At 45.9% G+C, this 72,089-nt stretch overlaps 1 protein-coding gene and 1 long non-coding RNA gene across 2 annotated transcripts; both read right to left on the bottom strand.

Moving 5' to 3' along the window:
* Positions 1-743: 743 nt before the first annotated feature.
* ABHD17C (abhydrolase domain containing 17C, depalmitoylase) lies at positions 744-46,113 on the bottom strand. Its single transcript, XM_074354364.1, has 3 exons — positions 45,200-46,113; positions 5,917-6,096; positions 744-2,226 (listed from the first exon to the last, which is right to left on the bottom strand). The coding sequence occupies exons 1-3, from the start codon at positions 45,781-45,783 to the stop codon at positions 2,007-2,009; spliced, it is 984 nt and encodes a 327-aa protein (XP_074210465.1). The 5' UTR covers positions 45,784-46,113; the 3' UTR covers positions 744-2,006.
* A 3,889-nt stretch (positions 46,114-50,002) lies between these two features.
* Positions 50,003-55,757, bottom strand: LOC141575299 (uncharacterized). The gene is made up of 3 exons (XR_012502826.1): positions 55,228-55,757; positions 54,537-54,662; positions 50,003-50,132 (listed from the first exon to the last, which is right to left on the bottom strand). It is a non-coding gene; the product is annotated as an uncharacterized LOC141575299 (long non-coding RNA).
* Positions 55,758-72,089: the final 16,332 nt, after the last annotated feature.

Here is a 72,089-nt window from a genome sequence, read left to right on the forward strand (position 1 = left end):
GGGGAAGAGGGGAGATGCAAGCAGCAAATAGGATCAGAAATCAGGTCTTTGGAAACCGAGGTTAGCTGCTCTCTAGCCCCAAAGGCAGGCTGCTGGTTGTGCTTCTTTCCCTCCTAGGTCTCCTGGGAACAGTATCACCTGTGGCGCTTCGCTGATGACCCCTTCAGGTGAGTCGTGCCCACCCTTCCAAGGCCCCCCATTGTAGGCACTGACCAAAGACCAGGAAGTAGCCTGCAACATGCTGGAACACACATTCCTGGGAGCACAGCCCCGTGTCCCCTCGCCTCCCCTCCACCACTGTCCCTCTCACTGCGAGCTCAGAAGGGCTGTGCTGAGAGCTGAAGACAAGCATCCCTCGGGGGCTCTTTTTCTGGTCAGTGGTTAAAGGGCTGGGAGTACTCTGTGGAACACATCTGGCTCTTGTTTTCCAAAGAAACAGGCCTGCTCTCCCTCCTAGCCAGGTCACAGTGAGATGGCCTTCATCACTCTTGCTTCACAGCCAGAATCCATTGCGTTTTCTATTTGAATTCCATCTGTACTTTTATGGCTATAGGCTTTATATCTTGGCGCCTCCAAAAGTAAGCTCTGGTCTCTCACAGAACAGAAAACGTGCACCTTGAGAAAGGCAGTGACGTTTGTAAGCCCCAGGGGTTTCTTCTTGAATCTAGACAAAGTATTTTCCTCTTGTTCACCGATCTCTTGGATGGAGAGAGGTGAGGGGAAAAACTGCACGAGCCCACACGTTCTGATCCATGCATCCTTTATTCCGTGGCCAACCACTGTGCTGCATCCAAGCAACAGAACACAAACTGGCAATCAACCGCAACCCAGCTGTACAACAATCTGAGGCTGACAGTACATTTAAGGCTTTTAAATTTGGGGGGGAAAAAAACTTAAAAAAGAAAATAAAACCAAAGAACCCCCAAACCCAAACCCCCAACCAATACAAGCAGTGTAGCAAGTTGAAGCATCTTACATTTCCGCTGCTTATTCGGCGCAACTCCAGTGTCAAAACCCAAAGAATTCCTCAACTAAAAGATTAGTTTCGTGAAATTTTAATTACATAAGTTCTTCAAAGCATAAACTTGTAATTTTCTTTTGTCTTGGAAATGTTATAAAATTTTTTAATAGCAAAACATAGGAATAAAAACAGATTAACAAAATGTATTCAATCATTTACAATACAAACAAGGAAATCTGCAGTTTGTTGGAGCCTGACAAAAGAAAACTGCCCATTAAGAATCTATGCACAATGTAATTGCAAATATGTACAGTACTTTAAAAAAGCCTACAAGGAGGACTTTACAGAAGGAAAGTCGGCTAGGCTCTTTGTTAGACCAACCAGACAATCAAAATATTAAAACTCTGTGGGGACTGGTAATAAATTTACACTTAAAAAAAACCCCAGTTTCCTTTTGTTTAAGAATATTCCAGTTATATTTATATGGTTCCAGTTGATGAAGCTATTCATGATAGTTCCAGTAAACTACCCTTTAACTGATTTGTTTGGGGGAAAGACCAGCAAAAAAAATTAACAAAGATTAACAAAGGAATTTTCATCACAATTGTTTTCCAGTTACACTATCACAGCTTCACAAATGGATTGAACTCACAAATCCAGTGGCTGAAAGAGAGCTGCAGGTCAAATACTGAGAACACTGGTGGAGAGAGGGTGGAGTCCTGCATACATGAATCCTAAGTGATGGGCAAGGTAGACAGATATGAGCATCCTTTATAGAGCACAAGGAAACGGTCCCCCCGCTCAGCTCTCATTCCCATTCTGCAAGGCCATGAAGCTGGGAATCAGACTGTTCAGTTTAACATGATGTGTGAGTTAGCAGAACCTCTAGGTATGAAAGACTGAGAATTCCTCAGCTCTTTGATTAGGACGCCCTGAAAGCTGAGCACTTCCTCGTGGTTATCACGCCATGACCGCTATCCAGTTAAAGCATGTGCAAAACAGAGGACTCCTGTGTTCACGGTAATGAGGTAAAATCAAGTGGTCTTCAGGAGTTGGGAAGTTCGTGAGATATGAACTGCTTTAGTCTTTCTAGGTATTGTGCGTAAAGCTCTATGTCGTTATGCCCGGCCCCCTCGACCCAGAGGGGCTCCACGGCCCGCGGACAGCGCTCGTACATCGCCAGGCCGTGGGAGAAATCGATGACCTCGTCCTCCGTCCCGTGGATGACCAGCACGGGAGAGGTGACTTTAGAGATCTTGTCGATGCTGCAAGAGAGAGAAGGGGAGGGGGAGAAAAAGGACTCGTTTAGTCATGCTCACAGACAGCAGACATCCCACTTAATGGAACGGAATTGGCATCCACAGGCGAGGAAGGTAGCACTCTGGAGGGTTTCCCGTCTCATTTTTCTAGTAATTCTTTTTTTTTTTTTTTTTTTAAATAGGCTTTTCAGGGGGAGGGTATATAGCTCAAGTTGCAGGGTGCATGCTTAGGAGGTCCTGGGTTCAGTTCCCAGTACCTCCTCCAAGAATAAATAAATAAACCTAATTACCTCCCCCACCAAAAAATAATAGTGATAATAATAATATTAAGCTTTTCATTTTGTAATCATTGTGGGTTTACAGGAAAGTTGCAAAGATAATACTGAGCCCCTATCCGGCCCTAAGCCATTTCCCATAAGGAAACATCACCACTGTACCTTTGTCAAAACCAAGAAACCAACTTTGGTACGTTACTAAACTCCAGACTTTATTTGGATTTCATGAGTTTTTCCACTGATGTCCTTTTTCTGTTCCAAAATCCAATTGAGACTACCACACTGCATCTAGCCACTGTGTTTTTGTTAAGTATTTTATTAAAAACAGAACCTCTAAACGTCATCAGACTAGCAATCCAGTAACTAACAGTTCTGATATATCCATATTTTTGAGACAGGATTTTTAAAAAAATAAACAAGCTCGAGCTTAACATATCTGGATAAAGGTCTCTTTGGAGAGCTGAGCGCCTAATCCATGGCTGCTCGAGTTTTCAGAGCTCTTACTGCGAGAGCTATTTTCAGAACCAATTAACAAGATCCTCACAAGCCTCATTTCATAAAAAACGAATACTTCATTTTTAATAAAAACTGTACTATTTAGCTTGAAAACTTCATGTAATGCCTAGGTTTGATTCTGAATGATTTTTTTGACTGTTTACAAAAATCAAATCTACCCTCAACGGATGAGTATTTGAGAATCTTCACAAGAACGTGCTGCAGGCTGTAAAAGCATTTCCCACGGAGGAATCCACGAGACTGCAGGCCTTACTGGGCTGGGTGTGCAGACGACCTCTCTGATGGAGGCAGCTGTCATTTCACCTACGTACACATCGGGAGAGGTGAACCTCTGCCCAGTCTGTCCTCCTGCCAGAGTCCCCCTAACAGGTGACTTCTCTTTCTGTATTGTAACTTCTAGCCAAAATTGCAAACAGATGTGAACTGGTACTCCCCTTAGAGACTGCTTTGTTAGAAGTAATAGCTAACATTTATTCAACACTGACCAGGGCCAGGTGCTTCGTACTTGATGTACAAGACCTCACGTAACCTTCCACGGGACACGACGAAAGGGGCATAGACCACCTCTGTTAAACCAAGGAGGAAACTGAAGCTAGGGGGATTATTAAAGAACAGGCATGAGGGTGTGGAGATAGTACAGAGCTCTGTACTATCGTATGGTATGTCTGTCGTATGGCCTTATTCACAACTCACGAGGTTGCCAACCACCTCAAGACGTTCAGGAAGACTGCAAAATCTCATCAGCGTGTAACTCGCCAAGATGCGGGCCACTGTGGCAGAAGTCAATTCTGCAGATTAGGAATCTTGCTTAGACACCTATCTTCTTCCTATATTTAATTTTTAAAGCGACTTCTTCTTCTAAGAATGTGAGAATCCAATTATATTCAATTAAAAAGATATTTACTGACAGCTCCACGCTGCACAGTTTGGGAGAATCTCTGCAGCCTGCAGGGTGTGCCTGAGGTTAAATGCCGCCATCTGATTCTAAATGTAAAGGCAGTAAAAGAAAAATAAACCACCAATCAAATGGTGAGCAGGATTCATTTATTTATTTATTTTTCTAACATTAAAAAGGAAACGTGAAAGTACCTTCCTTTAAAGAGAAGGACACAGAGACAATTCAGCACTTGGTTAGCGATGGACACCGTAAGAACACATTTTCCAAATTCAGTTAATCATGAAAGGCAATGGTTTGAAATCTATCATATTCAGACTTTATGGTATCGAATAGGAGGAACGGCCTTTTCTGGCTGTCTCCACTCACCAACCTTTAGTAACCAAACTGCTTGACTGTCTAAGCCTCAGTTTCCCAATCTGTAAAATGAGCCTTGTGAGATAAGAAAGGTGAAGTGTTTAGCCCATGACTGGCAGATCAGATAAGACCCAGGAAAGACTAGTTGCTGGTTTCCTATTAATTAATACGCTGTAATTAGCTGCCGTGATTGTATTTTAAGGTATGCTAATTTAAGGGTCAGGGGAAAAACCTATTCATTTTGTTGCCAGGGTAACTCCCAGCATAGCTTCCCACAAACATGTTAAATATCTCCCTTTCAACAAACTGGCCTCTCATTACCCATTGAGCACAAATAAGGCCACATTTGAGACACACACGAGCCCTGCTTAGCATTCTCAGCCGGCCTGCTGGAAACCTGCAGCTCACTCAGCTTTCCCGTGAAGCTGAATTTCACTGAATCCCGGTACAAACTGCGCAGCAGGGAGGTTCACCCGAGGTGTTAAGAGGTTTCTTCTTGTGAAACGGGACAGTCTGCGCCACAGGTGTTTATATAAGCAAATGCTGTTCCTCCCCGCCCCCGGCAACAACAGAATGACAGCAATTAATGAGCCAATCAAAATGCTACGATTGTACATACTTCTGCTGAGACTTTTTCTACAAGACAGCAGCGTGAGTCCTGCTGTAAGAATCTGGGACTGCTTTAGCAGTGTACCGAGGGCAAAGCTTAGGGGGGCAGATAGCTTTTATTAAATACTTTCCTCAGCTTAGATGTAAAAAAACAAGCAGAAGTTTTCCAAGGGAGGTTTTCAAGAAGGCAGCGTGCTTGCTGCTGCTGTGTTTGTAAGGCAGCTGCCCATGTTTCTTCCTGGTACCGGGGAGCTAGGAAATAGCAGGGCCCGGCTGGCAGGCGAGAGGCCGGGCCAGGGGCGCTCGTGTGCACACCCCAGCGGGGGGAGGCGCAGGCCCTCTGCAGCGGGGGCACATGGGGGCCGGCAGGAGGAATGAGGGGAGGCAGGGGGCTGGGACTGCAGGGGAGGGGAGGGGAGTCGGGGGGAGGGGGCGGACCGTCCATTCACACTGTCCCTGTAGCCCGTTACCAGCCTGAGAGGAGCTCAAGTCACCTTTTCTCTTTGACTGGAAAAGTAAGAGAAATTTCAAAATTGGGGATATTGGAGGTTTTTGTTTTGTTCTGTTTTGTTGTTTCTTTGGTTTTTTTTGAGTGTCTAGACCACTGCTAATTGCCTCATCACAGATTTCACATTTAGCTCTTGGGTTTGTTTTTGGTTTTTTGGGGGAGGGTAATTAGGTCTATTTATTTATTTATTTTTAGTGGAGGTACTGAGGACTGAACCCAGGACCTCATGCCTGCTAGGCCTGCACTCTACCACTGAGCTACACCCTGCCCCCTGCATTTAGCTCTCGTGATTCAACAATGCACGTGCATCTGATTGAATGAACAAACACCCAACCAGAAGTTAGTTCCTTTAGGGCATGTGGTACTTTTATTTTTATCCTGCACAACCAGCTCCACGTCCCCTGAGCAGCCCAACACAGGGGCTGACGTACAGATACATCCAAGAAAGATTTATTAGCGGCCCACAATGAACGGTGGCATCAGATCTGAACGTAGGCACTGGACGCCTTAGCCCTTGTTGTACACGTTTAGCTTACCTGGGAAAAGCATCAAAGCAGTACGTTTTCCTGGTATCCGGAAAAGCCACGCGCAACCCAGACATGAGAGGCGAATGGAGAATCACGGCTGCACACTCGTACCTGGAGGCCAAGTCTACCGTGGGCACGGTCCCGATGCTCTGCCCGTACAGGATGATGTTCTCCGGACTTACGCCGTACCTGGAGGAACCAGAGGGGGCATGCCATTAGCTGACATGTGGGAGAAACAGAGACACAAGCACCATGATATCAGAAACTCAGAAAACTCCCACGTCTACCAGCTTAAAAAATCACATCCTCTAATGTGTATACTTTAGCTTAAAATGGATGAGAACTTCACAAGAATGTCAGGGGCCCATCTCAGCACTAAGTGACTGAGATTCTGTCTTCCACTACTGCTGCAAAATTAATGATCATGACTTCTTTTTTCTGGAAATTAACTGTATAACTGCATTGTAAATTTCATTTCACTGTTTACGGAGTCATCCCATTTCCTATTCTTCCCTCTTTAGAGTTCTTTGATAATCCTAAATGTATTTCTGAAATAAAAACAAAAACACCTTTGCCAAATTATAATATTAAGAGCACTTCAAGTGAGGCTTTAATAAAATATGAAAGATATTAACATTTATCATCAGAAAAAGGTACTGGGAACCAATGAATTTAAAGGCAAATATATTTCCTGTAGCCTCTCTTTGGGGCTTAACCCTTCTGATCTTTCAATCCATGGATGGTCTCCCACTCCACTGTCTTCCAACGTTTAACTGGTAAACAGCCCCGTGAATCACAGATTTCATTTCCTGGCCTCCCTGGCAGCCTGGTGTGTGCAGAGAACTAAGCTTCGGGTGATGGGATGTGAGCAGAAGTGACACATACAGACTGAAGGTCATAACTGTAAACAGATGCCTGGGCCCCCCCCAATTCCTGTTGGGGGTTAGAAGACACCACGGGGAGCTACCCTGGCCCACTCAGAAGAACGCGGCACCCCAGGTATGGTGGTGGAACAAAACAGAAGGACTCCAGGAAAATGGCTACTTTACTCATTAACCTACAGTGGATACCCAGAATATATAAAGAGTGCCCAGAAATAAAAAAGAAAAAGACAAAAGAAACAGACATATTATAGGGAAGAGAACACGAATGCCTAATAAACACATAACAAGATGTGATGCCCAACCCCGTCGGTAGATGAACCTGCAAACTGAAACCACGAGTTACTATTTTATACCTAAGGGGCAAAACCCCAAAAGCCGGACACCGTCAAGGGACAGCAAGGACATGGACAAGCGGAACTCTGTAACATTGCTGTGGGAGTATAAGTGGTACGAGTGCCTGGGAAGATAATCTGATATTATCCGGCGAGGCTGGAGCCTGTGACTCAGCGATTCCACTGGTCAGTATAAATACCCGCTGTAGCTTGCAGGGCGATGGGCCATGCTTTCTGATGACAGCCTTCAGTGAAGAGGACTGTCAATCTGCAGCTGGGGCGGGTGGCGGGAGTTCAGTCTAGCCACCCCCCCAGGCTCCCTGAAACACCACAGGGAAATGAGGGCCCTTAGGAAGGAACTGAGGGACGGATGGCTGTGCCGTGAGGGGCAGACCGGAGCCGGACACGTGGGGTAAAAGGACTGTGTCTGAAAGCAGCGTCAGCCACACAGGGCTGGCGGGGGGCTGGGGGTGTCCAGGGAGCGGCTCGGGTCGGGGGCTGTGGGGCTGCGACAGAGCTGGGCAGGCCCGCAGGGAACACGTCTGGGGGGAGCTTGAAGGGGAAGGGAAGGAGGTAGAGTTCGTCCCAGAGGAGATGAGGGGCCGCTGGAGGCGCTCGGGACAAGGGGACAGGAGCAGGGCCAGGCAGGCTGGATGACAGAGCATGAAAAGGAAGCCGGGAGAGAGTTAAGGGACGATTAAGACCCCTACAGGGAGGAGGGAACAGAAGAGTGTAATATGTTGAAAACAAACACATCACCAAAAAAGAGAGACCCTCTCCTCCCCGGACACAGGGAAAGAAATCGCTGCTCAGAATGAGGATCCACCCTCTCTTTCTAAAGCGAGGTCTCGGTGTGGCCCCGGCCCCTGGAACCTGACTAACACAACCGTGCTCATGGAAGAGGCTCCCAGGATGCAGGTCTCATCTGGTGCTCTTGCCTGGGCTCCATTTCCACTGGAAGAACAGGTTATTAAAACATGGTTGGCAAAAGGGGGAGGGTATAGCTTAAGTGGTAGAACGCATGCCTAGCAGGCGCAAGGTCCTAGGTTCAATCCCCAGCACCTCCTCCAAATATAAATAAATAAACCTAATTACCTCCCCCTCACAAAACGAACAAACAAAAAACCATGGTCAGCAAAAAGGGCTTTGAGGAAGGTTTGAAGAAGGAACCGATGGCTGCAGCATCCTGTGTCCTACATCCCCAAGTCAGAGACCACGGGCAGTAAAACACAGGGCCCCTCAATGAGGATGAAACGATGAGAGATGTCAGAAAGGAGCCCTGTTCCAGTGCATCCACAGGCCATCGCCAGGGAGATGCTTTTTATGGAAGGAAGTTATCCCAGGAAACTCCCTCCGCTGCAACAGCCCCTGAGTCCCTTCTCTGATGGACAGGGAGGTGCATTTCAGCAGGATTTGTTACTGAGAGTTCAAAGTCCCTTGAAGGAGGAAGTATAAATAAGATCAGAGGTCGCCTCCTCCCTCCACAATTTTCATCAGAAGTAGTCACCCCCCCCAAAAAAAAGGGGGGAAAAAGAATAACTAAAAAAAATTTTTTTTAATAATAATAGAAAGGGAAAAAGGAAACCCAAAGGCAGTTATTGAAGGACAGAGGATTTAGAGGTGATTAACACTAAAAATCAAAAATAGAGTGAAAGACTTCCAGGTTGAACTAGCATCAGACTAGCCTCTACCTTCTTGGATCAAATCTGAAGAACGATGAGAATTATATAGGATAACTCGTCACAGTAACTCATGTTATCAACTTTTCAGTATCCTGACACTCTTCTGCACGACACTCCATGGACCTCAGGGGCTGCCCTGAACAAGTGGGGGAGAAACGGGCACAGACGCAAGGACAGAGGCGGGTGTGCGGTTACTGGCACAGGCAGCCTTTTCTCTTGCGTGTCCTGAATCTGTCCATCCGTCGAGATCAGGGTCTCCTTTTATTTATGTCATGGTGAAGCCTGAGCGTTTCACCAAAGGACTCTCAGCCTTTAGCTTTTCATTCACGGGCACCAGGACACATTACCAAGTCAACAGATTCCACCTCCGACACACAGACAGTCATAACCTTTATAACAAACACTTTTTCACTGAAAAACTTCAATATGTAAAACACTAGCCATAAGGGGAAAAACACGACAAATTGTGTCACATTAAAATAATGTACTTCTGGTCATCAGAAGATACCGTTATGAAAGGAAAAAGGCAAACCACCAGATGGGAAGGTATTTGCCGCGTGTGTAACCAGCAAAGGGCTCCCATCTAGAATACATAAGGAACACATCGGTGGGGATATGTGTAAAGAACAACTACACATCAGTGGGGGAAAAAATGACCAAATACAGGAAAACGGCATGTTACAAAACGGGAATTTCGTAAAAGAAGAAATCTAAATGGCAGGGAGAGAAGAAACGAAGGAGGGGAGGGAGGGCGGGCTGTGCAACGTCATGAGTAAAGGGAGAAACGCAAATTAAAACCACAGTGTGACACTAACGTACATTTACAAGTTGACGGTACCACGTGTTGACAAAGACACGAACCACAGGAACTTCCATTCACTGTGGACGGAGGTGTGAGCTGACGGCACTTTGGAAAAAGTAAGCGTGCAGGTGTATTAACACAGACCCAGTGACCCCGCAAGTCTACTCCCAGGTATACTCCCCACAGGGAAGCGCTTACTCACAACTGTCTGTGGGCAGCTGGAGACAAGCCTAATGTGCGCCACCGGCAGGGTGGGTAAATGAACGGTGGTGAAGTCAGGCCACGGAATGTCACACAACAAGGCTCACGCATCTTCAAGGCACAGTGTTAAACCGAAGGGGCAGATGCCACACAACACATGCTGTACGGTACCGTTCGCAAAAAACGTAAACACACCAAAATTAAACGTTATGGTTTAGGGATATTTAATTGAAAGAAAAGCAAGGCAGTGAAGCCCTAAGAACCAGGGTGGTGGTTAAGGACGGCGAAGGGGAAGGGTTATCGCTCGGAAGAAACATGTCTTTTTTTGCTGGGGAGGGGAGGGAGGTTACAGAACCCTGGTTATAGTCTCTGTCTTGTCTCTAATGAACCGTTCATTGCTTTTACTGTTCATTAAGCTGAACACTTACATTTTATGAACATCCCTAGGTGGCTATATTGTTATATTTTGTAAACAACAACAAAAAAAAAACCCCACATTTTTAAACAGCTCACACCAGATATTTCAGATACGGAGACAATGCTCCCCACCCTCAAACTGTTACAAGTCACGGTAGATTTTGTGCTAAATCAAAACCTCAGAAGGAAACACGAAGCTGTTAAAAATTATGTCTCATCAAGAGCTAATGTGGAGAAAACTCATGTTAAAACGTTCCACCAAAAGCAGCCTACAAAAAACAGGGTCACAATTATGTCCCTTAAAACAGAATCTATACGTGGAGAAGGAACTTGAAAGCAATACATTACGATGATGATGATGGTTACCTTCAGGTGGTGAGGAGACCGGGTAATGTCTCTTCTTTGAAATTTTCATTTCTCATTTCCTTTAATTACTAGGTAGTCATTTGTTAAAAGTAAATAAATAGAGGAAGCCGTCTTGCCGGACCTTCTGACGTGGGTCAGCCTGCACTCTGCTCACAGGGTCCCTGCTTTTCAAAGGGCTTTGAAAACTGTAAAGTGCCGGTGAAATGATTAGATTTGTTAGTGGTACGTGAAGGACTTTTTCACCGCCTTTCCCCATCTCTGTCACACAGTCTGACAACAAATGATCTAGGGAGGGAGGGATGGGGTGAGACGGCCAGTCCTTTGAAGGTATGGAAGATTTTCGGAGGAATGCTCCGAGGCCTCTCCCCCAACACCCCCGGTACAGATGAGGGCACTGCAGTGAGTCCTTTTCACTGTACCACTCGGGTGTTGCTTCTGATGGGAAAAAAAAAAAAAAAGGTCGATTGATGCCTTCAACACCAATGGTTCCAAAATGAGAAGTATCTGATATTCTGAGGAATTTTTTACGATGTAAATTTCCTTACTTAGAAATTTTCCATCCTTAGAAATTCCAGTGGGTTTGTGGATTCCTCAAACTAACTATTGTTTGATACTGGGTAAACGGTCGGACCAGATCCTAAAGTCCTTTTAGCTCTCCAATTAAAAGATAAAGGATAAAAAAGAGAGATGGTAAATGGAATCTGTTACTAAGTCTGTGTGAAATACAGGGCATTTGAAGATCATAGCTTTTTCCCAAAAGTGCAGGATTAAGTGAAAAGTATTTTTTCCAAAACATCAATAATCCCCAAGTCCAAAACCTTTAAAGTAAAACAGATGTGAAACCCTCCCAACCTGGAACAGGACGGCTTTGCAGCAGGCAGACACGACACAGGCGAAATGGAAAAAACACTTAGGCAGATTTTTTTTTTTTGTATTTTTACTTACAATTTTCTGTCTTCGGATGTCACAACAGCAGGACATTAAGTGATTTCCTCTAGCACGCACCACCTTTGTGGGCAGACACAGGGGCAGGCGGAAGGGCAGCTACAGCCTACAAGCGATGTTTTCCTCCAAGTGTCCAAACCCCAAGGCAGTCTTTTACAGGTAAACCTCCCCGTGGCTCAAGAATAAACACAGACAGTCAGCAGACACTTGGTGGGTGACTTCACGTCGGGAGACGGTGGGGCAGTTCCTCCAGTCGTACGCCTAACAGCTGTCCTTTCTCCGCCTGGGGCTCCCTGGCCCCCTGGTGTGTCTGGAAGAGGTGCTGGATGCCCGCCCTCCCGGGACTTTGTGAGTTTCATCCTCACCCACACGGCATTCCAGTCTGATTCTCAACGCCACACACACCTCCATGTCTCTGAATCTAAGAAAGGGCCTGTCCTCATCGGTGCTTCATGCGAGCCTCAGTAAGGGCTCAGCACCCATTTAGTCTTGGGACTCACATTTTTTTCTCTCTAAGGACCTGAAGATAGAGCTTAGGAGAAAAGACACTAACATGGTGACAACAGACAGTCCGGTGCTGCACATGGCAGGTCAGCAGGGGGAAGTCGGACCCAGGAAGGAAGTAATGAGGTCAGGACGGGCTACAGGTCCGTGGAGGTGGAGGAATGAAAGCTGGTGGACTGAGTATCAGGGGGTGAGCCTGGCAGCGGAATCAGGAAGCCTGTACCTGTCAGGCAGGTAGGACCAGAAAACAAAATAAACTAAAACAAACCTAGGCACAGACTGGGTGGCAGAGATTCAGAAGCCAAACAAGGGGCTGGTAGAGTCCAGGGAATCCACTAAGACTCTGCAGAACAGGGATGTGGTACCAGCAGATTTAAAAAGGAGGAAGAGAACGCCCATAAAGGAGAAGACTCGCATTAGAGACAAGCGCTCCAGCAGCAGGTCCCTGCAAACTCACAGAAATACTTGGATGGCGTAGAGTGAAGGGGGCAGAACTCAGGGCAGATTCTGATAAAAGTAACAGAAAACTCACAAGCAGTAAACCAAGGCCCACGAGATGAGCTATTTTATGGGACTCTGGAGTCAGGAGGAGAGAGAGCTCACAGGTAGGCGGTGAGCCTGGTGGTCAGGGAGGGCTTGGCTGCCTTTCAAGGGATGGAGTGAAGGATGAGATGCTTCTGCACCAGGGAGAGGTGCTCAGTAGACGTTTGCCGGGGACAAGCCTGTCATTCTTTAAACATGCTTCTCCTTCGGCTGGCCCAGAACCACCCTAGCCAGATTCTTCTTTCTCTTCTTCTGTTTCCTTTGCTCATGCCTCTTTCTTCTCCCACATTTTACTCTACCTGGGCATCCATCAAAGCTCGGTCCTCACCCTCTCCTGGAATCTCTTCTCTGCCTATTTATTCCCTTGTTGAACTCGGCCACTGCCAGAGCCCAGCACGCACCTGCCTCTCCTACAGTAAATGTGCAACAGACTCGTGTGAACTGGAGAAATGGGTGGCGAAGGTTTCTACAATGTGTCACTCCTGACATCTCATCTGTGCTCCAGCGCCCCGGCCCCTTCCTTTCTGTGGATATTTCTTTCTTCCTGAGCATCCCACCACTGCACACTCAACAACTCCCAAACTCCACTTTATGTTCTCTCTCTCCCCAGATCTGTTCATGTCTACCCATAACCAGACCCTCGACCTCACGGGCTCAACAGTTAGGACGAATTCCTCAGGCTTCTCTCCTTTGCCTCTCACGTACTCTTAGTCACCAAGTCCTGCCATTTCTCTCTTGGAGATGTTTTCCAGATGCTCGCTTTTCTCACACCACTCCCGTAGCTCTGTGGTTGCATCCTGTGGTCAATCGATCAGGATCTGTCAGTTCAGCACATGAATGAGCACAGTTTGCCCAATGATGACCATCCCCCAGGGTACCGAGGGTCCGTTACTCAAAGGTCTTTCTGGAATCCTTGTCACCGCTGCCTCTGTCCATGCCCACGGTGCTTACACGGCTCCAGTGGGTCCCTGACTGCTCAAACTCCCCACCTGCTCTGTCCTGTCCCTTTGGTTTCTGTGTACTGTTCTCTGGCTGGGGAGGGGGCAGGTATCTCAGTTCCTGACCCCTGAGCCGGTTTCTGTCCACTGCTGACTCTGACTCACGCTGACTGCGTGCACCTGCCAGCTTCATCCCAGCCCTTCCCTTCTTCCCAGGGCAGAATCTGCCAGTCTCCAGGCCCAATCAACCCCCACTTCTGACCTCCCTTCTCCCAGTTCGATCTGTATAAGCCGCCACACTCATGTCACCCCCCGCTCCCATCCGTCCTGTACCTTCCCATCGGATCGAGCTTCCAAAACACGTTTGTTATGTTACTTTGCTGATCAAACGCTTCAACAATCACTACCGCTCCTTGGGATAAAAGTCCATGTTCTCAGATTACCCTCCACAGCCCGGCCCCATCCTGCTCCTCCAGCCCTCTCTCTTCTCTCCGAGTGACCCCTCTGCTCCTGCTGTTAGACCCCTCACGGTCTCTTCAACAACCCCGGGCTGGACTGTCCTCGCGCCTCCCCACCACCTGCAAAGCCCCGGGGTCCGTCACACCCACCCCAGTCCTGCCTCTTTCACACTTTCCCCAACCACCCCGCTCTACGTGTGCTATTTTCTTTCCCGAGCCCTTCACTCGAGTACCCGGTCACTGCGAGGGTGTACACAGCTAACCACTGTGTAACACGTCCCACACTGCCAAGGAGAGCTTCAGCTCCTCAGAGTAGGTAGAACTATGAATCCTTTTGGGTCGTTAAGGATACCCACGCTCAGGGCTCAGTACACTGGAGGCATGTCTTACTTTGCATGGAAGGTGATTCTAACCAAAGGCTGTTTTTGAACCAAGTAAAACTAAATGTCATACATCGTTATCATCCTAATGGCTATTCAATCCACTCGACGTGTAGCGTCTTCTTGGGGATCTGGCTGGGGGCAGAAACAATCTCTTGTCTGCAAACTGACAGAAGTGAGTCAGCCCCTCAAGGATGACCACAGTACTCAGCAAGCATTCATGTTTCTAGGCATCACGTAAGATTCACTTAAAACACAGCACAAGGAATTGGAGTCTCCCAGTTTTCGCGAGGGGAAAGCTGTGACCCTGAATGACGACTCTCTGGAACAGGCAAAGCCACGTGTGTAGTAAGCCCCTTGGAAACCTGCCGCTTTTGCTCCCAGCCTCTCCAAGTGTCTATCATCTTGCCGACACAAGCGATGCGGAGCTCAGGGTGACCAGACACGTTTCGGTGTAGGTTCCCACTCAGCGTGGAGGCCACGTCCCAGGAGCTCCCGGCCGCCAAGGCCGCGGCAGCACAAGCAGGAGCCGAGGCAGGCAGAGCCCGGGGAGGTGCCGGCAGGCAGCGGCCCTCGGGAGTGCTCTCCACGGAGAAGGCGACACCTGTCTGCTTTCATTTGAATGTAAGGCTTGCTCTTCTGTCTGCAAACCAAGCTGAGCCGCCCAAAGACACCCTGCATCCTGTTTAAGTCACTGGGCCTTGACTTTGCCCCTGTCAAGAGTGTTTCCATTCATCTTCAGGCAAAGCACGCTTGGCACAGTTCCACCGACTTTGAAGTCAATATTTTGAATATTTCAGAGCTAGAACTCCTGGTGGAAATATCTTTATACATAGGACAAAGATAAATACACACGGTAACATGAATGTTAATTGAAGGATGAGGTCTGAGGATACTGAGAAACCCTAATACACGTTAGAACAAAGCCTCAGGGTAAGAGGACTGACTGTGTGGCGGAAGCAGGTGAATAAACAGATCAGCCTGGAATGCCCGCCTTCAGGCACAGAAATGGGAAATCAGCCTTTTACTTTCTGCAGCCAACACTTAAGAAATACGTTTTATATTTTAATTACGAGGAAGAGAAAAAAGCATCAATCCCCTGAAACACACGTATTTCTCCTTTTTTAAAGTACACCTTTGTAGGTTTAGACTTTTAAAAATGATATCCTGATTTCCACAATCAGATTCCTGCTGGGTGTTAATTCCAGCAGCAAAAGCACACAAAACACACTTTAAAGTGAGCATCTGCTGCATGAATGCTGAGAACATTTTAAAACGTAAAGGTTAGTGATGTCAGCTGTACATGTGTTTCTTTTCTTTCTGACCAAGGGAATTTGGTTAACAGGGACACTTATAAACAAGATAATGGTAACTCTGAAGGTTCCCCAAACCTGAGCATGGACAAGGTCTTCCCTCAACAGTGGTTATAAAATAAAGCACGCCAAATTCAGCATCACAAGTAGCCTCCTTCACCTGAAGCATCCGTGATGTAATGGAGATAAACTGAGTTCCTGGGTGATGAGTCTTTGGGGGAAATGAAGAAGGAAATGAGACTCAAACCAAAAAGTAACACTAAAGCCAAGCGTAAGTTTAGGCAAAACAAGTATTATGGTCAGTAAGTTCATCAAAGCACAGGGAAAGGGAATGATCAAAATGGGGACGGGGAGTCAGGAAGCGCAGAAGTAAAGCTTGAAGCCAGTCACGTGGGAGGGGAGACTGGAGAACACCTAGAGAAGGGAAGAGCTGAACGGGAGGGAGCACATCCCAGCCTGGCCTGGCTGGGGTGAGGGTTTTACCTTAGGAAGGGGGTGGGGGGGCACGCCTGCATCCAAAGGAGGTGGAGCCAACTATGGAAGCATCTGGGGAATGTGCCCCAGGTCCTAAGAGGATGGAGATGGTGAAAAGTTGTGCCACAGGAGGGAAGAGAATGGCTGGATGAGAGGCTTTTTGAGCAGCTTACATCAGGTATGTATGTAGCAAGGGGTGGTGGAGATGGGAGAGATTCAAGAATAATTCTCTAGATAAGGGCTGGAAAATCAGCACTAATTGAGAAGTCAGGAGGGAGAAGAGGGGCAGTGGGAATTTTGTTTTGTTGGAAAATACATTCAGTTTGGGAAGATACTGAATTTCGGATAACTGGAGCATGCTAGGAAGGCACGGACAGGTCAAACTCTCAGGGTTCACTATGAGCAAAATCTTCCCGAATTATTCTGGTGTCTATGGTAAACAGACGAGCCCCTAAGCGTTCCTCATCCTACCTCCTGCCAGGGTACAGAGGAAGGTGAAGGAGGCTGGAAGTATCTGTCCAGGCTGGGAGCTGCAGGAGCGACCAAACTGCCCAGTCCCGTGGGCGTGGACAGGTCAGGCAGCCCACAGCACAGAGCAAGGGCATCCCGGGAGAGCACCGCCGGGCTGCCTGGCGGCATGCCTGCCCAGGCGGCGCAGCCTTTCGCACACTCCTCCATGTCTTTCTTTCAACCCTATCAAGACACCATTGTCTAACATTCGTAAAGCAGCATCCACCCTCGTATATGGTGTTTCATTCTAACCTGGGTGTCTGAAATTTCCTTCCAAATGGTGGTGCAGGGAAGGACTTTTTCTATGTCAGGTCTAAACCCACCTTCAGAACAACATGAACAGGAACAGAACAGCCATAAAAAGGAATGGATAACGCCATTTGCAGCAACGTGGATGGACCTAGAGATTATCATACTAAGGGAAGTAAGTCAGACAGAGAAAAAGAAATACATTATGTAATATCACTTAAAGTGGAATCTAAAAAAAAAAAAACGACATAAATGAACTTATTTACAAAACAGAAATAGATATGCAGCCATAGAAAACAAACTTATGGCTACCAAAGGGGAAGGTGGGGTGGAGGGATAAATTAGGACTCTGGGATTAGTCGATGCAAACTACTCTATATAAATACACAACGAGGTCCTCCTGTACAGCGCAGGGAACTATACTCAGTAACTTGTGATAACCTGTAATTATAATACATGTAACTGAATCACTGTGCTGTACACCAGAAACTAATACAACACTGTAAATCAACTATAATTTTTTTTAAAAGTGATTCTTTATGACATTCAAGACTGTCCTCTACCCTACTCTCTGTGTCAAAGCAAAAAAAAAAAAAAAAAAAAAAGACTTGGCATGACTTAATTTCAGTTTTTTTAAAAACTACTTTTCAGAGGAAAAGCTACCGTCCTAAAGAACACATCAACTCTCTTTAGTTCTGTGGCAGTTAAAATAGAATAATTTGCTTGGAATTGTTTGAGTATAATTGTGCATGAAACTGTTCTAATGATAATTAGGACTCTTTGGGCATTCTCTAATTATCCAACATGTCGGAAAAGCCAGAAAATGCTGCCTTCCCCCTACAGCTGCATAAATACCTGTGAACCGGTTAGACTACCAGCTACCCTACAGGGTTTGAGAGGGTTCCGTGAGCTAACACAGGCAACTGACCAAAAAAGCCGTTTAATAAATGCCATTTCTGTCCACACCAAATACAGATAACAACAGACACTTGAGCAAAGTAAAGCCTTAAAGGACTTCCCTATTTCACACCCAAGAAACACAGCCAAAACGAGGGGGATAGATCTTGTGAAAGCTCTGTGATGGGGAAAAATGTTAAAAAATCTAATTTAATTATCCACTTGTGGCTCAAGGCTGAAAGCTATTTCTTAGAACTTGAAACGCAAGAATCAATTTCTAATGATTTTAGCTCACTGTAAAATGAGTCCTTACAACAGCTCACAAGACGCCCAAGACACTAGATAGTCCTCAGTGTGTCTACCCGCCTCACACTGACTCTAGATCCAGGAATTCGAGAAAATCCCCGTTCCTGCACTAACACTGCTGAGATGTCCACTAGGACATTCTGGCATGGTCACCTGCTGGGGACAGAGCATTTCTGACCTGCTGTATCTTTTCAGAGCATCTCTCATCTCCCCTTCCTGGAGCTGCAGCTGGGAACACGTGCCCAGGTCTGGACTCCCTCGGCCAGAGTGAGTGCTTCAGGGATAAGCAGAGTTGGAACCAAGACTGGTCAGTCAGTGTCCCTTCAGGGTGTCTGTGCCCTCTGCTGCTGAACCCGGGGGAGATCACCTTTGTCCTCACACAGAGCCTGCTCAAGAATTACTACAGAAGGGGAAGCAAAGCCGAGAGGGGGCTGAGCCCTGACGCCCCCGGTCCAGGCCGCGCACCTGGTCACGGGTCTCCCGGAGTTTTGAGCTGGGTGGAGCTTAGACTGCGCTCTCTTGAAGCTGGGCTAACATTAATCTTCTGTGAGTGACTCAGAATGTGGCCATGACAATGCGGAGGTCTGGGGGCAGGGATGGAAGGTGGAGATTTGCACAGTGGGTCGGAAGAAAGAGGAGGCTTTGAAATCAGTTCAAGGTCTGGACCCCAGCTCTGCCTTGCACAATGATCTGACCTCTCTGGCTGTTAAGGGGTGAGAGTCCTGCCTTGGGCCTGTAGTGACAATTAAATGAGGTAGTCAGTGAAACCCCGCGGACGCCCCTCCCTCTTCAAGGTGGCTTTCCTGTGTCCATATCCAGACGTGACACAAGGGGAGAGATCACGTGGCCCCTGGACACAAGATGACACCTAATCTGAAACCAGAACGCTGGCTGGCTCCGTCAGCTCGGGCTTGGCACTGCCCAACTCTTACTGTTTGCTCCCGCAAATGTCTTGTGTACACTTGAAATGGAAGTCTGCTAAGTAAACATCCTCCTTGGGCAGACCCAGTGAGTCCTTTGCCCCTCCTTGATGACATCTCCGGCTCCTCTCCCATTTAATCCCCTCTTTGTGCCAGTCTTGTGTTCCCTACTCTTTCTTCTGCTTCCAGAAACTTCCATTCTCCTTTTCATCCTTCTTAAAAGCATAAAAAGTTCACAGCATCAATTATGGAAATAACTCGAACCACAGGGCAGGTGGATGGAAAGGCCCTTGGAGATCATACAGGTGGGTCACTTTACAGATAAGGGAACTAAAGCTTTGAGAGAGGTTAAAACTCAAAATTGTAATGACCAAGACCGCTCTGCAGGATATCACCACTCCAGAAAATGGACTAACAGGGGGAGGAATTATGACTCCTATGAATTACAACCATGCCCGCGAAAGCATCGCGTAGCGGGGCTGGCGCAGCACAGCCTCAGAATCAGGCAGAACCGCCAGCACCGTGCCCTGCGTGCGAGCTGTCAGGTCTGTCAAGCGGGGCTCCTACCTATCAAAGCCCGTGTGTAGCCACCCAGTAATGTCAGTTCTCCCCGCCCCCCACCCCCACCTTAACTCAAAGGAAAAGGATTTGGAATTAGCCCAGAGCACCAACCTGAGCACTCCTAACATAAATGATGCTTTACAGGTGAGCGTTCTAATGGGTACAGAGCTTCCATTTGGCACAAGGAAAAGTTCTGGAGATGGGTGGTCGTGATGGGTGCACGACAGTGTGAACTGGACCCAGTGCCACAGAACTGCCCACGTAAAACGGGCTCAAATAATCAATGTTATGTTATGGATAGTCGGTCACAAGAAGAAGGGAAAAAAGTGAACAAGCCCCTTAAATCTGACTTGTACTAATTATTTCCTTATTAGAGGGTAGAAGGGAGAAATCCTAACTCTCCTGAATTCGAAATGAGATTTTACTACAAAAATAAATAGTAAATAAAGTTTGCTTTTTTTTTTAAATTGTAAACTCTCTAGCATCCAAAGGCATTAACATCTATCAGTAACATAAAGAAAAAAGATAATAAAGCTATGCACGTCACTAAGACTGTGCACCTTTACAGATCTGGTAGAACATGCTACTCATGATCCGTCTCCGAGGGGAGGCGGAAGCTTCTGGGGGGCTGAGTGGCGGTTCCGAAGCTGGGATCCGTGTGACAGGCCTATTTCACCGAAGCATCTGTTTGACCTCCCCGTCACAAAGACCTTGCTATCCTCTCCACCTTGCCTGGATTTTTTTTTTTTTTAAAGCAAAACAAATGAAAACCACCCCTTAGCACAGCCCAACCGGTCTGCCATCCTCTCTTCTGGACGTGAAAGGACTCCCTCAGGAGCATCACGGAAGGACACCAGGGCGGGAGGCGGCAGTGGAGACACCTTTCCTCTAGCAGCAACTTCCGTCTGAGTAGCACCGGAACAGAATTCCAATTTCTATATTTGAACACTCAAGGGCAGTTGTTAAAGGAGTCGGCTGCATTCTAAAATATCACACATGCCCCCTCCATCAGTCTGTCAAGGACAGAGGATTTGGGATTGTGTGCGCCAGGTCCAGCCTGGTGGCCTCCAAGCAGCAGACAGTGACCGTGTGACTCAGAGGTCTTATCCACGCCGAGTCTTCACTTCCCTTCTCAAGTCAGTCTGACAGACGGCCCTGCAGGAACGTCAACATTGTATTTTAATTAGAACACTACATAGTGTATAACCCTATCGAAGCAAACACCGCGTCCTTATTTATCGTACACAGGAAGCCTTTGTTTGGCCACCAAGAACACTGTGTACCATAACGTTAATAATTCAGAAACACCCAGCTAGCCACACCCCGTTCCACACACTTCACTGTAACCTGCTCTGATGTCTTTGGAGTCTAATGTAATAACCAGAGATGCAGAGGCCTGAGGAGCAGATCCAGTTTCTTTTTGCAGGACACACGAGCCGGCAGTAACACGTGCTCTCAAGCAAGAAATTCACAAGGTTTTCACCTCTCCAGTCCACACGGCAGTCCGTACTCTCGACCACTGTGTCTTGCATTCTTCCCCTGGGGGGTCATGGTTTCCTTTGGTGGAACAGAAAACACCGTGTCTCCTACTTTAGATCCTTTCAGAAATGCAGAGACTTCCTACAAGCTGCATGCCGATGGTGCTTCAAACAGGCACAGACGTGGACCCAGGTTTTGGTTCTGAAATGAAACTTTTGTCACTGCAAAAACTTCAGACTCGTATCAACAAGGTGCATTTATCACACACACTGAGGAGCCTGGTGGTGGTGATCTCCCTCCTCACCCATCCTACAGGAATTCAGGGAGGGCAGAGATGGCCAGGCCACCAGAAGTGGATCCCACGTGCTAGGTGGAGCAGGGGACTTTAGGACCCACCGGCAGACACTGGGATTAAGGTGCTGAAACAAAGGACGGGAGATGAAAGAAGAGTGGGGGGGGGGTTTCAGACACAGTTAGGGGCGCCCCTAACTCAGGCCACGCTCCTGGGAATCGCTGCTGGGGGCATCTTCCTTTCCTTTGTTCAGAGCACGAGAAATGTCTTCCTCTCCTCCGAGCGAGGCTGATCTGTAACCTCTGCACGTCTGCTTCAGGCTCTCACCTTGATTCTCTCTTGTCCCAGCTGTTATCGCCCCATCCTTCCAGCGGTCCCCTGCTCCACACTGGCTTCCCTGGCTGGGTTCTGTCCCCTTTCTAAGCCCAGTCTCTCTAAAATTCCACTCCAGATGCCAATGGGTACTTTAACATTATTAAACTTTCAAATCTCTTTCCTCAGGCCTGGAATGTTCCTACATTATTATTTCTAATACATCTGACTTCCTGTTGACAACTTACCATGGTTTGTGAGTTCCCATCAAGTCAAGGCACTTTGGGAAAGGAGAATTTTTGCTACAAAATCACGAAGTTAGTCAAAGATTTGTTTTTTCCACTCCAAACTTAAAAGAAATCAAAATGATATAAATCTATAAAATATTAAAAAGCTTTCAATACTGTAGCTCTGTTTGTAAGCATTTGTCTTGAAAAAGAAGCTTATTTTCACACTCTTTTACAATTTATCAGAATTCCCGAGGTTAAAAAAAAAATGAAACAGTAAAGCCAAAATGTTTATGAAAATATTAAGATTTTATTACCATTTCAAACTTGCTACTTCTTTGGCACAAAGCAAATTTATGGGCAAGGTTATACATCTTCATGAAATGAATATTTGAATTGTGTATTATATAAAAAATACTTTAGCTGAGGGGTTTCTTTTGCCCCACTGGTTACATATATGCATGCGGTCTGGGTTCTCTCTGTGGGGCCTCCGAGGAACCAGAGATAAAGAAAAATTACCAGGGGACCTCTCTGTACTTGAGGGGATGTGAGCTGAGGGCATAAGAACGAACAAGCAAGGCTGAGTTTTGTCCTTGTGGGGCTTACAGTCTAATAGTCGGATTATGTCGGCTCTCTTTACTCTACAGTAAGAAGGTCTGTTTTTAAAGATCTGAAGGCAGCAGACCCCGGCCTGATTCATTCCCCTCACTCGACAGATCAGAAATTCAAAGACAAATAAATCACCTCGGTGCACGTGTCCCCACATGTTCAATGCCTGCAGGCATTTTCACGGAGCATCAAGAGTCAGGATGTGTGATTTGTGGGCCCAGGGCCCTTGACCTCACTTTCCAAGGGGATTAGGCCCACATCGGCCTCCTCCAGCCACTTTCCCCCGCAGGCTCAGCCCTACCAGGTCACACATCACACACCACCAGGCCAGACCAGAGGTGTCCACTCCAGGTGAGGCTGACTTCTCACGTACTTGTGAACAACAGCCAGGAACCACTGGGGGCTGCCTCACAATGTCTGAGCTCCTGAATTGCAGGGGCTCAGTCCTGTTCATCACCAGAAGGTCCTCTGCACACAGGGGATGACCCAGGATGAACCGTGGCCAATGATGATGGAGATGATGATGAAGATGATCTCTACATATCTTACCTGTAATTCTAACAAGAACCTGCACGGTGCAGTTGAGGTGCAATGATCAGTTCCGTTCATCTACAGTTACTAGAGTTTGGTGAATTACCCAAGGCCGTGGAGCTAGTAGGTGATAGAGCCTGGCTCTGAAACCCACATAAGATGCCTGCCTCCAAAGCTAACCCCTGTGCTCTGAACCCCACAACAGCCCTAGAGAGGGGTGGCAGCAGCCACATGGTCCCTTGACGGCCAGATGGAGTCAGGAGTGCGGGCACCTATGAACCCACCCCTTCACCAATGGACTTAAGGATGCTACTCAGTCCTTCCCCTAACTCCACACTTATTATCTTTATGAAGCACCAAAACCTTACCAGGAAGCCCCAGAATTCATGGTGCAGCAGAAATCAGCATACATGTTGCCAGACCAGTCACTGGTTCCATGGGCCTCGGGAACACTCAGACCCCACTGCGCATAGACCTGGGAACTATATGCTTTGGACCACTGTTCCCACGTGTGTTCTTTCATTTCCTCCCTGCTTTCTCTCACCCGGTACTTTCCCAGTTATCTCAGGAAAGTTATCTCTATTTATGGGGACTGCCTCTATTCTAATTTTTAAAAGAATGCTATATTAGGGCGTTGATTGTTAAAGGATTGGGAGGGACTCAGAAGAATGTGGACTATTCAACTCTGGGACAGAGGTTAGCTAAGGCACAGAGGACAATTCTTTAACAAGGGTGCAATGAAGATGGGAGGTGTCACCTGCTGTTCACAACCAGGTAGTTTAAATTTCTCAACTCAAATTTCTCAAATAACCAAATACTATAAACACACCCTCCACTGGCCAACTGCTCAAATGGAAGCACCGAGTCACACTAAGCCACTGAGATCTCTCACCTCGAGGGAGAAGAAAAAATTAAATTTCAGGAGAAGACACCAAGACCAAGTCTCCTTAGGAGCTCATCACATGCACTAGAACATTTTCAAATGAGTCAATAATATTTTGACTTTGCACTCTACCTTGGACCACAAGATTTGAACCACAGAACCTCCGACAGAGCCTACTCAACTCCTAACACCAGGCCACTCTAGACGCACTGAAGGAACAGACAATCAGAGGAAAACCACATCACTAGACATATGGAAAAAACCTATAGATTCTGAAAAGGGACTGATCTGAGGGATCAAAGTAAATGAAAGCTATGACACAGCCTTGGACCACAATGCAAGTAACAGCAGAAACAGATGCAAATTAACCAAGAGAGAAGGGACAGTCCTTGAAGTTAATTCATTAAATCTACCTCTATGTAAGTATCTTTCTATACCACTCCTGAACCAAGGAGAAATGAAAACCACAATGATGGGCTAGGTAAAAAAATAATGACGAAATAACCAGGTATTGAAAGGCAAAAATAACAATAAAATCATCGTCACCCTCTTGACCATCAAGATAGCCAAGTCTGTAACGATGCTAAACTAACGTCTGGAATTCCGAGCTTAAAGACTTTGGAGATGTCCACACTTGCTAACAGCAGGGAGCAGGAATTCACAGCCTTTCCACGTCTGCAAGAGCCCATCACTCTCGGAGAATGTCTGACGAAGGAGACGCTGTAGATAACCTCTCTTCCAAGAGTCTGTTAATTCTTAGAAACTGCAGAGAAAATTTTCTGTATCTGTGCGTTAAATGTTCTGGGCAAGTTTTGGTTGGCTGGGTTTTGTTTCTTTTTGAGCCCCCTACTTGCCTAGAGCCTTATAACCTACAGTAGGCACCTGCACATCTCAGTGAAGCCCCCCCCAGGCTAACCGGTGCTGGTCAGGCTCGCCCTCTGCACCTCTGTGCCTCTTTCTTGCAGTTCTTTTTGACTGTTTGACTCTGGTTATTCTCCAAGAAACCAGAGTATGAGAACATAGTAACAGTGGTTACATAACTAAGCTAACAAGGAAATACTATTTGGTACAGGATTTAAAAGACCAATAATGGGACTTCTTACCAGAACTGGCGAAGTAAAGGCGTGTTTCTCTATTCTGCCCCCCTGAAGCCCACTCAAAACAAAAAGAAAAATATTTTAAATAATAACACGATGAAAAGAAAACACCCAAGAAAGCCTAGTATACGGGCATCATTGCCCCCAGAGCCCCACCAAGCTTGAGGACAGCACTCCAGGAGGCAGCGGGCAGCACACAGATCCCTGTGGAAGGGACTTTTAAATCTCACTCTGGCTCCGTTTCATGTTTCCAGCCATGCCTTTATTTCCCCCTTATTGTACCTTATCTCCCTTTACATCTTACAGAACATTCTAGACAAGGTATAAATCGAACAATCAATCAAAAGTCACTGTACCAGCAGGATACCCAATTTCCGTATTGATGACAGCGCGTCATCAGGAGGATGTATTTTCTGCTTAGGATGGAAAAGCACGTAAAACATTTAGAAACATTTCATCATACAATGTAAGTTTTAGTGCTGAAGACAACGCACACGAGGCCGCCCTGACGTTCTGTGGTCTAGAACCAGACTGTGGACTCCGTGTCCCCCCATCTCTGAGCAGTGCCCTGCACACACCAGATGCCTTCTGAGCGGGTGGAAGCCCTTAGAGTCCCAGATAACCCAAGAGGACAGGCCTCCCTGACGGGCCCACATCCGGTTTGCCTCACGTGGGGGCAAATACTATTAACTATTCAAAGTCAATGCAACTCCTTTTGCGGTGACTCCATGTACCTCGAGAAACCTTTACATCTGGCTTTCTCTGAATTTCACATACATGCAGACAATGTGTTATAAGAATGCAAATATCTGCTTTACCTAATAGTTCTCACTGACAATAAAGTGTCTCATGATAGTCACTGAGTGTGCCTTGGCCGAGTCTGATCAACTCTGGAACACCGGTAGGATGTACTTTTGGGGTCCCCAGTGTGATGTGACCCGTGGGAAATTCTCCCTGGACTACGCAGCTCAACAAGATCTAATGAGCAGAGGCCCTCACTACGCGATCTAGTCTGTTCCTACACTATTAGATGCCAAGTCAGACTGAAAGGGCTGTCAGCACTGACAGTGTTACAGGAGCATGTCAGCTGTGGGGAGGCTCGCCTGCAGCTGCCCCCGCCGCGCACAGGGCGAGTCTGGGGGTGCCATTTACGCGGGCTGCAAAGTGAGCGGGGTCCCCAGGGTGGTGAGACGGGCAAGCCCTGATCACTAACCCAGGTTAACAATGCTGGTAACTCAAAGGAAAAATACTGGTTTATGAAATTATAATTAAGAAGATTCTAGTTCAAAATGAGGACCCAAGCCCATACATTTGCTTCCCAACCAACCCAACCCTACTGAAAAAGAAGTATAAACGTTCAGAAAGAAAAAAGTCCCCAGTAGCAGAGACAATAGGAAGATGGGACTAAGTCAAGAGACAGAAGAGTTCAATACATTTCTAGAGATTGGAGGAGAATGGAGATGTGAGGTGGAGAGAGCGGCCCAGAATACACCCCAAGAGGTCTTCAGGGAAGGCAGAGGTCATCCGAATCTCAGGAAGGCCTCTGGCTCAAAATCCACATGCAACTAAAAATTGGTAAGTTAGAGAAAGTCTGATTAAGGAATTACACAATCTATTCCCCTCCCTAACACAGAGTTTAAAGGCCTCTGGGGTGAGCTAAGACTTCTAGTTGGTGTTCTGAAGTCAAGTCATCCTCATCCTGGCACTGGAGACCTCCTTCCATCCAAAACAAAGCCTGCCAGGTAGGTCACCAGCCCAGGCTGGCTTCCCTCTCAGGAGCAAGGCTGAGGGAGGAACAGATCTGCTTACACCATGGGGAGGAATCCCAACCTGATTACTCAATCCTTCTTCAGTATCAACAGATGACCAAAAATGATGATGATGACAGCCAACATTTACTGAGCATTTACTAAAACCCTGGTACAATTCTAAAAACTTTCCAGGTACTGACTTATTTAATCCTCAAAAGCCCTAGCAGGTTTCCTCTAACCACCATTATTATTATTAAAGTGTTTTATACCTAGCAAAAGGTAAAGCAAGGATTCAACTGCGTCTGAGCCAGAGACCAAGCTCTTAACCACTAAGCTACACTATCATACTACCAACATGTAAGGCAAGCTACTGGCACAAAACACCCAAATGTGTCCTCAGAGGAACAGACAAGTAAAGGACCAGTATTTAGGACTTAAAAAAAAAAAAAGAAGAAGAGGAAAAGGAAGAGGAAGAAAAATACTTAAAATAAAAGAAAAAAGGCTACTCACAAATCTGAGAAAATACAGCCATAAAACAAGAACAGGATGCTATGAAAAAGGGAAGTCAAAGAGGAAAAGTGAACCCAGAGATGAAAAATGATGGCTAAAATAGAAAATGTAACTCAGAGGCTAGAAAAATAAAGTTGAAGAGACCTCCCAGAACTTCAAACAAACTAGACAAAGAAATGGAGACCATGAGAGACAAAGGGGAAAATCCAAGTCTGGTGTAACAGAAGGCATGCTCAGAACTATGACAACAGAACCTAGACTCTACAGGAGTAAAGGCTGAGCTGACAGGAACTGAGAGCTGAGGGTGGAAGTAGGTGAACAGAGTTCAGATTCTGACTAAAGCAGATGGAGCCAGATGTAAAGTTTATTACTTAAAAATCATGAACACTGTCAAAGACCAAAAATAACCATCAAACACCAAACATATCAAATAAAAAAGTCATTGGGATTGGATAACTTAAAAAAACTCCATATTTCTTAGCAGAAAGTCAGTAAATACTGTCTAAAGTTGGGGGAGGGGGGTATAGCTCAGTAGTAGAGCACATGCTTAGCATGCATGAGGTCCTGGGTTCAATCCTAGCACTCCATTGATTGATGAATCTAATTACCTCCTGCCAAACTACACACACCTACACACACACACACACACACACACACACACACAAATACTGTCTAAAGTTGCTCCTGGGTGCTGGGGGTCAGGAAGAAGAGGGGTCATAACCACTTTCCACCATCATCTCTTCTGTTTATAACTGTGTGCGTATTATTTGAGTAAAAATGTTACAAATTGAGTAAAAATGTTACAATCTGTCATTAAATTGTTATTCACCCTTCACGTCATTCATTACTAAGTGTTCTTACCAGCAGGTTGGCATCGCTTGGTGCCTAGTGGTATATCCTACTGTATTTATTGTGGCATGTTCTCCATGAGTACCCCAATGGCATTTTCTTTTAAGAAATGAGGAGGGTGGTTCCTACCCTGTATCTTGCCAGCCATAACTGAGTGAGGAAATGAAATGCAGGCATCATTCAGACTAATTCTCAAAGTTACCCTACCCCCTCCTCTACCTCATTCTGTCCTTCACAAGCCAACGACAGCTCCAGCTGGAGCACAATGACGGCACTGTGTTGGAACGGTGCCTCGGTCCTCCAAGCCACCAGGTTCTAATCTGCAATCATTACATATAAGAATCTGATCTAAAAATCAAGACTGAATATTAACAAGGTCAGTGGCAAGGAGATACTGATACTGATACTGATGGGCCAAGCATGGGGCTTAAAATTACAAGGAGAATTTGACACAACATTGTAAAATGACTATAATTCAATAAAAAAATGTTTAAAAAAATTACAAGGAGAAATTTCATATAAATGTTTTTAAAATATTCAAAGGTGGTTTTTTTAAAAAAATTAAAGTCTAAACTAGAGACCTGATTTGGCAACAGTGCATGTGGGGTGGGAAAAACAAACAAACAAAAAAGACTTGACAGGAGGATCTTAAAATCCATCAAGAGATTGAAACAAGGCAAAAATTCTGATGGGGCTGTGAAGAATGTTTCTGAAGGCAGTGCTCAGTTCTAGCACAACCACACCCTCCTCGCCTTCCTGGCAGGCCACCCACGTGGGCTTCTGTGTCGCGTGACAATGATGCTACCAGCCGGTGGCTCCGTTAGGCCAGCAGTGGCCTTTCCCTGCGGTGTGTGTGACCCCATCTGAGTATTTTACTGTGACCACTGAGGGACTCTGGGCATCTTAAGCTCTTCAGGAAGCAAGACAAGGGGAGAAGGTGAGGCTTCCTACTCAGGTTCAACCCTAATTGCTCTGAAAAGGCTGCCAAATAAGGATCTTAAAACCTGTTTCTATGCATTTTGCTCATATTTTATCAAATAGATTGGCATTAGGGATCCACCAGATCACTTCAATTCTCACATCCATTACAAGGGTCATCTGACTGTATACCCTAAGGATTTACCTAGTAATAGAAGGGCTAACACCTTAAAATCCATTGATAAACACAGTGGACTTACAGAACACAGCCCAGTAAACCAGAGAAATGACTGTGCCCTTTAGTTTCTCTGGCTATAATTCAAGGGCACTAAACTTCAGTGGGGTGGTGGGAGAAGGGAAGGATTTAAGATGCTTTTCCTTATGAATGGTGTCTTACACCAGGGATCCATTCTGCCAAGAAACCTACAGACACTCCGGACATAACCTTTCTACTGCCAGAGCCCTCTCATTTTAGGGTTAAAGACACCCTCTCACTTTCAAGAATTGTAATGGACCTGCAGCCTGATAGGAACTCAGGAAACAGAGAGGTTTCCAGCACAGACGCATGTGCAGAGTCTGGTCTGGGATGAAGTCAGTAAATCCTTATTGAAAACTGCCAAGTACCAGGGTCTTGAGAAGCTGGTTATGATAAATACCCTACATCCTCAGAGAGTACATGACTTCAGGAAACCATCGGTGGTGATAGTGTGAGCTCCTGGAGGGAAAGAACTCCTTTCTTAAGTTATCCCTCAAAGCTGGGCCCAGAAGTGCCACATGGCTTTTTAAGTATTTTCACTTCCCATCTTAAAAAAAGGAACTTCTGCAATTCAGTAAGAAAAACCAGTCCAACATAAAATGCTCAGGAATAAAACACTGCTCCATTCTTTAAAATAGGTCAAATGGTTCCTTAAAACCAGTTTCAGGAATGAAAATAAACAGAAGAATGAGAAAGAAAACTGAATTGCACTTAAAAAAAAAAAAAAAGAGGTCAAATAGGGAGAGATTATGTTGCCGATCATTTGTACACAACTGCGTTATTTATAGACTGACAGAATCATTAGAAAGCTGGCTACTACGGGCAACAAATTAAAAGAGGCAGCCCTAGAAAAATGTTAAAGTCAGAAGAAATACACTGAAGCCTTGCACTTACGGCTTAGCAGCCACACGGGGTGATGTAAACCCTTTACTTCGACTCCCTTCTACTAGTGTGTCAAGTGGGGACCACAGTATCTGTCCTATCTTTCTCACAGAACTGCTCTCAGGAACCAAGGCAGTGTATGTGACAGTGCTCTGGAGATCACAGAATCCTTCAGAAAGTCAACGGGTTGCTATTTTTCAAATCTTTAAAGGCTATCTACTATAAACCTTTTCATTTCTTTCCCTCTTTCTTTTCAGCTTTTTAAAAATCCATTTTATCAAACTTACACAGAAGCACTTTACAGTTACTTATTCATTTTTCATAACAAACACTATTATATATACTACTGCAATTTCTCCACTGTACAAAAGAGGAAACTGAGGCACAGAGGAACCAGCGTGGGCAGGATTCAAACCCAGGCAGTCTGGCTGTGGCTGTACTGTCCTTGCTCTGCACCACGCAGCCCACTAAAGCTATCAAGGGTTCTGTTTACTAATGTTCGGCCGCCTTCTCATCAGAATCCACAAAACGAAAGGCAAAGCAGTGAGAACCATCCGACCCCAGTGCTGAAAGGAATGAGTGGACTTCTTGGTAGAAAAGAATCATTTCTATTCTTCCTTTCAATTGATTTTCAAAGATTCAGGAGGCATTTTTTGTCTTCAAAATACTGTTAGAAAAAAGTACAGAATTCCAGGGGGGAGGGAGGGAGTGTTCACCTCTCCAAGAGTACTCAAAGTCATCTTTCAAATGCAAACTGAAGGTTTTTTTTTTGGTGCTATAGAAGATCAGGTGACAACGGAAGAGTGTACCAAGCACCCGGCACAGTGCCTCACACATCAGGTGCTCAATTTGTTGAAAGACTGTGATTTCTAAAATTTTTAGTTTCTCATCATGTTCAGATCCTGTAATTCTGAGAAGAGAAATCCAAAACATATTGAATAACAGTATTCATCTAGAACACTGGTGTCTGAACCTTTCATCAGGAATCCTTCTTCACAAAAATGAGAGCATGTACTCCTGATCTGTGTGTAGATGTAGATTTATATATCTCAAAGTTTTAAAACACTATATAAAATCTTATGAACATTTAAAACAAAAACATACATTGAAAAATGATAAATAATGAGTAGAAACGTAAGTTCTGATATTTTCTTTCTGTATCACAATGTACAGTCTTGACTATCTTCCAAGATGCTCACCCTCTACCCACCCCATCACCTTGGGAAACTCCTAATATAGAGAATATAGTCTGATTTTTAGAACAGGAGCTCCAGAGTCAGGCTGCCTGGGTCCGAATCCTGGCTCACCTTTTAACCCTGTGTGACCCTGGGCAAGTCATTCATCTTTCCTGGTCCTCAGTTTTCAAATCTTTAAAATGGAGTTAGCAACAGTCCCCACCTCGTTGATATGTCGATGATTAAAATAATGTCATGTGTGAAATGTGCTTAGCACAAAGGAGACATTCAAGGAATGATGCTAAACCAGAACTGACATTGAATGCAAGCCCCCTTTTTGTAAGTGGAGAAAATGAGGCCCAAAGACAGTACCTCACGATCCAGGCCTAACAGCTGCTCATCTCAGTGGCTGACCTGAAGCCATGCCTCCTAGCCCCAGGCCAGTGTTCTGTCTACTATACTTCACTAATTCTAGATAAACGGGACACACCCCAGGGGTTCCCAACTTATCTACCTGTCTGTCTATCCTTACAACACAGACGTTGAAAACAAGGGCCAAGACTCCAGTGCCTTTCCTTTGATAACTATTTGGTATTAAATCTACTTGATATCTCCCTTAAATCTATTTTCACATCACAATCGCTACTCCAGTGATGTGACACTTCCCACAGCACACTGAGAGAAGCCTGTGTCTGCAGCCTGCTCATCGCCATGCCTGAGTGCTGATACAGAGCAAGGAGATATTTCTGGGAAAGTAGACAGCTAAGATTTGTGCATTTCAATGATGCAAATTTTGCCTTTTTTTTTTTTAAAAGACCTATACAAAAGTAATAATAAAAGAGTGGGGATGGGGCGTGGGTTGAAGTACAGATGCTACAAGAATGGCAGAATGTTGATAAGTGTTGAAGGTGGGTGATAAGGACATGGGGTTTGTTTTAATATTTTACTTGCCTTGCATAAAATAAAGGTTTTTAAAAAATAAATAAGTTGGGGGGAGGGTATAGCTCAAGTGGTAGAGTGCATGCTTAGCACGCATGAGGTCCTGGGTTCAATCCCCAGAACCTCCTCCAAACAGAAATAAATAAACCCAAGTACCTCCCCCTCATAAAAAATAAACAAACAACATGGCAAGGGGAAAAAAAACACAGCTGGTGTAGAGGTCTCAAGGACCTGAGGAAATGAAGGCAACAGACAGGCAAAGGCAGTCAGTGGCATTCAGATATATATTTTTTCCAATTCTGCATTCTAATTGTCAACTGACACAAAATATACTCATATTCCTCAGTAATAAGCACCACAACCACCTTTCTCAAGCCTTCCAGAAACATCAGAATGAGACGGCTGTCAGTACACGTATGGAGGACTGCAGGCTTTCCGCTGACAGTAGACGGACTTGCACCCACTCTTGCCCCATAAACGACGAGAAAGACAAACGTTCCCCCACCTCCTCCAAGTACTCCTGTCACCCTTCCTGGAAGGGCCCCACAGGCAGGTGTCTCTGAAGAAAGCAGCTTTGTCTTGCAGAAGGCAGGCCAGGCATTTGGAGGACTGGCTGCTGGGCTGCAAGGGAGAGGGGGGCGCTCTCAGTCCCTTAGGACCTTACTCAGCTCTCAGGACCTTACTGCCTCTCTCCCCTGGGCTGGGGTTCCACATTTACACCCAACCCAGGAGGAAGCCAGGGCGGCCACAGATACCTGGGGCTCAACCAAAGGAGAGTAAGACCCTGGAATCTCGAACCTGAAAAGAAAGAGCCCTCAGTACAAAGGGGACTCTCCCCATTCCTTTGGCTGACACTCAAGGGCCTTCTGTACAATACAAGGGGGACTGTACTGGCGGTCTGAGTGAGTCCAGGAAGAGCCAGAAGCTGGCCTGTCCTCAAGGAGATGACACTCTTGCAGAGGAGTCAGACAGCCAGAGCAAACCACAAACCAGGTGATGAGAGCTGGAACAGAGCTCTGTGAGCAGAGGAAGGGACAGCCGCCTCGTTGGCAAAGCTCTTGGGGGAATCGGGGGAGGATGCTGAGCAGCCTCTGCTGGCTGGAGAAGGGCATTCAGGTAAAGACACAGAAAAGCCAAGGCACTTTTTTTTCTTTCATAAGCATACCTACAGGGAGCAGTCTTTCATTCCAAGTAGTACTTTCCAGAAAAGTGCCACTGATTGGAAGAGACAACTCCTGAGAGATTCAGATTCCAATTGTCTGGGGGGGTTAATTAATTAACTGTGCAGCCCTTTAGTAAATGTGAAGGTGGGAGGATAACTTGAAAGTAACAGAAGAGTGGATTTTAGAAGATACAGATGCCTACAAAAGTCCCCAAGAAACTCTTGTCCCATTTTCAGTTCAGAGAGAAAATATATGGAAACAGACAGGCAGGAGGGGGTAGGCAAATTAAAACGAATCTTCACCACACTTAATCCTGGGAAAGTAACCGTGGTGCTCTCACTTCTTACACGTCAAGAAACGCTGGTCCATACTGAGTCAGTATCAGGGTTTTCGGATGACGGTCAAGCAGACGCCGAGAAGCAGGCTGAGGACGGGCCCCCGGGAGGCGGCGGCACGCAGGTTGGGGGGGGCTGCTGCGGTGTCACGTGCTGCCACCACCCCCCCCCCCCCCGGGTGCCTCGGAAGGGATCACAGGCAAGATCGAGGGTCACTCTCCCGGGGCAGAAAGTGAGCAAAGAGCCACAACTCCGCAAGCAGAACACACGCAACCTGACACCAGGGTGCTCTCTCCCAGGGAGACCCGTCATTCACCGGAACGCTGGATCCTCCCGTACGGGGTTCGTTCCCGGGCCTGGTGAATTGGATGAACGGACTCAAGAGGCTGTTACCCGGTGATGCTGGCAAGGGTGCGGGCAGGGGCAGGGCTACGCCAGGTAAAATGCCAGTTCTCCCGAGTTTGTTTTTTGTTTAATTGCTTTCCTTCTTTGACGGGACAATTCCCAGGTCTCACTGCTGAACTCCAGACTCACACCCTACTGCCGACTCCACATCCCCACTTGGAAGTCTGGTGGGCATCTCAAACTCACCAAATCCAGAGCTAGACTCCTGGTCTACCCCCTCCCCCAGTCGGAGCCACTTACAGCCCCCTCCCCCACTATCTTAATTGCAACTCTAGGTTTCCTGTTACCCAAGTAGAATCAGCCTGGACTGTCCCCGTCCCCACTGGGTACTGTTTGTTGCTTCTACCTTTACAAACAACATCTGTATCTGAGCGCTTCTCACCACCTCTGCTGCCACCACCACAGTGGTGCGAGCCACTATCATCTCATACCTAAAATAGTGCAGGCGAATCCTAACTGGTCTCTCTCCTTCTTCCCCTGGCACACCAGCCCCTCCAACTTATCATTAACACACAGCCAGAGGGATCCTTTAGAAGCCTAAATCAAATCATGTCATTTCTCTACCCAAAGTTTTCCAAAGGCTCCCCCCGTTTCATGCTGTAAAAGCTGAAGTCCTTGCAATGGTCTACAGGGCCCTAAATGAACTCCCCATCCCACCCCCCCCACCCCATTGCCCCCAGTCCTCCTCTCCCACTATCCTGCCCCTCCTTTGCATATGATAGGCCCTGCTGCAGCCACTTCTGTGTCCTTAATGTTCCACGAATCCACCAAGCATACTCCACCCGCCTTTGTCCCCACCCTTCTGCACACAGCCGCCGAGCGAACCCCTCATGCTTTGGGCCAGTTGTCTTTCTCTGGATAGAGCACGTTGTAATCACCTTTTTAAAATTGCAATCCAGATGTCCTCTCTCCAGTACTCCCACTGCCTTACCCTGTTCTGTGTTTTTCTCTTTTTCTATAACATGTATCATATTCTAACCAATTATCACTTACATAATTGTTAGAAACACACTGTTTTTTCATTGGTATTTGCATACTTGTGAATGGAAGCTTCACAAGAGCAGGGATTTTGCTTGCTCGTTCTGTTCTGCAAGAATGCCGGGCCCACAGCAGGCCCTTTATACATTTGTTAATTAAGCAGATCCAACAGGTTATGAGGTTAAATCAAGGAGTATTTCATAATTCAAAATCCTGGAAGTGGAAATGTTACAAGTTATAGGGACAAGAGTAATCATTAAATAACACAGCATTCTGAGACACTCTCACATTATTTATGACAGTAGGGATAAATCAGATCGAGTTAAACCATCATACGAGAATCTTGCTCTGATATTATAGACCTTTGCAGTCAATATAATAACCACTGTACATGGTTTGGGTCATTCCATGACAATCACCGAAAACAGTTTTGGGTAAGTTGGAATTCTCATTTGATAACCAACCATAATAACAGAGGCGTTAGCTCGCAGAGTTATAATTACCGCCTGGGAGCTCACTCGTTGTGGATATATTCTGAATACAGGCTGGCTTCATGTTTTCCCCCTGACGTAAATGCCCAGATTTCACTTTGTTTAAAAATGTAAACTGAAGGAACAAACTAATAATCAGCACTAGAGGCTCTTTGTGCTCCTTTTCCACTTGAAAATGTACGCAGTGCTCGGTTAACAAGTAATCTCCAGGTAGGGCTCTGCTCAGCGACTCTGCAAGTAAGAGATAAGCAACAGTTAACTATTAGTCTGAGCAATGAATGTGAATGACCTAGACTTCCTGGAAACAAAGGTTTCCAGTTTCATCATGGTGCTCCGGGCCTTCAACACTCCGAAGTAAATCAATATTGTGGAAGTTATCAATGGCTCCATTTCACAGAGCCTTGAAAACTCAACAGGAATCGGAGGTGCCAGGCATCACGCAGGCATTCATATTTTAAGAGGAAGTGTGCATTCAGGTCCCTTGTCCAACTTTAGGAAAAAAGGACAAGTCTATCTACAGAAGGTCATCCCATTAGTAAAGAGCAACCAGAATGTCCACAGTGGGGCGGGAGGGGGGTCTCACCTCCTCGTCCTCTCCACCCCTGACTCTATGCCCAGGGAAGTCTCTGGTTCCGGCCAGAACACAGGCTCGATTCCTGAGAGCTAGGCCTGGGAAGAGCACGGCAGGGGGTAGGGGAACAAAAGAGGAAGGGTTTGCAAAGTAATTGCAAGGTGTTGGATTACAGGTAAGGTTTCCCCTCCTTTTAAGGTCTCCTTTGGGGATATAAACACCTGGGTAGATGAAGTGCTGCTGGATTAAAATACTAATGCAGACCACTCCCCAAAGCCCAAAGAGCCCTCGGGCCAGAGGAGCAGATTCAAAGAGCCTCTTTCCCCCGAGCTGCAAATGAAATGAAAACCGCTTCATTGTTCTTCAGTAGCCACACCCACCAAGAGCGCCTGCCCTGGGCATTATTTATATCCACGGGGTGAGGAAGGAAGCAATTTCTTTAATATCTTCTGATCTAAGCGTCTGGTCTACAGCATGAGCTGAGCATTTGGTTACTATAGCTCGAACGATTTTATTAATATTCCTAAACAACAGTAACGTCCCATTTGTTGTGCTTCCGCCGTGTGCAAAGCATCGTGCTGGAGGACCTGGCGTAAGGTGGTTAATGTTGTCATTATCATCATTACTACCATGGAGGGGCAGGAAAGTCTTCTTTTCTTCCTTTCCAGGTTCTTTGGCTGGTCTAATAATTAAATTTATATAAAACATATTAACAAGAGAAAAACAAACAGAAGTTTAATAACATGTTTACACGGGAAAGACCAGGAAAACTGAGTCTCTGAGATGGCAGAAGCCCTCACCTTAAACATAGTCTTTAGACTAAAGCAAAAAAAAAAAAAAAAAAAAAAAGATGGTGGTAGGGATCAACTCTGGGAAGTTACCAAAGAAAGCACCGTAAACAAAGGTGAGGCTGTTATGCAGAGTTAAGTCGCCTTCTGCATTGATAAGAGCTGGTAGAGAGAAGGTCGCCCCCCACTCTCCCAGCGTGGGAGACACCCTTACAAATGGAAATTTCCCTCATACCTGTAAATGGCTCTTACAAAAGGGTAACTTCTACTCAGTTTTCAAAGCTCCTCCTGTGTCTGCAGTTTCTTAAAATCTGCCTCAAATAATCCTTAAGCCTAAGAGACCTATTTTGGGGTGGCCAATTTTGCTCCCCTATAACCACCACCATTATTATTTTAACTGAGGTTCAAAATGATTAGGAAACTTGCCTGCAGCCAGGTAGTTAATAAGTGGCCCAGGCAAGACCTAAACTCAGGTCTGTTTGACTCCAAAATCCCTGCCCATAACCATTAAAAGCACCAGAGAGCGAAGGCTGGCAGGCACATTCCTCCCCAGGTTACCCTTGAGACAACCTTGCCTGAGCTGCTCTGACATAAGAGCCAGAAATCAGTTCTGGCTGTAAGTCATCTAAATGAAGAAATAAATCATGAAATCATTTCAAGCTGGGGATCTCTTCTAACTCGGTGACACAGGAGTCCGCTGGGCCCCTGCAGTTTGGGTCGGCCCCCACCCCACCCCTCTTTTCCCCTCCCCTTCTCCTGTGCTCCATGGGCGGTTCAGAATTCTTTCGACATCAGACCACTTTCCATGGCAGCCCCCATCGCAGGGTGGATGGTGCGTCCGCTGCGGACAGAGAGGAGAGGCCACGAGAGGAGAGCCCTATTCTCTCACAGCCTTTCAGCTCCAGGCTCACAAAGGAGCCACACGCTGGTCACAAAGCAACGACTTGGTCACTGCTCTACTGACCTGGTTTAAGGTCTATTAATTATGGTCTATTTTCAAGGCTCATGCTCACTCGTCAGACGCACTCCGCGTGGCTCACAGGGGCTGGGTAGAGTGGAGACTGCCCTGTGCACACCTCTCCGAGTGGAAGCCGGGCAGGGCACGAAGACCCATAAGTGCCCACTGATGGACACGTGGGGCGATGCTCATCCCGGCCACAGCCCCTCCTCTCGGCTGCTCCCACCTGGTTCCCAACCCCTAACGAGGAAGCTGTGTTCACGAACCCTGCCTCGGCCACAACCGGAGCTCTCCTGGGATACAAAGGGGAAATCAGGAGTGGGAACCCAGTATCTAGAGGCCGGCGGGAGGCCGGTTCCAGGGCAGCTAGGTCAGGGGTAAGCACAGCTGGATTTGGAGGTGAGCTGATGCACAGAGACCAGGAGTAGGGCAGAGGCTTGTTGCTCAAAGAGCAATGACCCGGCACGCAGAGGGAAGGAGATGGGAGACACCAGCCCAGACGGGGATGCTGAGAGCCTGAGGGTCGAGGGCTTCGGCCACTTACAGAGTTCCCAGCTTCAAGCCCCCTGAGATTTGGGGATCCCTCAGGTTTGAGCAGCTGTGTCTTTTCAACAACTGCCCCCACTTGGTCTATGCTGGTGGGTTCCTGGCCACCAAAGACCATTGACTAAAACCATCCATGTAAGTGTATCAAAAACACTTCTGTAACCTTCTGTTTTCTTCAACTCTTAACCAACTGTATCCGGCCAATCTTTTAACTGTAGCTTCCGGATGTTTCTAGGCTAGTGCATCTCAGCCCTGGCTGCATGCACACATGCACACACGTGAATAAATGTACACATGCGTACACACATATATAAACACACCTCACGCCAGGGACACACACACACACACACACACACACACACACACACACGCGGTAAAATCTCCCTAGGACTGCTACAGTGCAGCCACTGCAGAGATCCACTGCAGAGACTGAATCCACCAAGTTTCCCAGCATAAGCAAGAAAAGCCAATTCAAAAACAGGAGGTAGTGTCCCTGAAAAATCATGAAATGCAGCCTTACATAAGGAAGGCACCTCAGAAGTCATGGAGTTGGGCCCTTTGCTTTTAAAACCACAGAATGCGAAGCCCAGACGCGCGGCGCACCTCCGTGTGCGACGTGGTGTCATGGATTAGAGGGAGTGCCGGCATCAGAACTCATCCCCCGGGTTCAAAAGGTTTTGTGTTCATCTAATTTTCACAAATTAAATCTTTTAGACAAATCAGCAAGCCTATTATTTAAAGCAATCCTGCAAAAGAAAACATCATTCTGATGCCCAAATAATGATCTCCTAAGTGTATCTGTGTTGAGACTTTGGATCCTTGTACCTAAGGCTTCTTAAAGTGAAATAGATTTGTGGCCTCAACACTGGCTTAAGCAAAATCCAATCAAGAAGGTAAATCTGCTACCACTGTGAACAGTAAAATTCCTAAAGCCACGTTCTGGAGTCTTCTGTAGAGTTAACAATACTGGGTAGAGAAGTTACTAAATTTGGAGGGGCGGTAGTACAAGCAGTAGCAGAAGCTTGGGATGACCTTAAGGACATGCTTTAAGTGACCTCGGGAGAGTGTCATTGAAATGATTTCTTCAGGAAAAATAAAAACAAAAACGGGGTGTGTGGGCAGATGCTCCTTCCACTAATACGCCATTGCGCCAGTAGAGTTTTCAGACTGAATTTTTGGTGAGACTGAGACTCCAAGATTGCTCTAAATAAAAACAAGTATGCTCGGAAGACGAGACACATGAAGGAGTTATTGCCAGTTAACACAGAAACATGAAACAGCTTGTCAGGTCTCTGGCACCTGGGTTACTAGAGGAGAGGATGCTCCTCAGACTAGAACCAATGGCTAAGGAAGCTCTGGTGGGATGGGGGTTGACAGCTCGGAATCTGGTTCTGCTGGAGAGAAACCCTGCATGCCGGCACAGGGAGGGCAGCCTGAAGAACCAGGCTCAGGCAGGAGAGAGCACTGGAAGAGGGGGGACATTAAAAACAAGACTCTAAGGGAACCCCCAAAACACACTTCACCTACGTCAGTTTCAACAAGTCTGTTCTTAAGAGTTACATTCTTCCTAATGGGATATTCTCATACTGACGGCCTTGAATTGCAAGCTGATATACTATTTCTGTTCTAGAAAGATCATTGCATTCACATAACGCATTATTCCTAACACACTCTGTTCTCCTTGTCCTTAACCATGAACCAGTCGAACTCAGGTAGAAATCCTGAGCACTGAATTCCCTCGGAGACAACTGAGAACAAAGAAGTTAGGTCATTAACTTCAGCTTGCCCAGGAAAGGAGTAACTGTCTTGCTGCTCCCAGGAGAAATTCATCCTGAGTCTTAACTGCAAAGAACATTCACAACCAGCAGAAGGTGCTCCTCAAGGATCCCACTACCTGAGGGTGTCTACTGCAGCCTTCCCATGACTTAGGGATGTTCCAGTCTTGGATCCTACGCATCACAGATGCAGAAGTCGTGAAGGAGCACCACACGGTTACACATTCAAAATGCCTCTAAAATCCAGTCCATTCGGTCCCAACAGAAAGAAACAGTTTGAGATTAACGATACTGGATGGAACCTACCTTAGTGTCTGGTACAAGCACAGTATCGATACACGTAGGTTCAATGGTTAATGGTTTACTGGTTGAAAGAATGAATGAGTGAATGAAACCTTAAGTCTTTTGTAATTTGCCTTCCGTACCTAAGCACTCAAAGTTCTTATTTATCATCTTCTCTCTGCATTTGCCTTTTCTGATTGGATCAGTGTTTCTCCACCAATGTTACCAAATGCCTCTCTCCTCCACAGTCTTTGCATCAAACAGCTTCTGTAGATGGCAATGGTAAACACTAACAACGCACTGAATCACAAACTCCCCTACTCCCCTGTTTCTCTAGGGGGTCCCCCACACCTCATTCCCTCCGTTATTTACTTGTTTGGGTTAATACCTTCAAATCAGCTTGACTCACTCCCTCTTGAATCACAGTTCTCACTTCTGCACAGTCTGAAGCTGCTCATATTTAAGAGGACCCCTAAGGATGTGCGTGGAGGAGACTTAATCCATCTGCTCCCACTTTAACCAACAGGCAGACTTTCCCCCACAGATGAATCACACCCCCTTGCTCAGATTATAATACTACCTTTTAATAAGGCCATCCTGATTTACAGTGTCCTTTCCACAAAGGAAAGTGATTCCAATTCATTCTTTCAATTGCTTGGATTCACAACATACTTATAAACTTAATCAGTGACACAAAAGTAAGCGCTAGCCTTCAAGCCCTCCATCATGCTTAGATTGTCTCTCTCACTGTTCCAAATACCAACTGCTGGTAGGCTGGATAGTGTGTGTGTGTGTGTGTGTGTGTGTGTGTGTGTGTGTGTGTGTCCCCCAAACCTATCCCCAACGGTAATGTTATTAGGAAGTGTGGCTTTTGGAAGGTGACTAGGTCATGAGGGTGGAGCCCATATGAATGGAATCAGCACCCTTACAAACCAGCCTAAGAAAGCTCCTTTGCCCCTTCCACCATGTGAGGATACAATGAGAAGTCAGCAGTCTGCATCCAGAAAGAGGGTTCTGACCAGAGCCTGGCCACGCTGGCACCCTGATCTCAGACTTCCAGCCTCTAGAACGTTGAAATAAGTTTTTGTTGTTCATAAGCCACTCTGCCAATAGCAGCCAGAACCAAGTAAGATACCAACTTACTTCTTCCATGCTAAGTCCACACACTTCCTGACTCTTTCAAACCCTTCCTCTCTTCTACACCATTTTTCAAATAATCGTCTATTGTCCAAACAGTAATGACCTTCTTGCCTTCAAATTTACTTCCTCCTGAAACCCTATTTTAGACTATTTGCCCACTCTACTGCTCATCCCTTAGGAAATTTGCTACTTTTACCCATGGAAATACTAGGCAGTATTTGAAGTCCTCCATCAAGGAGTGGGCAGCTCACCAGAGCACGCACAGGAGCTGTCACAGACAGAAAACGGAGAAAGCATGAAGAGAAATACAAAGGGTTACTGTCACTCTTCCGTTCAATACAGACACTTCAATGTTGTCAACACCATAATGTGATGGATACAAAGTAGACCAGACCTTGAGCCGATACATCACAACCCTCCTCTTGGCCTACAGCTGTGCCCATGGACAACAAACCCTAGTGGTAAACTAGATATAACTCTTTATAAGACTCCAATCTAGGAAAATTTGAATCTATCCCATGTATTTAGGGGGCACCCATATGTGCAACCCCATTAAACAAATATTTAATGAATGCCTGTCATTTTAAGGCACTATGCCAGCTGTTGGGAATACAGAAGACATGGAGCCCTTTCAACTTAGTGGGAGTGCAGTTACACAACAGGACATGGTGACGGAGTGATAACTGCAGGCCCAGCACCAGGTGCACAGGAACACCCAGGGTCTCAGAATCCAATCAGGATCCAGGCAAGACGGAGAGTTCGGGCATGGAAAGGGGGCGCGTACAAAAGGCCAGACGTGAGCATGAGGAGGGAGGGCGAGCACTGGGCCACGTACTCTGAGGATGCACAGCACTGACACACACACACCTCATAGTCCTCCTCGGGGAATGACCTAAAGACAGAGATAGAGATGATTTAGGACAGGAGGGCACTCTAATCAGTGTCCTGAGCAGTGTGGTTCACCAGGAGATGGGAAAAGAAAAAGCCCCCAAGGAAGACAGGCGCCCCCAAGGAAGACAGGGTGGGGGAGAGGATCTGAGCCAGCCACAGAAGGACGGGTACCTGTGGTGGGAGGCACGGTGGCGGTGGCAGTGACCTGAAAGGAGCTGTAAATGGGCAGAGAACAGGGCCTGTTCCAGGCAAGGTCAGAGCAGAAAAGCTACAGAGAAAAGAGAGCGGGGAAAGGCTGAAGAAAGGTGGTTCAGGGACCGTTCAGCTTCAGAGTCAAGGAACTCCTAGGCTATCAGAATAACCGAGACACACAAATGCACCTCTTGAGAAACAGGACCGCACGGCACAGTGGAAACGAGCAGTCAAGGGAACTACTGCTAATTCTCTATGAAATTATCTTCCGCAGGCTTCTGCCAAAGAAGGCTGGACAAGGGCAGTGTCTATGAGCTGAGAAATAAATATAGTCGTTCACAACCAGCATTCTTTTTCTTCTTTTTAAAAAAATATGAAATAGAACAGAACATAATCTGCCATGTGTATTGCCCACAGGAAAAAAAAATACTGTTTTGTGAGACATTTGCTTCAGATATACAGACGCAGATGTGTACATGTGTGCTTGATCAAGATGTAAAATGCACTTCTTACTGTGGGCTCACAACCAAAAAAGTTTGAAAAGCACAGGACAAGAGGAAGTATAAGGTTTCTTCAAATCCTAAGATTCTCATTTAGCCTTTAAATTCTAACCAATTTTATGGGTGAAGAAATCTAGATATGAGTTCTGGCATAAAATTAAATAAATCCTGGGCAAAGTTCAGACAATTCAAAACTCAACCTGACCTGAAACAATGTCCTTAATTAAATCAAATAGGACAAATAAGTCCAGGAAATAACTACGCCTCACATATGCTGTAACACAGACACACCTGCATGTTCAGGGCAAAGGGTTAGTCTTACATCCGAAATGATTTCCTTCCAATCCAGATACCCACGTATAAGAATTTCTGTGTTCTACAGAAATTTTACCATAAAACGTACTCAAGGTAGAATTGTAATGTTTCACGTTAAAAAGATCTAATGCCAACCCTTATCTTTAATACTTCTACTGAAGACAAATTCTATTTATTGTGTGTGACACACATACTTTTGAAACTCTTTACTGGAACAGGTGGCTTTTAATTACTTGTAGAGTCTGACTCAATGTATCTGTGTATGGTACAGGCACATCAGCCTAAACCATTTTCAAAAAGCTATGATGCAAACGAAGTCCTTCAGGAATTCAGGAGAACATGGACAAACAACATATACTGAATCCTAAGTACTTCCCTGTTGGACAGGCCATTTTCCCAGAGAGACATGGGGTAATTTACGAGCACACGTATGAACTGGAATGGAGACAAAATCACTAGTGTTGGCAGTCTCCACGAGCCAAGCAAACACACTTTAGGTAAAAACTACATGTGTCAGTAGCCGTAACAGTGCCAACTGCACTTATTCTGGGGACTCTTTGATCTGAAGAAATCAGATGCCATAATAGACATGGCCTCAGGTATTTTCACTATCATTGCTATGAGGTGGGCAGGGGAAAGTCATAGACACCCAACCTGGAGGATAAACAGGCGATGTGACGTGACATGACTTGACGTGACTTCCCCACTTACCAGACTTAGTCTAACTTGAGACCAAAACTCAAGTTTTGCTTGCTGGTCTCACTGAAACCACGCCCCCAACGTGTGCTTTGCATACAAAAGGCCCTCCCCCAATAAATATGCTCTAGTCCTCCCCTGAATGCTAATGCGAACTCAAGGTCAACAGATTTCCGCAAACCCTAGAACAGAAGATTCAAACTCATCCTGGGCTGTTACTGAGGCTCTGTGGAAGGTGCCAGGCCCAGAGCCACCAGCTAACCTCCTGCTCGCAGCTACTCACTCGGTGCCAGCTACTCAGTCAGCCCCGCCAGGAGGCAAACTTCACACCATCCGACCCTCCCAGACAGTGCCCCGCGGAGCACTTTACAACCACAATGTTTTTTGGAAGTCATCTCGTCTGGCCCCCTTGTTTCACAGGGAAGAAAGCAGAGGTCTAGAGACTCATGTGCCTTGCCCAAGGTCACTTCAGCCTGAGGATCTCCAGTCTCTGGCTGCCAGCTCACACAAACTAAACGCGAACCAAGTTGTTTCTGCCCGGTACTTAAGCACCCCCACGCTGCCCCTTGCGGTGACCAGAACCACAAAAGACCCAGCGGGTGGATCGGGGGCACCCCGGCGTGCCAAAGTAGGCAAAATCCTCTGACTCTGAGCTCTCCAGGAACCAGAGGGCTGGCGGGGTTTTTGGAGGGGGTGGGAGAAAGCCAGAGATAGAGAAGAAGAGAATCCACGGTGGGGCCGGGGGGCTCTCTGCTTGCCCACAGCCCGGGAGGAGGGGCCCCTCTCCAGCAGGCCGCCTCAGAGGCTCCCAGGGGACCCCCAGCCCGCCTCCCTGCGGCGGCGGCTCAGGCCTGGCGACCCTCGCCGGGCTCACCGGGTGCGCAGCGCCTGCCACGCGGCGTCGATGTCAGCGTAGAGGTTCTTCTCGGAGGGCTTGCCCGAGCTGACGCCGTAGCCCGAGTAGTCGTAGGAGAAGATGTTGCAGTTGATGCGCGAGCCAAGGCCGATGTAGAAGCTGCACATCTGGCCCAGGTCCACCGCGTTGCCGTGAGAGAAGAGCAGCGTGTAGCGGCTGGAGGGCGCGCAGCGCACGAACATGCAGCCGAGCCGGTTGTCCCGGGCCGTGCGCGAGAAGAAGACCTCGACGGCGTCCAGCTCGCGCTGCGAGTACTGCCAGTCGGCGCGCTCGCTCAGGTGCAGGCTGCACGCGCCGGGCCCCGCGCCCGCGCCCTCCTCGGGCTGCTGCGGTGCCGGCTGGGCCGCGGCCGTGGCGGCGGCGGCCGGGGCCGGGGAGGGCGCGCCGGGGCCGCGCTGCTCGGGCGCCAGCACCGTGTAGGTGGGCTCCGGCGGCAGGAAGGCCAGCTTAGCGGCGATGCGGCTCGGGCAGGGCGGGCAGCAGAACAGCCAGCACAGCTCGCCCAGCGAGAAGCCGTTCATCCTGGGGCCTGGCTCGGGCATCGGGGCGGCCTCGAGCCCGCCGCTGCCGCCGGCCCGGCAGGCAGGCAGGCAGGCAGGCTGGCCGGCTGGCTCGAGAGCGAGGGCGGGCGGGCGCGCGGCGAGGAGCGGGCGAGCGAGCGCGGAGGGCGGCTGCAGCCCGCCCGCCCGGCGGCAGGAGGAGGGGGAGGGGGAGGGGAGGCGCAGGAGAGGGGAGGCGGGGCCGGCCCGGCGGGCGCGGCGCGGGGAGCCGGGGCGGGTCAGCGGCGGCCCCGCGGGCCGGGCGAGGCGCGGGCGGCCAGGGCCCGCGCGCGGCACACAAAGCCGGCGGCGGCGGCCATGCCGGCTGGAGCGCACAGCCCCCCGCCTCCCCGCTCCCGCACGCCCGCCGCCGCCGCCGCCGCCACTTCCGGGTTACCGCGCGCCGGCGCCCCCGCCGGGACACGGCGCGAGGTCTGGGCTGTGGGCGGGGCTCCCCGGCCGCCTCCCCGACTCCGCGTGCGAGGGCGCGGACACCTGTGCTGGCCCGGGACGGACAGGGGCCTGGAGCAGCGGGGCGCGCCGGCTTAGGGGTCTGCATGGAGGTGGGCCTATCCCCAGAGGGGCCCTGGAGGGGGCGCGGGCACCTTCACCAGGCTGGGAAGCACGACCTGGAGCCGGCAGGGGCTCTCCGCCGGCGCAGGGGCACGGAGGAGCGGGGCGCCCTGGATTTAGGCATGGAGGAGGGTGAGAGGGGTGGGCAGGTGGGCCGATCCCCAGAAGGGACCGTGGAATCGTCGCCGGTATCCTCCCGGATAGGACTATTTCCCTCTCTCCCCTCCCCCTGAAATTCCCTTCCCCAAATAGAAGTTTTCTCATGCATGGAGTTTCTTGGAAATCTATTGAGAAATCAGCGAGTAGAAGAGAGTTGGAATGAACCTGAAATCTTTGACTTTCGGTGTCCATGCTGCTTTCGGAACTGCTCTTCCCAAAGTCTCAGGACCGTAAGGGCTACGGGTGGTGTAGGATAGAGCGGTGGTCGCTGTTTTTCCCTGTTACAGGAGGCTGTTTCTGCATTTGTTGCCACAGTATTACTTTCCTAGGGGCCTGATTGGGCCTTTGGTAAATCCGCTGAATCTAATCCATTGTGGCTGTCATTTCTAGTCCCACATGCAGTAGATTTTCTAGTAGTAACTAGGTGTCGTTTACAGTGCTAGTTTCTCTAGACTTGTTTCAGGTCCAGGATTTTGAATGATTTTGATAATGAAAGATTTCTTATAATTAAACCCATTGTAATCTTGGCATTCGCCTTTAAGTGATTTCTTTTTCAAATATTACTCTCAGTGCCTTGAAACTGAGTATGCTCGAATGCCAATTTCACAGAGCCTTCTATACTTCCCTTTTTCCCTCCTGATTTGGCAGCTGAATTCCCTTTTAGGAACTGACAGGAGATACCCTTCCTGGACTGCCAGCAGGGCAGCTAGAGACACGGAAGTTGGCAGCATCACACTCTGGATCTGTTGTTTTAACTCACAGATGTCCCAGGGAGAGTTAAACTTATGCTGTGGCTTTGGTGGAAGGAGTATTTTTGAGCACACACATAGGAATGAATTTGTTCATACTGATTTCAGTACCCTTCAGGACCTGGCTTTAAAAGATTATGTCTTCAGTATAATAATTTTTAGATGTTTTTGAACTATCCAAAAACTTGGCCGCAGAGAACCTGGTTGGCAAAACCTGTTCAGACTAAATATTTGAAGTTTATTTTAAAGTTATTCACACTTGGTGACATTACATCTAAAACCATATTTTTGTCTCCTGGAGATTAGGTTTCCCTTTTTAAAAAGCTTTGTAACTTGGTACTGTTTAGGCACTTTGTTTCTTGTATTCAGCATATATTTCTGTAATGTTTTTCATGCTCACAGGCCCTAGGATGTTAGAACTTTTGTGCTGAAGCTATAAAGATGATGTTGAGTTGCTCAAGATCACCTTAATTTATAAAAGTAAAATCTGTGCCTGCAGTGTAGAGGACAATGATCCAATTTCACTGACCCATAAGAGAAGCATATTTATGCTTAAAACCTGGATTTTTGGTTTTTGGAGGTCCTGGGGACTGAACCCAGGACCCTATGCGTGCTAAGTGCTCTACCACTGAGCTATACCCAGCCTCTAGTTTTGATGGAAGGTAAAAGAGAATTCTAAGATGCAGTGCCCTGTTTTTCTTTTTCTTTCTTTCTTTTTCTTTTATTTTTTTCCTTTTTTAATTTAGGACCAGATACTGTGTGAAGGCAAGGACCATATCTATTTTGGTCATGACTGTTTTCCTCCATGCCTGGCACAGAGAAGATCCTTAATAAATATTAATTAAATTGATAAAGAATGAATTAGTGATTTGCTGTGTGCATCAGGAGACCAAGCCTGTTCCTTCTGCTTTGGGCAGTGTTGTTGGAGTACAGGCTTTGAGAAAGACATATAGCGATACAAAGCACATGCCACATCACCCTGCAGGAGTAGACTACACGTGCCCTCTGGCTAAGGAGCTGTGGCATTCCCCCTGTCTTTCTTATCAAGAGAGCTCAGGTTTTGTCCTGCGTGATGGTGCTCCCAGTTAAGATGCAGAGTGTCTATCTAGCATCCCCTGCTGTGAAGATGGCCTTAGGACACAGTTCTGGCAAATAGTCTCTAAGTGGAGAGCTTTGGGGGAGCTTCTGGAAAGACTTGAGCCAGACTCATCTGGAATGTTTCTCTTTGCCCCTTCCCTTTGTTCCCACCTGGGTTGCAGGCATTATTATTATTAGAGCTACAGGAGCCACGTTGCCACCACGAGGCTGAATTACATAGCTGAAGATTGTGAAGAAGAAAGATATAAGTCTAGTTGCTCCCTGGCATTGCTGAATAGCTGCCCAGCTTTGCCTTCACCTGGGCTTCTTGTTATGTGAGAACAGTAAGTCACTTGATGGAAGTGTAGTTGAGTATTTTGTTACCTGTAGCCTAATGCAGTGATTGGGAATCTGATGCAGGAATTGAAGCAGAAGATCTTACATCATTCTTAACTGCTTTCTCAATAAAGTCAAAGAATATTTTGTTGATCAACAATGAAACTGTTATGCCTAAATCCTGCCTTTCTCCCATTAAAAAAAAATATTAAAGTATAACTAAAGATGGCGTAGATTTTTGAGGAGATACCTATTAAACACACCTGAAATGTGAAGAAAATCAAGCTTATAATTTTGAAAAGAGTATATGTGGAAGACATTTTGAAGCTATTCCAGAAAATCTATGCCCGTGTTAATTAGGGTAAGGGACCCACCACTCAACTAAAAGCTTTTGGAGGCAAAGTATCTTTTCCCAGAACCTTTCTCAGCCCGAGGGTGCTTATCAGAAGTGTTGTAAATGAGGTCACTGGAACCCAGCTGGGGAGAGCTCGGAGATCCATGAAATGCTGAGAAAGCACTGCCGAGATAAAGATTGAAAGAAATAAAACACCAGCCACCCACGGATACATGTTCTCACAGTTCCATTCTTTGCCTGGATGATTATGTGCTCAAACCTGCGTTTCTTACTCGTGTCACCCTATCGCTTATTCATGGATTCCTAACAGGAGCCCAGAGCCCCTGAAATTGATCACAGAATTTGGACTTGGTAAGCTACTTAGAGATGGAAACTGTGTCCACCGTGCTTTTCCGTGTACAATCAGCACCAAACATGATGTCCTAGCATGGAACAGGAACTCCAACATATTTGTTAAGTTGATTGGAATTCAATTTCTGGTCATTTCTAATCGCACTCTTTTTTTTTTAATATGCAAAGATGTAGTAGAATAGGTTATTTTTTTTAATAGAAAATGGGAAGGAACAACATTTTATACGCTAAGCTTGCAAATGTAATTTTAAGGTGATAACAAACAATACCGTGGCTTCAATTTTAAGGGGTTTTTTTTCCAGAATTTTGGATAGTTGTATATGAAAAGAGTGTACATGAATGATTGTTCTACAGTGTTATTCCATGAAGTTAACAGTAATGAATATTAAGTATATACTCAAAGGAGAAGACAGTAATACCAGCAGAAGACCAGACAGATCTAGCTGTGTGTATTTCACTTGGGGTAAAGTTGATACTTCAAATCGGTAGAGATATATTAACTTATTTTGATAACTGGTTAAATATTTGAAAAAAACAATAAAGTTCAATTCTGATGGACCAAAAAACCAAAAAACATTTTTAAGTGAAACAAAAAGACAACTGAAACTATAGATGAAAATTTTTGTGCTATTTTGAGTTTAATAACAAAGGCAGAAATCACAAAGGAAAAAATTGGTGATTTGACTATGTAATTTTCAGTCTTCTGTGTACTGAAATATTTACAGATGAAATAATATGATGTTGATAATTTGCTGCAAAAAAAAAAAAAAAAAAGAAAAGAAGAAGAAAGAAAAAAAAAACATGATTGATTAGCCATGAGTTGGTAATTGTTGAATCTGGGAGTTGAGTTGACATGGGGGTTTGATATACTATTCTCTCTACTTTTGTATATATTTGAAATTTTTACTAATAAAAAAATTACATTTTAAAATGTTTAGGACTTTGAAAAACAAACTAGACCAAAATATTTGCTATAAGTTCATTAAAAAAAAAAAAAAAAGACATAATACCCCTGTGGGGAAAATGGACAAAATGTCTGAAAAAGCATTTTATAAAAAGGAGTACAAATGGCCAATAAGTATATGAGAAAAGATTTAGATTCAGTTTTTAAGAAGCAAATTTTTCAAATGTAGTTTTAACCTTCTTGCCAATTTAAAAAAAAAAAAAGGAATAAAAAATACTAGTGCTCAGTTGGACAAGATGTAGAAAAGTAAGCTCTCAGATACAGCTTTCTGGCAGAAATATTAATTGGTATAACTTTCTGGAAGGAAACGTGACAATATATATCAAAATGCTTAAAAACATGTCGAACCTATAATCAAGTAACTCAGGTTGAGATGTAGCCTAAGGAAATCATTCATTTTGCACATAGATTTTAAATACTAGGATGTTGATGACAGCATAGTTTAAACAAAGCAAAACAAAACAATACTGAGAACATCAAAGTCTAAAGAAGTAAATGATAGCGCATTTAGACAATAGACCCATATGTGCCATTAAAGCCCAAATGAAAGAGCTGTATTTTTTATCATATGCACAATACGTTGAGTGAAAACAACAGAAATATGTACAACAATAGAAAAATATACTTTAAAAGTTTAGGCCCAGGAAAAAAAGTCACTGGCCAATGAGATTACGGGGATTTTGTTTTGGTTTGGTTGGTTGGTTTCTTTGGGTAGATGTATCTATTCTTAAAGTTTGGGGCATGTGTTATTTTATAATTAAATGGGAATAATAAACATCACTTTAAACCAGACAGGGGGAAAAACAGTACCTTAGAATAATGAAGTTGTTCGTCTGGCTACTTTAAGATACTTCAAATATTAACACCCCAAATATAAAATAATTTTCCGTCACATGAAAACAAAATATTGTTACTACAAGGGAATTAAGCAGAGCTCTACCAAGACCTACTATGTGCCAGAACTGTGGTTTCTGCAGGAAATACAAAGATGAACAAGATAACCTACACCCCACCCCACCCTCAAGGATCTTTCTCTCTCTCTCTCCCACCACGGCCCCGCCTTGGAGTCCATATTATCTGGTTGCTTGGCCTTTCTCGGTATTGGTACCTGCCTAGCCCAGAGATGGGCTTTTCTGTTCTCCAGTGTTTTTTTGCAGCGGGCTTACTCTCTTCCTCTCTCCCCCTCCCTTCTTCTCTGCCTGCTCCTCCCTAATGATGCAAGCAGTACTTACAGAGATGACCCCCGCCCCCCAGTGAAGAGCCTGACCTCACACTTCTCTGTTTGCCTCATCTCTCCTGACCTTTTACTTCTCCTCTGAACTACCCCTAAACGTTGTCACCACCTGGACCTTCTTATCAAGTGACACCGTGTCATCCCTGGGAGGTTGCAATTCCTTTCCCTGACTACAACTTCCTCTTCATTCACCCCTCTTCTTCCCTCCCATGGAACTTCTTAGATTCTCGTGTTACCCACTCCTTTGATCGGACAGCCCAGAATGCTTGTCCTGAGCTTGGTTTTATGGACAGTGAATCATATCAATAATGTTCTCGTTGGCAACTTAATATGCACACACCCTCCCATAACTGTTGTCCCTCTGTGTGCCCACTTTGCTAACTCCCTTCCCTGGTTAGATCAAATACTTAACAAACTATTCATAAGCTTCTACTCTGTGCCATGCAGATCAGTAGAGCTGAGATATCAAGATCTCATCATTTTTAAAACTGTTTTTGTTACCAAGTCTAAGCTCATACTGCCTACCGCACCACAGGCCAATAAATCGAGAGACAGTTGTTGGGGCAAGGAATAGCAACTTTATCTGGGAAGTCAACAGACCAAGAAGATGGTGGACTAGTGTCCCAAAGAGCCATCTTACCTGATACCTTCCATTCCTTCCACATCATGACCTCTAACAAAATTGGAACCTTGTGCTCCTTAGGTAAATGGATTTAGTGGGGCAAGACCTGGAACCTAGAAGTGATACACGTTCTCTGATCTGGGTTGGGCACAAGAGGGTTGATGCAGCTTCTGACAACAGGAGAATGTCCTGCTAGACAGGCAGAACTTGCTTAGTCACTCAGCAGCCCTTCCTGTTCTGTGCCAGGACAGTCAGGCAAGTGCTAACAGAGGCAAATAGAAAATGCAGTGGGGCATCAAGGACGCAGTTATACGCCCCTCCACCACCCTGCTTCAAGTAGGCAGTCAAGAAAGACATCAAGGAGAAGGTGACTTGAGCAAGAGGAAATATCCAGAACATATAGGGACAGGCAGCTTGAGTGGCAACCTGGGAAGCTGATCAGAATCTGGGGGGAAAGAATTCACATTTATGGAGCCCTGCCTCCAGGCCAGGCAGTGAATAGGGAATTGTCACAGGTCATGTTCCCTAGGTAGCTGACTCTGAGATGGAGATTAGCATGTAGGAAGTTTGCCAGAGGGTGCTCTTGGGATTAACACCTATGAAGGAAATAAGACAGGACAGAAGTTGGTTTGTGATGCAGTCTTAAAGGAGGCTCACTGCCAGCACAGGGAACCCTGAAGACCAAAGAAGTTGAGAATCTCCATAGCCACATAACTTGTACATCTCAGAGGAGACATACGAGTCTGGTTCTGATTCCAAAGTTCACATTCCCTCTAGGGCATGCATTCTCCGTTCCTGAGGTGGAGTGGTATCACCTCCAAGGGTATGAAAACGGGTCTTGGAGGGGCCAAAACAATCTTTGCTATTACAATGGTTTGTGGCTTTCCACTCCAAAGGGCCACAGAACATGACAAATACATACTCTATCTGTGCTATTAAAATTTCATGGGGTGGGATAATTGGGGGTGGGGGGAATGTCTAAAAAGACTGGAAGGGGAAACAATAGTGACAAAAAGATTGGGAACCATTGCTCTAGGGAATACTTGGGTGGGGCTAAGAGATATACTATAAGATTGAATTATACACATTGGGACTAAATTTTGGAGGATTACAGAATGTCAGGGTCAGCACTTTGAACTTCTCCAGGGAATGGAGACCCATGTGGGATTTTCAATCAGAGAAGAAACATATGTTTCAGAAATACACCAGAAGCAACAGTGTGTAGGATAGATTGAAGACAGGGACAATGAAGGCAGAACAGGTGGGAGTCTCTTGCAACAAACCAAGTGAGAGGCAAAAAAAAAAAAGTCTCACCCAACCATTAATAGCAGGATGGAGAGGAGAGTTTGCAAGAGATTGAAAAGGCAGAATCAATATGATTCATAAACTGTCTCAGTGGGACGGTCAAATGTGACCATGCGCCTTGATTACCAGGAAGATAATGGTCTCATAATCAGAGCAAACCTAGAGATAGGATAACTGCGGGACAGCTAAGAGGACATCAATAAGAAGAAGCTTGCTGATTTGAAGCCCCCAAAAGAGCAAAATTTGGGGGCGTATTTTAGAAAGTTATTGAGATAGAAGTGATGGCTGAAGTCATGGAGATGGGTGATCTCTCTGAGGAAGAGAGTGCAGAGGTAGAAGAAAGCCAAGCAGACATCACTAGGAAATATTTAAATTTAGGGATTGCGGAGTAAGAGGAGCCAATAAAGACATCAGTGAAGAATTAGGGTAGAGAAGGAAACTAGTACCTTTCAATGCCAAGGGAAGAGTTACAAAGAGAAGGGGACAACATATCCAACGTCACAGAGTGGAAGATAAAGGCATTTGGTTTAACTGTTGGGAAACCAGTGTTATCTTTTGAGAGAACATGTTCAACGGAGTAGAAGCCAAATTGCAAGGAACTGAGGATGATGTAGTGGCCAGTTGTTATGACTGAGAGTTCAGACCATGGAGCCTGAACCCTCATTCTACCACTTACTAGCTGTGTGATCTTCATTGAATTACTCAAAGTTGGTTACCTCATCTGTATAAATTTGAATAATAGTGGAGACTACCTCTAAGAAGCTAAAGATCAAATGAGGTACATGTATGAAGAAGTTGGAATTTATTAGGTGATCAATAAAGTTTTAGTTACTCTTCTTGATCAAGCACCTGGTGAGGAAGAGGAAGAAGTGGGTTCCATTACTTTCTTAGGGCTACCATACAAATGCCACAGACTGGGAGGCTTACAATGACAGAAATGTATTCTCTTACAGTTCTGGAGGCTAGAAGTCTCCAGTCAAGGTGTTGTCAGAGCCACACACCGTCAGAAGACTCTAGAGAAGAATTCTTACCTCTTCTTGCTTCTGGAGGTCCCAGGCATTTGTTGGCTTGTGGCAGCGAAACTCCAATCTCTGCTTCTATCTTCCTGTGGCCACCTCTGGGTCTCTCTGTGTTCCCAAATATCCATCTCTTCTCTCCTATAAAGATAACAGTCATTGGATTTAGGGCTCACCATAAATCCATGATGATTTTATCTAGAGATTCTTAACTAATGGATTCCTCAAAAACTCTATTTCCAAGTCAAGTCTTTTTCTGAGGTTCCCGTGGACATGAATTTTGGCAGGACAGAATCAACTCACCACTCTGGTGGAGAATATGGTTTAGAGAAATTTGACGGTAAATAGAAGAGAAATAGGACTACATTTTGTTTTTATGGAAGGGTGCTTCTTTTATAAGATAGAGACTTCATATTTTTTGCAGTCAGGGGAAAGGATATAGGGAGAAGAAGTTGAAGATTCAGGAGATGCTTAATGGAGGGAGAAAAGGGGGAGGGCAGAAGAGAATTAAGAGCACAAAGAGGTGGGGGAGGGTGTAGCTTAGTGGTAGAGTGCTTGCCTAGAATGCACAAAGTCCTGGTTTAATCCCCAGTGCTGCCATTAAAAAATATAGAAATAAACAAATCTGATTACCCAAATCCACCAAAAAAAAAAAAAAAAAAAAGCACAAAGAGAGAACTAGTCTTGACCAAAGACAACATTTCACCTGCAAGATCAGTTGTAAATGACAGAGTAAAGGTGAAGACATTAGGAGTTTTTGGTCCTAAGTAGACACGTGGAGCGAGGAAACAAGGAAAGCTGAGGTCTGGAAAGTTGCCTTGGAGGATGTGACAATGTGCAACCAGAGGCTGAGCACCAGTGAGGACCCGGCAGAAGTTCCAGGAAAGCCATTCATTGAAAAAGGACTTTGCTGAGTGATGATGTTTACAAAAGGAGCCTGCTGTGCTTGATCCAACACTGAATGGTAGGAGGGAATCTCCAACAGGTTATTCTTCTTTAAAATTACTCACCTAATGAAAGAAAGCAAAACCTAAGCATAATGTTCATTAAATCAGAAGAAGAAGAAAAAAATCACCACACAATTCAACATCATCCACTTGGTTTCATATTCAGTGCAAATATATTTCTAACAAATCCAGCCTTGTATTCAAATAATTTCTAGATCTATCAACTTGGGGGTAAGATTTGTGATTTACAGTGAAAGGAAGATCTTGGAGAGCTGAGAGGAACAGCTGTGTTCTCTGTGAATCTGTTACGGAATGACGGAGGGATATCCTTCCTAAATGGATTCTGCCATAGATTCGGGGGAGACCGAGCAAAGAAAATTATAGATCTACTTATCAAACTATGCATATCAAACTGGATGTGACTAAAAGAGCTGTCTGTTGTGAGTAGCATCAGTATTTCTGCAGGGCTGCTGCGAATCAGAGTGGTAATATTAGCCATTCATAAGGAGATACAAAATTTATGTCAGATTCTCTGCCGTTGGGATCCATGCTCAAGCTGTGGGGGGAGTCAGCAGGGAGATGTTGGGGGCCAATATTCTCTATTTAGGATTTGGACAGCCCTACGTTCCTTGCCCCAAGTTCCACTGTCCAGCCAAGAGAGGCAGAACTGCCAAGAGACTCTAGAAAACTATAGACCCAAGGGAGAAGGAGCAAGGAAGTCGGAGTTAACTCAGCCTAAAGGTGGCAGAAGCCTCATGACAGCACTTGTCTTGAAAGAACAGTGGCAACCAGGCTCCAGAGATTCCATCATTCTGGCTAGGCAAGTCCAGTCCTCAGACCTTTGAACTAAAGAGTGTCTTTTTGCCTTTAGTCCAGTGTCTTCGCATCCCATTGACCTACCCAGCCTTACTCGGCAGCCCTTTGTTTTGGTGTAAACGCTTAACTACCGCGAGCCTGCCCAAATGACTTGGGACTGTAACTCTCAGTTTCTCTCATTGGATGCTGGTCCATGCCTGCTTTTTCCGTCTGGAAGATCCAGAGAACAGGAACATCCAGTATCCCAAGGATGCTGAAAGGTTTAGATTAAGGCAACCCACATACAATATGATTAAAGAGCACTGTTGAAAATGTCAAATGCTATAAATATGGATAATATAATGATAACTGAGAAGCAGTTTGGTTAATTGAAGCTGGTCCCGAGAGCTCTCCTGTAATTACGGGATGACTGTGTCCGGTGTGCCCTGAAGCAGGACAAGGACATCTTATGCAAACAGACAAGTCAGATTATTTGCATCCCACTTATTTCTGAGACGCAGCTTAAACCCAGGAGACGATGAGATGCACTCTTAAGAATTTTAGTGAGTCAAGAGAATTTCTTGACCTGAGCATTGTCTGTGTGTTTATGACATGTGACCTTATCACCAGTTGGCAGTTCTAAGAGAGAATGGATCCTCTGCAGTTTCTCGGGCCCTCTGCAAATCCATCTGAGCATAAGATGCCAGGAGAAGTTTTCCCCAACCTGAATAGATGAGAAAGAAATATGAAAAAAAAAAGAAAAAATCAGGGATGAGTGATGTACACTTTTAAGGTCAGTAATTTCTAAATCAATAACTAGGACTCCAGTGTTTACAATAATGACATCAACTTTTGCTGAAATATTAATAGACATCCCCATTCTCCATTTAGATCTTGATGTTTGCCATGTGCCCCGAAGAAGACAATTATGTTCTTAATTTGACAGACTAAAACTGCCAGAGCACTGAACCTTTGTAGATTTATTTATTTAAAAATATTATTGTGGAAGAGGGAGGGCATAGCTCAGTGCTTAGCATAGAGGAAGTCCTATATTCAGTCCTCAGTACCCTCATTAAAATAACTAAATAAATAAACCTAATTACTTCCCTGCCGAAAAAATAAAAATAAATTTAAAAAAATATTCTGGAATGAGTATGAATGGGATTGGTGTTGAAATGGGTACCTCCTCGGCAGTCTGCTTCCACACTCTCACAGACACATGCAAATACATAATCTCATTTTAAGGGCCTCTCTCTGGATAATCTCAACTTCCAAATTTTGAACACTAGCCCACTTCTCTCCCCACATCTTAAACTGCTTTTCCACTTGCCTCCCAGACATCTCCATTTGGATGGTCCACAGACTCCTTCTACTGAACGTGTATAAAACTGAGCTCAGGTTTTCCTCTGACCCCCATTCCACCCGGCCAGCCCCTCCTCCCATATTCCCAGTGCAGTGGCTGGTACTGCCCAGAAGCCAGGGCCGGAAACTGTAGTGTTATCTTTCATTCCTTCTTCTTCTTCGCTCTCTATTTCCAGTTGACCCGGGTCTTACCAGTCCTAATTCTTAACTGTTGTTGAAACCACTTATACCTTAACCTGGACTATGACCCTCTCTTGCCTAGATTACTGTCTCAGCCTCAGTTCTTGTCCCCCATAAAACCCCATCATGTCGTGTCCCTGCTTCAAATCCTTCAATGATATCCCCTTGACATTAGAATAACTCCTTCACATGGCCTCTGAGCTCTTTATCGCCCTAGCTTTGTCTCTTAGCACTCCCTACTTCGCAAGAAACTTCTCTCAATTCCTTAATTAGGCTGTACTCTCTACCCTTAACCCCACTAGACTGTAAACTCCATGCAGGCAGGAACCACATTTGTCTCAATTATCATCACACCCCCAGGGCCCAATGCATTGCCTGCCCTCAATATATGGTCACGCTCGTGAGTCTGTAGCACTAGTCCAGTTTCCCTTATAACTGGTTATTTAAAAAAAAAAAAATGTGCCCTTTCAATCCCCATAGTCCTCTCTGGAGCTCCTGTCACACCAAATCCCCCTATCCTTGCGGGACTGTATTTACTGCATCGTATCCTGGCCCCACATCCACATCATTTGCGGTGAGACGTGCATTATTACGTAGGCAGCAGAGGTGGTGTGTCTCATTCCCAGCCGCCTTCAAAGTAATTTTCTCGTGTGAATCAAGTGGCTCTTCCCGCAGAAGTTGAACCTGTTTCCCATAGTAACCGGTTTCACAGGTTTTCTAGGTTTTTGTTTCCCCTCTCCTTCTAAATTCAGTCAAAAGCCCTTCTGATCTGGTCACACTGTCCCCATGACAGAAGTAGTCATCTCAGCCCTCTTGAGGGGCATTCCTTCCCTAGTCAAGTGTCAGTTTGCTATTTCAAAAATGTCGATGTTTGGCTTTGTTGAGGTGTTTTATTTAGAGGGTCTGATAGTCAGAAAAAAAAAATTTTATGACTATAACAAATTACTCCTGCTTTAATTTCAACCATTCTCTGCTTTGAAATGGTCCATCTAGGAAGGAAGGGTTTTACACATTCCCCTCCATCCCCGCCCCACCCGCATACTCTTCCAGCCAAAAGTAGGGCTCTGGGAAGTCCATTTCTTTCCTTCATGGCACCCAGCCTTGGAGCCTGATTCTCACACACTCACAGGAAAACCCTAATCAGACATCACTTCAGAAGTTCCGTTTTATTTTTGGAAGTCTGATGTGACAAAGTTTATTTTGTTTTCTTATGCAATCTCTATTAAAGGGATCACTAGTCCATCAAATTTTAAGCAACATATTATTAAGAAAATAATGTGAATAATGTCTTATCCTTTGCTGTGTCAAATAAGGAAAAGGGATAGATTTTAAAATCATACATCAATAAATCTTGAGAATGTAGAGAGGAAAGTCTGAATAAATTTACTTTCAAGGTACAATGTCTTTAAGATACAGGGGGACCAAGATGATGATGTGAAGATGACGGTATAATTGGATGGAATGGATTTCAAGAGCGATCTTCTTTGTGATCCTTCATAACTCTTCCCTTGCCGATCCCCAGCCCTGGATAAACACAAACACCTGTCTCCTTCATTCTTCATCCTGGGCCAGTGACGATGGCTATGACAAATTATACCGTGTTATGCAATGTCAAGTGTGCCCTCAATACCACTCACGAACCTTCTTACTCCTTCCTTGTTGATGTCTTGTTCCCAATCTGACCACACCTGGGTATTGCATGCAATTCTAGAGCCACATGTCCAGATCGTTCGAGACAGGCAGAAGCATGCTCAGAGGCTTGGCTTCTCACACCCCTGCCTTCTACGGATTTCTTGAAAGAATATTTGATACTTAGTCTGAAGAACATGAGAGCTGATTTCAGAAGGTTCCCAGGGCTAGACCCTGGACTAGTGGCAGAGAGGACGACTTAAGGCTCAGTCTAAGGGAGCACCATATAAGAGCTCTCCAAATACAGAATGGGTTGTGTCAGGAGGCAGTTTTCTCTTTCACTGGAGCTGATTATATCAAAGTTTAATCTTCAATCAGTGGCTAAACTAGAGTTTGAGGATCTCTCATAATCAAGAGGGATCTGTATTGTAGACCTTTACTCGTTATTTTACGTGCAGGGAATACACACTATGATTGAAACTGGGTTTCTGCCTCAGGATAGGAGGACACAAATGTGAAAAAATCATCACCATGTGGGATTACAAGTGCCATACTCAAGGGGTATGTGAGACGGCATGCAGGAGGAATGAGTACTGCTGGGGAAGGTTTTAGTAAAGGAGGTGGGTTTTAAGCTCAGTTTTATAGAGTTTGGCCAATGTGTTCATAGAGAGGCAGCAGCATATGCAACAGTGCAGAAGGAAAAGTGTACCTGGTGTATTTACCCCCGATGGGTACAAAGGGCAAGAAGCTTTAAATGCAGTTGAAGGCCAGATTTTGAATGACCCTCATGCCTTCGAGTTGTCATGGGACAATGAAGCAGAGGATGAACTGATTCAATTAGTGTCGTAGGAAGCTGTGGTGTGTGGTATGAGATAGTATGGACTCTGGAGCAATCGAGGCTGGGAGAATTCTAAATTGGGGCAGTGGAGCTGGGGACTAGGAGGATGGGATGGAGAAGTTGACTGTTTTGGAGGCAGAATTGGCAAAACTGAGGTATGGGGATTTGGAGGAAGCCAGGATCAATTGAATAGGACTCAGAAATTTCTGTTTGGAGCGACTGAGTCGGGGAAGAATACATTCATTGCAGGAAGGAGATGATCAAGAGTTTTTGATCATTTCAAGTTAGAGTTACACATGGGACATCTAGCTGGAACAGTCTGATGATTCTCAGAAATAGGAGCCTAGAGCCCTGGAGGGAGATAGAGGGTCAGGTAATAAAGCCAGGAGGGGACACGCTCTACCCCAGATTCCTCCCTTTCTTTTCCCAGGAAATAGAACCCCCTTTTTTCCCCAAGAGCAGCTCCTCCCTTCCTATCTGATAGTGCCAGTCATGAGGTTCTCCCCAGAGCTGCCAAGTTCTCACATCACCACACCCCATGGTTACTATGGCTCCATCCAGAGGTAGGGTCAAGACAAGCTAATGTCATTCCTTCTCAGGATTTCTTTTATAATTTAAAGAAAATTTCCAACATATATAAAAGTTGACAGAATCATGTAATGAACCCCTGTGCACCTAAAATCCAGCTTCAACAATGATCGATTCATGGCCCATCTTGCTGCAGCTCTACTTCCATCTGCTTCTTCTCCTTCCCTATTATTTTGAAGCAAATACCAGACATCTAGGATTTTATTCTCTGGTATTAGAAGGTGTAGGATGTAAATAAAAGGAATTTTGTCAGTCATGTTTCTATCCTGTTGAGGAGGCCAGTTTTGTGTAAGGGGGGATGATACTGGCAGCTTTTGAGTCTTTAGTTCTTGATGTTCCAGAGGCCTCTCTACATTTTGGTCGTTCAATCTATGGATTCCTTGAGCCAAAAATCTCCCTTCCTGCCTTAACCGGGAAGTGAGTTGAGTTTCTGTCCCTTACAACCAAGTGTCCTGATTAAGTCACATCCGCCTTGCCCTCACGATTAAAGCCCCACCAGAGTGTGTTTTCTCCTGTAGAAACAGCTTCCCTCCACCCCTGAAAGTCCAGTCCTTCAGGACAAAGGCCACCTCTTAATGACAGCTTCCCTAATCCTAGTAGCAGGAAGTGACCTCTCCCATCTCTGAATCTGGGGCACGTTAAGCACTCTCATTTCATGACTCACATTCTCTTTTGTTCTATAACTACTTGGGTGGTGTATTCAGCTTTCTGCTACAAACTGTAAGCCCCTGAAAACAGGAACTATGTCAGTAGTTTTATATACATATATTTAAACACCTATCAGTTCTTGAGTTTATCGCCAAACACAAGTAAAGCAGTAACCCTCCGAGGTAGGTATTATTCCCACTTTACAGATTTTGAAATAGTGAAATTCCTACACATGCGCAGAATAGGCACACATGGCTTAAAATGAATTAACAGTTTCACATAAGAAAAAATTTTCCATACTAAAAAACTCCAGATATTTGTGGTATTGATGAGGGAGGAGTTCTTATTATAAAAGCAGTGCATATTCATTTATAATATATACAGACAGAAAAGTAAAAGAGCATCAAGAAAACTCACCATCCCAGCCTATAGCGTCAACCATCACAAATAAATTAATGTATATTTTTCAGACTGTGCATATGTATATACGCTTCTATATGTACAAATAGTTACATTTTTGCCAAAATAGGATCATATCCATACAAATCTTTAATTCATCATAATTTATTTAAGCAGTCCACCCATTTGGGAACATTTATATTGTTTGAATTGCTGGTTATTTAAATTATTCCATGCTTAACTTCTATGTTATGCTCATGGATTCATGGATTAAAAAAAAGGTAATTAGAATTGTTTAATTCTGCTTTTATTTAAACTCTCTTTTTCTTGTGATTTTGGCTGTTTGCACTTTTTTTTAGGTTTTTAAAATTTTATTATTTTATTTTTTTGGATTTTTTTCGGGGAGGGGAGTAAATTTGGTTATTTATTTAATTAAAGTGGAGGAGCTGGGAATTGAAGCCAGGACCTCTTACATTCTAAGCGTGCATTTTACCACTAAGCTTTACCCTCCCCCGATTGGCACTTCTTTTTAAAATTCGATGTCCTATTTATTCTATTAGGAAAGATCAAAATTCATCTATATAGTCTTAAAAGTCAAAGATTACTACAGTGTTTTTAACAAACAACTCCCTTCTCCTCTTCCAGCTGTTTGCCATGACTTTTTGTTGTTACTCAGCATGGTCCTTACATTCTTGAGTTAATTGCCAAATTTTGGGCAAAGCCAAAGTGTTTTCCAAACTATTTCAGGCTCTCTACCCTCTTCTGTTTCAGAGGATGGAGTGAATACTTGACCCTTATACCCTCTCTGTATTATTCTGTGCTAGAAACTTTACCATCTCAGATTTAAAACTGAGAGTAACTCTTAAATGCACAACCTTCTAGCTTAAACTGTGAAATCTTAAGAACTCAACTGGAATGTTTCTCCTGGTTTGTTTTGTCTTTTTTGATCTTGTTTTCATGTTCCCTATGCCATAGTCAAATGTTTCCAGTATCTCGATGTTCCAAAACATACGGGAACCACTCCCATTATGTGTAAGTCCTCATACTCTTCCTCTCTGTTTGGGTCACTGCCATTCTGGGAAAGCTAAGCATTCCAGGATGCAATTTATCTCCTGATTGCTCTGCTTTCTGTGGCCTCTGTATGAAGGTAGAAGAGAACATCTGAGGGTTGAACTAAAGCTCTGAAATGATCTCCAAATCAGGGTGCAGAGAAACAGAGCCCAAGCAGAAAGCAAGGATCTTGCTGGATGGAGGAAACAGACAATGGAGTTTGGGGCTGCCAAGGCTGCTGCGGTTTGGGTCAGTGTACTTGTGAGAAGACAGCCTCAGAAAAGAAGTGAAAGAAAATCTGCCAAGCCCACCCCCCTTATTCCTCATCGTATCTTTGGCTGCATGTTACACTGTGCCTGAGAAGGACGAGACTCCAGGTCACCAGGAAGCCGGCGAGCTGAGCAAAGATTTCAGGAACTGTATAGTACTAGGAGATTTTGAAGTTCAGGAGCAGCCAGGACGTAGCCTGGTAAAGTACCTGAGCTTTCAACTGAGACTCCAGAAAGTCCACACCCTACGAGCAAGGAACACATACTAGAAGTAAGGTCTACATCATAGAAGGTAGGGTAAAACTACAAAAGACCAATCCTCAAGCCTCAACATGATCAAGGTGTTCTGTGTGCAAGAACAAAACTTAACACTCTTTAAAGGAATAGTTACTTTTATAACACGCTGTTACAGTATTATTAAAAAAAAAAAAAAACCTCAAACCTTCAGAAAATTACAGAAGTTAATATAAAAACACCTATGTTCCCATCACACAGAATAAATATGTTTTGTCATATTTGCCACAGTTTTTCCTTCATTTTCTTTTTTGATTAAGAAATAGAACATGATAGATTTTCTTTGTACCTCCATTCCTGGCCCCTGTGGCAACCACCAGCCTGAGACTGGTGTATATTCTTCCTTTTCAGGTTTTTGCATTATTTTTCTGTGTTATGTGTGTATTCCTTTATGGATTTGCATTTTATCCTAGCGTGAGGACCTTGCGATCGTCTCTGTATCACTCCAGTTTTGACAAACAAGGTGGTTAGTGAACATACTTGGCTTAATTTCAACCCAACAATGTGTACTGGGCAGTATTTACTGGGTGTGAGGCATCAGCCTTATGGACACTAGGGGGTCAGTCTGCTGTCCTTATGGACCTTCCAGCCTGGTAAAAATAACAAAAACTTGCTGAATTCAGTACATGTTTTCTGAATGTCCTTCCTGAATACTCACCACTCCCTCATCATTTAAGGATTATTCCACCAATTCAGGCCTCAACAATGACAAGGGGAGGGTGCCAGGAGCAGACCAAGGGTGTAGTTAAGGCCAAGTATTTCTCGAGGCTTCTGGTTCCCCTGTTCAGAGCACTGACCCAGTATCCTGGGCTGGTTCAGACTTCCTGAAGGGGTGAGCTTTGCAGTTCAACAGTGGAAGGGGGAAGCGATGCTCTCCTCCTGACTCAGTCATGAAAGCTTATTCATTTCCCTGCATATGAGACTCAGTGATCAAACACTGCTCTGTATTATAGCTTGGTCAGACCTCACTATGGCTGTATACAGAGGGTGAATGTAGGTGAAACCTGCTTTATTGGCTGTTGACTTGCCTTGATTCTGTCTTTCAAGACCTTGGTTTCCCAATCTATAACACGAGATGACTTAAAAAGACTAAAAAACCTTTCAAAGGACTCGATAACTGTTTAAATCCATGCCAGCTCTCAAATTCTAGACCTTTAAAATTCTATGGCCCTCAAAACAATGACAGCTACAACCAGTGAAAGATGGAGATATTACCGACAGATGACTGAATCGCAGAATTAATGTTCTGCCCTGGATTCTCAGGCATACTGGTTTCACAAAAAAAATGTAAGGACAAAAAAAAAAAAAGATTGTCCTGGTATACAGAATATTCCAGAATGACTCTTTCAAATTCAGCTCAGTTTTTAACTAACTTTCTTTCAGTGACCACTTCCTAAGTGCCAGGAGGTTTGCCAGTAGAATGGACAATGAGAAAGGGATGGGGGTAAAAAGAGGCACAGATAGAGTACAGAGGAAGCCCACAGTTGGAAATGCCTTGCAGGTTGGAAGAATCTAGGAAGTCTTCATGGAGGAGGTGGCAGATTTTAATTTAATGTGTATTTATTGGGCCACTACTCTGTGCCGTGAAGGCTCTGGTGATACAAGGATGAATAAGATGCAAAGCCAGAGTCCGTGTCTGCAAGGAGTCTTCAGACAAGCAGCAGTTATGATAGCCCGTGACAGAGGTGAATGGAGACGGCTTTAACCAGCAAAGGGACACCTAACCATCTCAGGGAGGAGCTTGTGAAGGCTTCCAGGAGAAAGAGGCAGGGCTATCCTTGTGCTTCAATGACGTAGACGAGTAATCCAGGCAGATAAGGAAAAGGAAGGCATTCTTTGCAAAGCCAGCAGCATGTGCGAAGGCCTGGCGGTGGTGGGGGCGGGGGAGCCCAGCGCACCTGGAGGGCGATACATAATTCAGTATGTCTGAAGCAGAGGTGTGTGAGTGGCAAGTGAGCAAGTGAATGGTGGGGCCTGTTTGTAAAGCTCTGAATGATCAATCAATGAACATGGACAGATGCTCTGGTGAAGTGAATCCAATGACAGAAAAGATTAATGTCATTAAAATAAAAAGGTAAAAACGGCAGGCAAAGATCCCGCAGAAACAGGCACGAATATCAGAAGCCTCGTGTTTCTGCAACGATGATCCCCCCAGCACGTGACTGAACAACTCATCTTTTGAAATCAGGAGAGGAAATGGGATTTATCATGCATTGAACAATTGGATTTTTCATTTTCTCCTGAAGTGGAATCAACTTCTCTCCCGGAAAACCACAATCCACAGAGGAGGAGAGTAAACAAGACATAAATATAAACACACCCCGCCCCCGAAGGGCCGTCAGCAGACGAGTCTTTGTTCGGAGATGTGCCAGTTGATGTCATAGTGAAGTAAGATAAAATTACTCATCACTGTTCTGTTAACTGAAGCAAAAGTGGGGGAAACCCGAGGAAGGTCATGGAAACAGTGTGGATCACAAATTATTCCAGGCAAGGCCACCGTTCCGGGCACCTTTGGCTTATGCTACGGTGAATGAACAAAGGAAATATTCTGGAAGCTGCTTTTCTTTGCTTATCGACTGGCCCCCCTCTGGGTTATGTTATGACACCGTCCTTCGACTATATTCTCATCTAAGCCCACGATCAAGAGCAGAGCAGCATCTGGTGGGGAGGAGGGGTCTGGCTCATCCGCCCTCTGCTTTACCCTGAGCGAGCGTGCAAACTCCCCAGCACATTTCTAATCCAATTCAAGTGCCCTGAGTCCCGTCCCATCCCCACAGCCCTCGCCAGCACTACTGCTGGATAGGGGCCTCTCCACGCCCCACACTGTCCTCTTGCAGAGGCCCATGGCAGAGCCCCTCCTCAGGAGACCCTGCACATCTATGGCTCCTGTGAGCTCAGCCTCAACAGTCCTCCCCTGGCTCTTTCGAGGCCCCTCGCCCTCCTTTTCATTCTCCTCTGAAGTCACCATAGGTTTTCAATGGCTGCAGAAAGGCGATGTCCCCGTTTGGGGAAAGCATCCTAGGAACTTGTTTGGAAGACCTGGGAACTCTTGAAGAAATCACTAACCCTCTGTCTCCAGGCTGCTGTTCGGAGCTACAGATCCAGGACTTGAGCGGCCACGTTTCCTGCCTCCAGCCAGCCCTGCTCACTTCGTCCGGCCCCCTCAACCCCAACTGGCAAGGGCCAGTCCTTTAATATCCTGTTGCTACTGTCTGTCCAGAACTCAGCGGATTTTGTCCCCTGACAGACTCCTTGATTTGTCTCAAGCCTGAAGCCAAGGGGAGATTCTGCCAGCAACCAAGGACCTCTCTGTCCTGAACGTTTTTTCCTCAAATTGCAGGGCTTGTCCCTACCCTTGTGCTACGAATGTATAAAGCTATACATTCTACTGCCCCCTAGATTCTGGATGATTGTTGAATATATTGTGCTGTGTTTAATGCATCAAATCCTTAAAGCTCTCAATTTGTCTTTATTTCAAAAATCTGAGCTTAGGGCCAGCATATACTTGAGCTCAGTGTTTGGTGGAATTTCAATGTGAGTAAAATAGTATACCCATTAAAATAAAAAAGGCAATGTGATTTTAGTTTGTGTTAGCAGAAGTATAGAACCCAAACGGGGAGAAGGGATAAGCCAGCTCTGCACTACACACTCACCTGCTCCTAGGGTTGGGTGACTTCACTACATCGTATAAGAGCATGTCTTCTTATGACTTCCATCCTTGGAGACCGTATTCCTTTGCTCTACACAGCGTAGGACCAGACTCTAAGGTATCTGCGCTTATCTGCAGCAAGACAGGTTAATTGGGCACCTAGGCGGTCAGGCACAGGCAGAGTCAGTGTCTCCATCTTCCAGGAGTCCCCATCTATAGAGGGAGCGGGACAAAGACAAGAGGGTTCAAGGAAAAGACAGTGGTGGGCACACAGGGGAGGGAGACAGCCCTCACTCACTCCTGGCCGCAGCCCCTAATGGTGACTTCTCTCGGGGCTTGCATCCCTGTGGGAAGCTGGAGGCCGCCAGCCAGCCCTGCTGTGTGGGGACCGATGGGCTGTGTTTGCAGGAGCCTCTGAACTAAACACAGGTTTGACTCCAGTCGAGGTGTGATGGGAGGGTTGCCCAGTGCCAGGTAATGCAGGCTCCCGGACAGGGGTGCAGGAGGCTCCACCTCCCTGAGTACGAGCACCCACGCACACGCAGCACAGGCTCCCCCCTCTTCCGAACACTGTCTGAAATGCAGCGCCAGTCCCTTCACACCGGATCTCGGGTTGCTGGGGTCTGCAGCGCCTCGGTTGATACACTTAAGGAGGAAGAGGCAATACGACGGGGCGCGTGCGTGCAGGTGGCCGCAGCCACTCACTCAACATTACTGGCACTGGTGTGATCACAAGCCAATGGTGTCCCTCCCGCATCAGGTGACAGTGGCTCCTGGGAGGCAAAACTGTCTCTCTCGTGTGGAAGTCGCAGACATTGTGAGGATGGCATTGATGCACACAGAGTCAGCCCACGACAAAATTTGAAAATTGTGAAAAGATGATCTCAGGTGACCATGAATCAACCTGCAGGCAGGATCTGGCTCCTTCCCAGAGAAGATGCCATTCATAAAGGGAGGTGACCAGGCGCTGCACCCAGGTGGCTCAGCCCCAACCACCTGTGTCACCCGGACAAATTTCTTAAGCACTCAGAGTCCCTGTTCCTCTGTATGTAAAGCAGAGGGGTGTTGGGATGATGAAGTGAGATAATTTAACATTCTTACAGTACCTGGCTGATGAGACACTAGGTTCCCCGGGTCTGAGGGATTCCCAGGACATGGGACCTCCAGTGCTAAACCCACAACAGAGCCAGGTAAACGGGACATCTGGTCACCCTAGCGGTGCCTGTCATACAGCAGATGGCAGCTGCTGGCACTCACTATGACTGTTTCTACTGCGGTGAACAGTAGCTAACGCATAGGGGCTTACTCTTGGCCAGGCCCCGTTCGATGTGTGTTGCGTGTATTCGCTCTTGTAACCTTCAGAACCAGCCTCTAAGGCAGGTAAGCGTCACTCAGTTTTGCAGAGGAAGAAACGGAGGAGCCAGGATCAGAGTCAACAGACCCAAGCAGTCTGATTCCACGCTGTACAGTCTTTGTCAACATGCTGTGCCCTCTACCCTCAAATGTACTAAGCAGTGACTATGTCCCAGGCACTGGCCTAAGTGCTTAAATTATGTTAATTCACTTAATTCTTACAATGACCCTATTACTACTATTATGGACCAAAAAAAAAAAAAAAAAAAGGAAGGCTTATTTGGGAGTGTGGGAAGGAATGCACCGAACACTAATTATGCATTGCTGAAGCTGGTATATAAAGATATGATATGTTGGGGGAGAGGATAGCTCAATGGTAGAGCGTGTACTTAGCATGCACGAGGTCCTGGGTTCAATCCCCAGTACCTGCATTAAAAAATAATAATAATAAAATAAATAAATAAATCTAATTACCTCCCCCCAGAATTTTTTTTTTTTTTAAAGACGACCAATAAAAGATATGATATATAAAGACCAGTTCTGGTTTTAGCACCGAAAGCTGCATCCCAGGAGCCGCCTCAGTCCTGGGCAAACCAGGGCAGCTGGTCACTCAGTACAAAGAACTAATACACGCAGTAGGTCCAGGCGAGCGCAAAACCCAAAGTCCACTCAAGAAAGAGGAAATACAATCTGCAAATAAGAGAATCAATATATATTTAACCTTCCTAGTTATCACGGAAATGTAAAAACTACACCAATGAGATTTAATGTTTAACCAATGAGGAAACGTTTCGAATCCTGCTAATAAGCACGCAGGTTCCGGGAAACTGCACGCTCATTTGTCAGCGGCGGTGTTGCAGAAAGCGCAGCAGTGAAAGAGTGAAAGACAGCGCGCCGCGTGAGGGCTGGAATTTGTGTAGCCGCATGGAAACATGCTTCTAGGCGAGGCTAAGTGAGACCAGCTGAGTTCAGAGTCAGGCCCTCTGTGTTTGCCACAATAAAACATTTTTGCATAATTGTCACCAGTGTCTGGAAAAGGACTTGGAAAAATTAAAACATCTGATGTGTTAGGGGGAAAAAATTGAGGTGGTTTTCTTTTTCTTTCTCCCTGATTTTTATCGTTGCTGTTTAATTTGTTTGTGTAATAAATGCAAAGGAAGGCCAACACCCCACAGTGACCCACTTTTCTGCCCTTAGTGGGCCTGCAACTCAGGACCAGCTCTGCCTGTCTTCACTGGCCAGGCATCTCCAGGCTGAGCAAATCTCCTTCCTCCGAGCCCCCCCAGGCTCTTGGTTCCTCCCTCTCTGGCGGTCCTCACTTGTGGCCCTCCACCACGCATGGGGCCGTAGTCTGGGACTTTGAGGGAGAGAACCGGGACCCGTCTCCCTTTGTTCTCACTCCACGTGCCTGACAGCCAACTGCCACTGAAGAAATACTGCTGAATCCAATGCTCTGATTTCCTCCTTCCAGTTTCTGTATCTGCAAGAGGCAAACAGGACAGTAAAAGCCTGGGTGAGTTTAAAAAGACCTGAAATGTCTCCAAGCTCTAGGAAGAGAGAGGATGAGGTAGGACATTTTCTAGGTAATTTGGTACCTCACAAGGGAGGTAGAAACGATGAAGGCAAAATACCAATATACCCCCAGGATCCGTGGTCCCGCAGCTGTGGGGGTTGGGACACTAGAGAAGACGGAAACCCCAGATTTGGACATCACTTCAGCCAGCACCTAGTTCAAACTGTCATTGTACAGACGGAGAAACGGGTCAGAAAGCGGAGTGATGCAAATGTCCCTAGCAAGTCTGTCTCAACGCTTGCTCTGGCCTGTGTCCCTTCTGCCCTCCACAGGCCAGCTTCGTCCGCAGCAGCAGCTGTCCCTCTGGCCTCCTAAGGTCCTGGAAATTTCTGTCATCCATGAGTCAGTCATTCTCTTTGGGAGTGGCATTTTGATCTGAGAAAGCTGTGCTGAAGTTCAGTTCAGTTTCCTGAAAGTGGTAACTCAGGAACCCACCGTGGGCTGGGCTGGACTGCTTCATCTAAAGGCTTAGCCTTAATCTAGACCCTGGTGAGGATGGGGGATAAAAAGGATAGATTCTTAAGGAAAATAAGGGACTAGAGAGAGAAGGCCAGAGTAGTTGGACACGGATGGTGGAGGGGAGGAATGAAGGCACGGAGGTCAGCCCGTAGCAACGGGTACAAGAAAACAGAGTGGTGTTGGGTGGTAGCGGGGCCACATCCCAGGTGCCTCTTCCTTGTTTAAACCTACAGTCCCGGGCAAGTTTTTCTGAGCGGTGGTTTCCGCTTTCATAATACACGGTAACAACACCCACCCTCATCACCAGTTATTGTGAGGATCGAATGAGACAAGGTCATAACACTTTACAACTGGTGGAAGCCATCCTGTGCCCGCTGGGCAAAGAGGGAGGTTGGGCCAGAGAAGACAGGTGTCCAGCCTGATGTCACATCGCACGCCGGGGTCCAGACTGTGGCTACAACACATTCTCTGTGCTCCAGCCCAAGTGTCTGATGATAACTATAGAAGTTCCCTGCTAACTGCCCGAAGTGCGCAGGGCCCTCCGTGGACCAAGGTAATCATCCCAGGTGGCCCAAGGCCTGCTGATGGGCTGCGTGCAGGGCTGTGCTTCGAACAAGAGTGCTCAGAAATCGCGGATCTCGAGAGCCCTCCTTCTGCTCCCAGGTCCCAAACATCCATCCTCTCACTTTACCAGAGACTGAGCAGCATTTCCCACTGTTTGGGTGTGAGGGCCCAGGTCCTGCTGGTACAGCACACAGACTCCCAGGACGGTGTGGGAAACGGAGCGCCAGCGGGTGGGTATAAGGCCGAAGTGAAAGGAAGGGCTGGAAGCTGGTGTAAAAACAACGGGGCAACAGGCTCTGTTTTGTGTGTGCCTTACATTGACTCCTCACCAGCACTCTGTGCATCCCAATTTTACAGATGAGGACATTGAGGCACAGTGTGGGTAAGTAACTTGTCAGAATTCTCACAGCTAGCACCTGGTTGAGCCAAGATGTGAACCCGGGCCTGCTGATGCAGAGAGACCCTGCACTTTACTACTGTCTTAGGCAGAAATCTGACGATACCAGAGAAAGTTCCAATGAAATGTTTATTGCTCACATAATGTCATCTGGCAAAAATAGAGCTAGAGGAGGTGGCAAGAGTCTGGCCCCACTCCCAGCTCCGCTATTAATGTTCTGCTCAACCCCAACAAGGCGTCTGGAGGCTCTCTGGGTCTTGGCTCCCCAGCTGCAAAATGGGGCGGGGGCGGGGTGGGTAAGTTGCAGTGGGTGAAATCTAAGCGAGCCTTCAACTCCAACGTGAAATATGTCCCCATTAAATCAAGCGTTTTCCCAATGACATTATGTGGTTGTCTGCTTAGGTCAGTAGAGACAAAATTTAGAGGAAGTTGCAGGCTTCCAAATCGCAGTAAAGTCATTTTGCAAAATATTTTCAAAGATGAGGAGAACATGTCAAAAACAATGGAGGCATTTTCTCTTATTTCCAAAGGAAATGATTCAACCTAACCAAAGGTCACTAACGAAAGAGATGAA

This window comes from Camelus bactrianus, chromosome 27 (assembly GCF_048773025.1).
Source record: "Camelus bactrianus isolate YW-2024 breed Bactrian camel chromosome 27, ASM4877302v1, whole genome shotgun sequence".
NCBI lineage: Eukaryota > Metazoa > Chordata > Mammalia > Artiodactyla > Camelidae > Camelus > Camelus bactrianus.

What these genes read in the sequence shown, in the direction of transcription:
- ABHD17C (XM_074354364.1), bottom strand. Translation starts at nt 45,783, where the DNA reads ATGCCCGAGCCAGGCCCCAGGATGAACGGCTTCTCGCTGGGCGAGCTG. An exon ending in TGGCAGGCGCTGCGCACCCG is followed by an intron (nt 6,097 to 45,199) that starts GTGAGCCCGGCG and finishes TGGTTCCTCCAG; the next exon opens with GTACGGCGTAAGTCCGGAGA. An exon ending in TGCTTTGATGCTTTTCCCAG is followed by an intron (nt 2,227 to 5,916) that starts GTAAGCTAAACG and finishes TCTCTCTTGCAG; the next exon opens with CATCGACAAGATCTCTAAAG.